Below are 72,089 nucleotides of genomic sequence, written 5' to 3'. Positions count from 1 at the left end.
TGTGTTATTTCAGCTCCTCATACACAAGAACATGTCATATGAACTGCTCAATCCTCAAAATCTTTGATCTTTGCAGGCTCTTTTTAAGAATGTTCACTATCTGTTAATTGATGAAAAGTCAATGATTGATTTATGATAACTTTCATGAATTAATCAGGCCTGTTGTTACATATTCTCTCACAAGAATACTTATTTTAGTGATCTCAGTGTCATTCTCAGTGAAGATTTCTATCAGCTCTTATCTGTTTTTCAAACTTCACTCTATCATAACAGATGTATTGATCACAAAGAAGACATTCAGAGCTGTCAAATCTACTTGACTTTTAGTAAAACTATTCAACTTACTATGATTCAATGATAAGTGAGTGAAGATGTCATCAGCTGCCAGTTCTGTGAGACCTTGAAAAATCTTTGTCTTGATCAGTTAACTCTGAATGATTGAGAGTTTCTTTCAAAGTGTGTGCAGGCTCTTATCTCTCATGAAGCTCTGGTCTTTGAGAATACAATTCACATTTATGCAAAGAAGTGTCATGTTCATGTCTATAATAATGATACTATTTGAAGCTGTAAATAACCTGTTATTAATATTCAGGCTACAAATGTTAGTATAGACACTTCTCAGTTAGATTCTGATAAGACTGACAATCTTCATCAGAATCTTTCTCTCTTTATCAGCTGCTGAATCATACTTCTATAGAATATTTGAACGGACTGCAGCCTCATTAACAGTGCTCTTGAGACTCTTCATGACATTGTATGAAGTTCAGATGTGGAGAATTCTCATCAAGATTCTTCATTTGCACTGCTAATCAATTTTGACAAATATGATAATCCTGCTTATTTGAAATGAGAGGACCTTAAACTTGTGCCTATCTTTCACAGCTGTCATGACTTTTCTCATGTTAATCAAGCCTGCAGTTGCATGCAGTTCTCTATTACAGTTGCATATATCATTACTGTTTATAAATCCCAAGAATTATCACTTGATTGAGCTGTCCTTGATATTTTCAAGACTGAATTCCAGACTGGTCTCACATATGTTGCGGTTTCATAGGTCAAAACATATCAAGATCTTCTATTTGAACAACTCTTTGATTATTTCAGATTTTGCCAGCCTGATGGTGAAGTAAGCAGAAGCATGCAGATGTATGAGATTGATTATACAAGATGTTAAAGTTAACAGGTAACTAAGTTATATTTCTTTTCTTTTTATAGATTTCTGCTAATCTATATTCTATATAGCTTTATCTGCTCTTTATTTCATCTTTTTCATGATTCACATTTGATCTGCTTATTCACTTGTTCTTCATTACTGTAAGTTTTTCACTCTCTGTTCTATCATTCTCTCTGCCTGTTCTGCTCACAGATTTACTGAATTTAATTATTGAATTTGACAAATCTATTGCAGCTAATTCTATTATAATCACTGAATCTGAGAATGAGCAGTTAGTAATCTACAGAAGATATTGAAACAATCTGAATATTAATCTATACAGCTCAGATTTAATATAATAATATCTTTAATCTGAGAGATTAAGAATCTTCTGAGACCTGTGTTATTAAGGCCTGTGTTGTATTATGTAATAAGGGATATTGAATTCTTGCAGCTGTCAATACATGTATGAGAAGAAGTGAATGAATCTCAGAGTATTCTCTTTCTCTTTGAAGAATTCATCTTATCTCTCATCTCTCATCTCTGTCAGCTGTTTTTTTTTTTCAGAAATCATGTCATTTATCTCTATTAATTCATCAGAAGTTCAAAAAATCATCAATACTGTTATTATAGCTGAAAACAACACCTTGAAACATATTCATTGTAAGTAAGATTCTCAAAATAATGAAAATTACAATTTTAACAGTCAGCACAGTTCTCAACAATCTTGTTCAGTCTGCTGAGTTATCAGCTGTCAATCTCATTCTCAGTTCTGTGTCTGTGTCTGCGCCTGCCTCTGCTGCATCTGTCAGTTCTAGATCATCAAGTCAACTATTGACTCATTTGACTGAAAGAATGCCTGAGAAGCTGTTAAAGAAGCTACAGACTCTTATCAAATTATTCTATACTCATGAGTCAGTCTTGTGAAAGAGTCATCAGATTAATATAAAAATTAATACAAATTATAAAACTCTTCTTCTACAATCTTATAATGCTGTTTTTGCAGTTCTCTGCAGTCACTGTGCTAGAGAAAAAGACTCTTTTATCATCTGTATCAGCACTCTGAATCAGTGTCATGAAGCTTGTATCAGTTGTTATTACAATAGCACTGAAAGTTGCTGCTCTTATCATAGAAGTGAGTCACTTTTCAATATGAAATATGTCAATTTCAATACAATTAACTAATAGTTATATATAGTCAATGTCAGTAAGAAGAATGATAAAGTGAAAGAAAAGAAACAGAAGAATGAAAAGAGAAAGAAAGTTAAGAAGAAGAGTTCATTCAAGAAGTGTTCTGCAGCTGAGAATACAGAGACTAGAGTCTTGAAAAAACAGATGATAAGTGTTGAGTCAGTTGATAATCATGATATTGAGATTTTAACTCTTTATATTGAAAATGAGACTCTGCACAAGAAGAATGTGATTCTGAAGATTAAATTCAGAACTATTACAAGTCTTCTTCAGATCACTCAAACTGTTCTTGAGAATAATATATGAGCTGATGAGACAGAGTGAGGTGTTTTTTGTTTTTTTTCTTACTTAGTTAGCTGATGCTTTTGCATTAAAAAATGAATCTCTATATGTTTTTACAGTTCTATCTCTTCTATTATTATTAATAATAAGCTGTAAAATCAATCTTGTGTGATCTTCTGTTTTGAGCTTAGCTCTGCAACATCTTTGTACACAGAGGCTCATGTGCATTAAGATATTTTAATAATGATAGAGAGAGATTGCGGAGTAGTAGAGACGGTGATGATGATAGAGAAGATAGAGAGTGAAAGAGATGAAAGAGATGAAAGAGATGAAAGAAGTGAAAGAGATGAAAGAGGTGATAAGAGATGATAAGAGAGTGATAGAGACGGTAGAGAGAGTAATAATAGAGATGATAGAAGTGATAGAAGTGATAGAAGTAATAGAAGTAATAGAAGTGATAGAGATGATAGAGATGATAGAGATGATAGAGATGATAGAGATGATAGAGATAGTGATGATAGAGAGAGTAGAGAGTAAGAGATGAAAGAGATGATAAAGAGAGAGTAGAGAGTGATTGAGAGAGAGAGTGAAAGTGATAGAGAGAGCTGCGTAAGCAGAAAAGTGAGTGTAAGTAAGCATTTGATACTTGTTATTATTATTATTATTATTATTATTATTATTATTATTATTATTATATTATTTTTAATTATCTCTTCTACTTCTATCTCTCTTTAATACTCACTGAAATCAATTATGTTATTCTTCTTCAAATATTCTACAGTGCCTCAGTGGCCGAATGATTAATACGGTCACTCAGTAGTGTCTTAGCATAGGAAATCAAGACATGTGAGTTTGAAACCCGCAGAGAATACATTAAATCTGAAACTCAAGCACCTCAGGTTTCTAATAAATACAGAGATGTACAAATTACTTTAATAAATCACTCTATGTTTCTGAGCTGAGAAGTTATTATCACATGTATCTAATTGTCACTTCTTTGTATTTTTCTATGTTCTTGTTATCTTAGTATGATCTCAATATCTGTATTTTCTCCTGTATAATTAACACTTAATCTGTATTTAACATTACACAAGAACTCATCATAAGCTCCGCTTGTATATAAGTATAATGAAAGAATAATAATAATAATAATAATAATAATAATAAATATTCTGCAGTTCTGTAGATTATCAAGATATATGAACATAGTTACAAATTGAAGAAAGAGAAGAAGAAGATATTTAAGTAAGAGAAAATAGATTATAAGACATGTTATAATACCTTAAAGAGACTTTATAAAAGAGTAGAATAATAATGATTTTAAGTAACACTTCTAATAGATTTAGACTGAACTAAGTATAGAAATAAAACAGATAATACTATTTATAAGAGATTAAAGAAGAAAATAGTAAAGAGTTTTATACAGTAGTAGTAAGATCAGAAGAAGTTCTGAGAATAATTTAAAATTAAGATAAAAAGAGAGAGAGTGTAAGAGGCCTACACTGAATAGATTAATATAATATTGATAGATCTTATATAATAAAGAGAAAAATATTAGAGAAGAAAAGAAAGAGAAAGTGTGAGAATCAGTAATTAAAGTGAATATTTATATATATATATGATAATGTACACAGTGAAGCTTCAGAGTGAAAGAATATACACACATTTATAACAGCTGAGAATCAGCAATTGATATATACATATTCATAATAACTGAGAATCAGTGATCAGAAATGAGGCAGTAAAAATCTATAAAGTGTATGAAATAGTCTATATAATTGATCAGATGCAGTCTGTCACATTAATCTCTCTCTTTCAGAAGCAGTTCTCATCAGTCAAGAGCTACTGTTTCAGATAACACAGAACTCAGAGTTCAGATTAATTGATTATAGCTGACTTATTTTATAAGATATTGTCAACTACAGCTGTATGATCTCTGATCAAGAATATCTTCAATTTCTCACTCAAGCTTATTATCTTCTTCTATGATCTCTGACAGCTGTCAGTTGAAAGTTAGTTGAGAAGAGAACAGATCAGTGACAGTGTGATAAAGTAAGCTTATATGAAAGATATTATGAATCTCTGATAATATATTAAGACAGTAGTTATGACTATCTAGAACTTCTATCACTTTATACTTAATATAACAGTAGTTCAGTGTATGAGATGAATATATAATCTGTATATTCTTAAGATTTAATCACACTAAGTCTTCTATCTTATACTGCTCAGTGAAATCTCAGTGAATATTGATTTAATTCTCTTGATCTTGTTTTACAGCTGTTATAGAGACTTCTGCTCAGTTATAAGTATCTCAGAGCTTTGTTACTATATTATCAGTAATCTGAATTAAACTGCAGAGATTCAGTGTGAACTGTATAATCTCTAGAAGATTCAACACTTTTATATAATAACTATGTATAAGAAAGAACAGACTTATATCTATTAAGACAGTATCTCAGTCATTGATAGTAATCTCTGTATGTAGAAGAAGATCATATTAATCATCTTATAAGTAATTACAGAACTTATAGAGATAGTTCTTTATAGTCTGAATTATTCATTCTAATACATCATCAGTCTTAAGATGATAAACAGTTGACAGACAGTGTGTAATCTTGAGAACTTTACAGATTCTTATTCAGAGAGTGCTTATAAATTAGTGATTCTGATCTGATACTATTAATCTCAGTAACTTATGTATTCAATAGAATGAACTCTGTAAGAAGACTTTAGTAACTTATTCAGCATTTATCTTATTATAAGATTTTAATATTATATCTTTACTTAGTCAGTTAATAATAATCAGAATGTTTCTATAATTCTTACTCTTAGATAGATTAATAGCAAAGTCAATCACTACATCTCACTAGATTCTATCAGAAATATTAAATAATTTCAGTAGATCTTTTCTACAGTTCTTTTATAAGATAATAGAAGAATAGTAATTACAGTTTCAGATAAAGTATCTGATGCTGTTTAATATCTCAGATTAATAGAACTCTCAGAAGATTATTCTATACAGTTATTTATAATCTGAATAATCAGTTATATACAAATCATGTATCTCTTATATTATTCAGATGTGTAAGAATTCAGAGTGAGAGACTCAGTGTTGTTTATAAAATTAAAGAGTGTTATTATCATTAATTAAACATTCTAAGATGTCAGTTCTTACACATAATTCTGAGAGAAATCAGAGTACTTTTTATTATACTACTTCAGTGAGTGTTTAAAGAAGTTTATCAGTTTAAGCTGCTGTATATCATAGCTTATCTAATATAGATTCAGAAGAAGTTAAGATATCAGTGACAGTTTTAATCAGAGAAGTATGTATAATATCATGAGCTGTTTTATCTTGATCAACTAGTATCTTCAGATTCAAGAGTCAGTACTCTCAGTTTATTCAGTGAGTATCTGTTACATCAGATGATATATCTTACTCTTATTATAAGAGAGTATCTGTTATCAAGTTCTGACTGCTAAAATAATAGTGTATTGTAAAATAAAAGCAGCTTAAGAACTCAGATCATTACATCTGTTATTCAGTGAGTTTATAGATAGTTATAAAGTATTTAAGATTCTTATAATCTATAACTATCTTAAATTCAGAGATACTTCAGAGTTCAGAGTCTCATTCTTCTAAATAGTGTATAATTGTGAGAAGTTTCTTATCATAGATCTTATAATTGCATTTAGTGAGACTCAGTTTCTTAGATATGAAGATATATAATTGTAGAACACTTTCATTATTATATTATAATATCACTTCTTCTATTACATAGTCAGAGAAATCAGCTTTAATAACTGTCTTATAATCAGAATTGAATGTTATCAGCAGAGAAGTATTAATGAATATTCTCTTTGTCTATATAAATACAGCTTCAGTGTCTGCTGATTATTGAAATACTGAGTCTTTCTTAGTGAGTTCTGTAAGTGATCTTATAATATCTGAGAAGTTTCATATAAATTGCTGATAGAAGTTAGTAAATCTGATAAAGCTTTATACATCTTTCACAGTGCACAGAGTCTCTCATTCAAGAATAGCAGAGATCTTCTCAGAATTCATTTAGATTCTCTTACCAGCTTCTATAATAAAACCTAAGTATTTAGTACTCTTGACTTTGAAATCACACTTGTCAATATCAATTGATAGTTCTGCTTCTTATAGTTATTGTAATACTCTTTGTATATACTCTTGATATTTCTTTCTGAATTCATCAGTGAAGATGAGGATGTCATCTAAATAAGCAGATACAAATTTATTAAGAAAGTCTCAGAGTACTCAGTTAATATACTTCTGAAATATACTGAGAGTATTGATCAGTTCAAAGAATGTGACTACTCATTCAAAGAGATTATATCATGTTCAGAATACTGTAAGTCACTCATCTTCTTCAGTAATGTGAATTAGACTGACCGTGTGACCGTGTCTGAGATCAGAATCAGATTTTTTGATAGTCTCATTATCAATTTAACTGATCTCATTACACGGTTTTAACATTAGATAGTAGTCTTATACTGTCTCAGTAAGACTTACTGTCTACTCTTATCACATTTTCCAAATGAGATCATGATTTCCACTTCTCAATTTAAATTATTTTTATTGCTTTAAATAACTTTAAATCTCATTTGAGTGTTATCAAAAAGCGTTACTTTTTAAAAAATTAAAAATAGTCTAAAAAAACCTTAAAATGTCTAAAAATAGTAACTTTATGCTAAGAATGGGACTAAATGAGATCAAATGAGATCACTTTCTCATTTTTTTCAAGTCATGGTTTCATTTTAAGATCTGATATATAGTCACTTTACATGTTTTTTTGATAGCCAGTCTCAGCAGGATTCACGCCAAGAAATGTATGAGATCAGATTAAATGAGATTAAATGTGAAATTCATGATTCTGACAGTCAGTCTAATGTGAATCTTATGAAACATGATAATAACATTTAACTTTGTAAATTATTGAGCTTGTTCAATGTGAGCTAGAGTTTCATTAATAAGAGATAAAGAATAACAGTCTTTCTTTGTTAATCTGTTTAATTCTTGATAATTCACACAGAATCAGAGTTCTTCATCTGATTTCTTTGTAAAGAGAATAGAGGCTGCAGTGAAAGAGTTACTAACATGTATGAATTCTTTATTTAACAGATTATTAAGTGTCTTTCAAAGAAGAAGAAGTTCATCTCAGAACATGTTATAAAGAGAGTCTTATATCAGTTTAGAATTCTTATCATTCTTTTTCTCTAACTTGATACTGTGATTCACTTCAGAATCTTATAAGAGAGATATATTCATAATATTATCTTATTAGAAGATATCTAGATATTCATGATATTATTAAGAGAGTTTCATACAAGAATCTGTTATTATAACACAGGATAACTTTTCTAGAGTCTTTTTAATATTAGTCAGACTGATAGAATAGATTGATATATAATTCTGCTATCAGTAATTCTTTCAGTGACTTCTTTTTCTGAGCATTTTATAAGTGTTAGCAGAGATCTGTGTCAGGTTCATAGTCTTGTGAATGTCATTCTCATGAACTCTATTATTATTAGAGAATATTAAACTTCTATTTCAAGTGTTCAATAAGATATCTTATTCAGATAGTCAGACAAGTTCTAATATAAGATTATAATCAAGATTATTAACTTCATATATATAAACATCTTCACACTGATGTTCTCTGACATCTATATTTAGTTTCATTATATAATAGATGCAAACATCTTTTGAATCATCAAATTCTGCAAGAAGTCAGAGTTTTGATAAGAGAATACACTGAAGATTATAATATCTTACAACTGAAGATTTAATTATTGCATAGTAATATAGACTGCTGTCTATCATGACTTTTATATTATACATGTTATTAATCATAGTAGATACAAGAATCACATTCATTGTCATTTTCTCTTCAAATTATTATTGTTCAACCTCTTCAAGCTTCTGTTTACAAATTTGAACAGAAGTTAATCTTTTCTCTGTTTCACTGAGATATTCTTGTAGATATCTTCTGAATCTTTCTTCACTGTAATGTGATTGATATGAACAGACACTAATTCATTCTTTGAATAAGAAGAGACTGATCTTTCTCTTGATTGAGAAGATACATAGATTAATTAACAGTTGAAAGTAATATGTTCTGATTAATTACAGTTGATGTATACTTCATATTGACATTAATTGATAACTTCTTTGAAAGTGATGTCAGAAACTCAGAAGCCTGTTTAAGCAGCAGAAACTCTTACTTATGTATAGATATTTAAGTTCACTCAATTCATAATATCTGTATTATTGTTATTCTTCAGTGCAGATGTGTAAGTGACTGAGTTATTTCTCAGTGAAGATGTGTAAGTGTAATGTCTTCTGTCACTATTCTGTATACTCTTGAGCTTGATAAGACAGTTATTTAATGTTCAGAGCTGTGTGTAGAAGTCTTTATAAGTCTAATCTTCATCTACACTTATAAGAGTCTGTAAGAGTTTAAAAGTTAATACTTTCTTAATTATACTAATCTTTATTTAATTCTCTCAAGATTGATTACCTGCTTCTAAGATTTTAATGTTAAAGTCAGAGATAAATGTTATAAGAGAAATATTTCTCTATTAAGTACTCTGTGATCAATCTAATATCTTCTGTTGCATGGCAGTATTTTGAAACAGAATATTAAGATATTTTATAATATTATTAGATGTTCATAACACTGATTTACATACTTTTATTCATGAATAAAACTTCTGTTTTATATAATTCTTTAATTATTTAGTAATATATTAATCTTGATTAATTAATAAACTGATAATATCTTTATGTAAGAATAAGTGCTCGCAGGCGATTATTCGGGTGTTTGCAGCTTGGTGTGATATGTACTGTTAACTACTAGAAGTATTCGCAGTAGAAAGATAAAATGTAGAGATCAAATGTATAATAGCATTCAAGCTGAGTTGTGAATAGTATTCATGAACTTCAGTCTATATAGTTGTGTGTAGTCAAGGGCCGCTAGCTCTATTGATTACATGAGAGATAGAAATAGAGATAAAGAATCTGTAAGAAGCAGAATTTCTTACATATTCTCCTCTCTCTAAGACTTCATCTGTGAAGTCTTTCACTGAGTGACTTCATAGAATCAGCTCAGTACTGTAGTGATACTCACTAAAAACTCTTCATATCTATAAAAAACCTCAGTGAGGAAAAATCTCTTATTACTATAAAGAAAAAAGAGTCTGTCACTCAGTTTCTTATTCTGTAAGATTCTTTGTAATCTATAGATTCTTCTCTGACTATCACACAGATTCATCTCATATCTTTCATACAGAAGAGTTTCAGTTGACTCTCAATTATTTTTATAAGATTCTTATATGATTATTATATAGATTCATCTCACAGATGAATCACTCTCTGTGAGATTATCTTTATCAAAGAGAAGTATTTATAAGTTAATCTTTCACTCATTCTTGTAAATCATTGTTCTTTGACACTGTAGAATTATGAGGAATTTTTCATTCTTTCATCAACTCTGTAGAATTGTAGAATCAAGATATTCATAATCTGCAATCACTCTTTGTAGTCACATAGAAAGATTCAGATCTGTGATGTATAATCACTCTTATTTACTAGAGTGATCTGACTGTTTCACAGAATCACTCACAGTGTAAGCAAATCTCTCTAAAGTAGTATAAATATCTCAGATCTATCTGTGAAATCTCATCTTCTTTTCTCTTTTTCTGTAACAGCTTCTCTTCTTATAAACTGTGAGTATTCTCATTCATCTATAAAGTGTTTTCACTCAGATAATAGAGAGAGAGTGTTTCTGATAATATCTGTATATTAATTCAAGAACTTTTCAAGAATAAAAATTTTTCAATTTCAATATCTTTATAAATGATGTCTGACTGCTGCTGAGCTTCTTATAAGCATCTCTGCAACTTCTCTAATCACTTTTTACTGGCTGATGAAGCAGAGATGCTGCTGTTCATAACTGCATCTTCATTCTTCTCAGTTCTGCCACTGCATCTGATCTTCAGGCCAGTAGCTTATCTCATTTCTTTCTCAGATCAGTCTCTGACTCTAAGCAGTGCAGTTCTCTTCTTTACTGTAAGTCTTCTTATAAGTAATTTCTTACAGACTCTAGCTGACAGTTCTTATAAAGCTTCTGATATTATCAGTGTCTTCTGCAGTTCTGTGAGTCTATGATCATCTCTTTTCTATCTACACAATCTCTGACCAGGTATATGTGAATATGTCTAGGTTCTCTATCAATGATTCTCACATTACAGCGCATTTCTGCAATCTCATTGTCAATGAGAGATGAGTTCTCAGATACCTGTAAAATCTGAGTAATCAAGGCAATGTGAATGCTATGAATTTGTGATGAGAGTTAATCTGAACAGATAAGCTCTCTCTTCATATCTTAATTATTTTCAGGCTGAATACTTCAGTATAACTGAGAGAGCAGACACAGCTTTGTAAGAGATATCTGATCACATGCATAGATGATCAGTTCTCAAGACTCTGCTACAACTGTACATATTCTGATGTCTGACTTCTCTGAAGTCTGTGCATTTCTGACAGCTTTCACACTAAATGCAACAATTGTCTGTACTGCAGACATGATACTCTCTACTTTTTTAAAGAGAGAAATTGATAGTTATAAGAGAATTGAGTGTCACAGATATTGAGAATATGAATATAAGTTTTCTTTGTTTTTTCTTTGTTGATCTCTAAATTGTGTTCACAGCTCTGTTTATTTTCTGTTTTTTAGCTTTAATAAGAATATGATTTCTTCTTTTCTTATGTACACTACAGACTGTTCATCTCAGTAGAAATTCATTATCTTATAGACTAGAGTTTATAAATGACAGTGTTAATATCTTTATTATAATCAGATTCTTAGTGAAGACTGCATTATTCTGACTTGTCAGAATTCATGATATAAAAGTCATGTCTCAGCTTCTGCAGATGTCTTATCTATCTGAATAATTCTCAAGTGAACTTATTCATCTTATCAGAATACTTTTATCACTGAATCTTGAATCAGAGCTTGTGTAACGTGGCGGAACTGAAGCGGTGGCTAGTCAGCGGCGTTACATAGAGGTAGTTGTTTTGAGAAGCTGTATGAGTGAGCTTGACTATCTTGCTTGAATAGCGAGCTCATAGGCTACAGAGTTATTGCAAGAATATCACAGATATAATACTTAGTATACTGAGAAGATTGTATAAGACATACAGTAACTCTTGTGTATATTTCAGTAACAGTAAAATAAATCACTGACTTCTTTGATGAGGAGTCAGTATCTAGCTATTCTATATAGACAATGAGTGAATACTCTTCTTTCATTTCATGAGTGAGAATAGCTGAAGTGATATCTCAGTGATATCTCATTATTAAGAAAGAGTAATCTGCTGATCTTATATAGAAGTAGAGTTCTTATATTTATCAATTAGATCTTTCTATGATACATCTACATGATGTTATAGAGTGATTGAAAACTGATTCAGACAGAATGAAATCATCTGTATGAAAGTGATGAGCTGTGTGAAACTGTAATAAGGTCTTGACACAGCTGAGAGTGTGACAATACTCTTCTCTTTAAGAATATAGTCTCTATATTCTCAAGATTACTGAATTAGAAATTATCTTTGTTATATAGCAACAGTTATCAACTGATTAACAGTGTATGTACTGTATATGATATAAAGAAATAGATAAGTTCTTCTGCTGACTGTGTAGGTTTTTCTTTTCTCATCTTTATTCAAATCAAATATGTGATAAGTGAGTTCCTTATATATTAATTTGAAATGTGAAAAATGTAGTTAACAAGTGACTTGCAGATCTTTCAATATATTCTGTTCTATATATAAAATTCTCTGCAAAAGTGATGTATTTTAGGAACAAAGCTAACAGTAGTGACAGGATTTTTTTCAAAAAGATTTCTCTTCTCTGTGATATATTTTTCTCTTCTCTCTCTCATCTGCAATAGTGAGTGCATGAGAGTATCATTCTTGAAGGACAGTAGAGGACTTATTCTGATGTTTTCTAGTGAATAAACATCTTTGTGATGTGACAGCAGTCTCCATGACTGTCAAGAAAGCCAGATTGAAGGCAGTGATGTCAATGAGCTGCGGGAGTATCACTCTCATTGTCACATCTCCTTCTGCTTCTCTTGCAGCTGTGATGGTTCTGTCGGTCAGTGTGTCTGCATTCAGTTCATTTCCTGCCCCTCTCATCGCTGTTGTGACGCTGCCCCTCCCCTCAGTCAATACAGTGATGTATGACTCTGTGTGATCATTCAGAGAGGAACCTGAAGAGAGCTTGATTTCAGAGACAGTGACTCTGAGAAGCTCAATCTGTAGTTTCTCTCCTGCATGCCTGAGCCCTGCTCAGAATACTGCTGAATTGAGTCTGCAGAATCTCACAGTTTCTTTGTCTTCTCTCTGTGAGAAGGCTTCAGTGCAGTCTCTGACTGACACTGCTACTTGTCTACACTGCATCAAGCAGCTGAAGAAGAGAAGAATTTTATACATCTATCTCTTCTCTCACTCTCATTATTTCTGTTATATCTGTAACAACAACTTCTATCTCTCTATAAGTATTATCTCACAGAAAGATGTTGTATCAGTTCTGAAAAGAAGTCTAGATACTCAAGCAGTACAGAGTGAGAGTCTCAGAGCTTCAAGTATTGACAGATTCTATTAAGACTGAGAAGATCTCTCTTGCTTATCTGTAAAAAGAGATGAAAGCATGAATCTCTGAGATGAAAAAACATCTCAGAATGACTAATCTTAAGAAGAGATTAGCTGATACTGCTGTTAAAAGTATCACAGAGATTAATCACTGATTGAAGAGAATCTCACTTTAATTGAAGCAGATAACTGAGATGCTTTGTAAGTTGATAAGTTAATATTTCATGCATTTCTTCTACTCTTCTGTAGTACTGCAGTACTAACTTCTCAGCAGACAAAGATATCAATATCAGAGACTTCAATAATGAAGAATGAGTTTAATAAGAATGTGATTGTTAATGAGTAGGCCCTGGTTTCTCTTTTTACTTTTTCAGCAAGCTGCAGCCTCATTAGAATAGCAGCAGCTCACAGATTGATAATATTAATCTTTTTTATTAATTTCAAATATCTCTTTTCTTTTAACTGCTTCAGAAATGTTATACTTGTGTAGTCTCATTAAACTTCTAAAAACTCTTTGAAAGAAAATAGAAGAAGAGTGCTACAGAGTCTATAAAATATCAGCTTATCACTGTAAGATTATCTCTAAAAAATTCTTTGAGAAAAATGAGAAGTCTTAAGCAGTATTTCTTACTCAATATCTCTGATATGTAATGAAGTGATCTCTACTAGCTATCTTATAGATTACAATCTCTTTCTCAGCATTTTTCAAATACTCAAGCAGTTCTTATGAATTCTCTGATAATGAATAATCTTCTTATTTAATAAGATATTAAAGCTTACTGTAATGTGTTTACTTATTCAATATTTTCTTCATAAGATATTCAGTATCACTCTTAATCTTGATATCATCTGACTGAGATGACTCTGTTCTGAGATGTTACTTATAGAGCTTCAAATAGAAAATGTGAAAAATAGAATGAATTGATTTCAATTCTGTGAATAATTTCAACTTATATATCTACTTACTCATCACTCTTATTACTAAGAAAGATTCTAGTCATCACTTACTGAGCTTCTTATATAATCTCATTATCTTGATATTCTTTACTGAAAGTAGTACTTAATTCTCTATTGAGAACTTTATTAAAAGATGTTTTTAATTATAGTATTTCATCTACTACTTCTGAGTACAGTGAATACTTTTCACTGCTTTCTCATGAATTTTATTCAAAAGTTTCAATCTCACTTTTACTTCTAGTACTGAGAAATACTTCATTCTCTGTATCTGTCTGACATTCTGACTGTCTATTTCTCTCTTTGAAATGTTATCTGTGATGTCACTGAGTAATGAAGAATTATATTCATAATAAGCATAGAAAGAAGATATCTTTAAGATTGTATTCTTTATATTATTATATATAAATTCAGTGATCAGAAGATATTTGAGTCAATCATTCTAATAATATAAACAGAATGCTTAAAGATACTATTCTAGTGTCTGATTCTGATGTTTAGTCTGATCATCAGTCTATGAATAAAATACAGTACTGAGAAGATATCTTATTATAAGATGATAGTAAAAAGCTGATCAGTACTTGCTGATAAAGAGAGATTCTTGATCTGTTATCAATGATTTTGAAGCACTGTGATCATGAATAATGATATCTAAAAACAGGTCAGTCAATTCAGAGACTTTAATCTTTTTATAAGTAGAGATATATCTGATTATCTTCATGAAGTGATCAATAATAATCAAAATTGAGTTATATTCTTTGACTCTTATTAACTTTGACAGATCAACTATGAAATTTATTGATAGATTCTATCATGAATTCTTTGAAACAGGCAGTGATATCAACTCACTGTATTACTTATACTATGAGATCTTTATTCTTTAACAGATATTATAAGTCTTAATATACTCTTTGACATCTGTCTGAAGCTTGTCTTAAGTGTATTTATATTTTAAAAGCTTCTCAGTCTTCTCTAATCTGAAGTGCTCTGTATGAGAATTATTATAATAAATTCTCAATAACTTCTGATATATCATTCTACTATAAGAGATGAAGACTGAATTATTCAGCAGTAGAAGTTCACATTCTTCTAGTTATCAGTGACTTGATTTTTTAGTGATATCATTCTACTCAGAGTCTGTCTCTTTCAAGTTCAAACTGAACTCTTTCTTCTTTAACTTCTGAATTCAAGCTGTAGTAGAGATATTCTTCTTCTATAACTTATCAATGAATTTCAAAAGTAGTTGAGTTGAAAGATTATAGACTATTTCATTCTTTGTCAATTTAATAATTGTAAGATGTAATATAAGAAGCTCATAATCTTCAGTGTTAATTCTCTGTGAGAATCTGAGTTCTCTTTCATCTTCTATACTGAGTCACACAGCTGCCTCTTCAGTGCTGTTTCTGAGCTTTAGAGAATCTCAACTCTCTGCAGTCAGCTTCTTCTGCAGTGATAGCAGAGATTCTTTTATAGAATTCTTCTTCACATCAATGATATTATAATCAGACTGTCTAAACAGTGTATCAGCAGAGTTAAGCTGACCTGAATAATATTGAATATAGAAATCATACTCTGAAAGCAGCTCTGCTCATCTGATTTAATGTTCTATTAAGCTCTTTGTTGTTAAGAAGTAATACAGATTTACATGATCAGTGAGAACTTACACTGAGTATCTACTACTCTGAAGATAATGTTATCAGATTTTAAAGAATTTGATAATTACTAACATCTTCTGATCATGAATATTATATCTTCTCTGTATGAGTGATAACTTCTTAGAGAAGAAGATCACTGATCTTCATTTACAGTGTCTTATAGACTCTATGAAAAAGTCTTCTTTCACAGACAATTCATTATCTATTTCTTCAGAGATGATTATTCTCTGATTCTTTCAATATTGAAAGATCTCTGATGTTAACTGTGAAAAGATTTCACAGATTTCATTTCTGAATATATCAGTCTCACACTAACTGAGTAAGTTGAAATTAAAGTGATTCAGTATTGTAATATCTGTGAAAGCTTATTTCAATTCTACAAACATCTGTGTGATGTCTTAAGTGAGAATGAACAGTTCTATTTTTCTGTCTTTCACACTTCTCTTTAACAGATCTGTAAGAAGAACAGTAATCTGTGAATATGTATAGATGAATTATCTGTAGAAATTCATAAATTCTAGAAACATCTGCATCTCACAGTATATTTATAGCACTAGTCAGTTCTCAATGATAAAGACCTGACTTCTGTTCATTGAAATGCTATTCATCTCAATAATATAATCTAAGAAATCAATCTTCTGCATGTAGAATGAGCATTTTTCAGTATTTGTATAGAGTTAATACTGTCTCAAGTGACTCAACACTTCTTAAACATGAGTATCATGTTCTTTCTCTGATTTTAAGAAGATTAAAATGTTGTTCAGATATACTATGCAGAAGACATTGACAAGACTCTGCAGTGTCTCATTTATATAGATCTGAAAGATGACTGAAGTATTACAGAAATTAAAAGATAAAACAAGATATTCAAAATTGCTGTACTTGATATGAAAGACTGTTTTTTAAATATTGTCTTTGTTAACTCTGATTCTATGATAGACATTCTGTATATCAATCTTTGAGAATATCTTTACTTCAGATAATTGATTAATCATCTTATCAATCAATGATAATGAATAGTGATTCTTAACTATCATCTTGTTGAGGTCTCTGTAGTCTATGCATAGATGTAGTCTATCATTCTTCTTGAGAATAAAGAGTATAGATGTCTCTGTTGAACTCTTTAATAAATATATTCAGTTCTTTGATTGCACTTCTTCAAGATATTTATACAGAACATTCAATTTCTTTACAGACAAGTTGTAAAGAGACCTGTACAGTGCTGTTACACTATCTTCAAGATAAATCTTATATTATATCTTGATATCAGAAAACTTCACTGCTTCTCTTTCTGAAAAGACATTCTTAAAATCTGTAAAGAGACATTATATATATTCATCTTTAATAATGAATACTGCTGCTAATCTTGTAGTGAGAGTGATGACTTCTTCATCTGTCTTCAAGTCTCAATCATCTACTATGCAGTATATTAACTCAATTCTTTTCTCAAGATTCTTTCAATGAAACTCTTCAGATTTCTCTATTACTGTCTCTTTATCAGTGAGATGATATCATCACATCTGAGTGACTCAGTTAATGAGAGAATTGTTTTCTCTCAATTATGAAAGATCTAGAATAATGTTCTTATCTATGATATTGACTGTATGAAGAAGCAGACTACTCTTCTTAAAGATTTCTTCAGAGTCTGTGATCACATACTTTGCTTGAATTATGTTAAAATAATGATATTTTATTTCATCAGTAAATTTTGTATAATCTGATGAATCTATCTTCTTTCAATTCTTTATCAAAGAAAAGAAATAGAATATGAAGTTAATATTTACTCTGAAGTTAAGTAGATATCTCACTGATATCTTCTTATTTGAGATATGCATTGTGATTATAACATAAACTTGAAGATATGAGAATTATCAATTCTTGTCTTTCTCTTCTTTATCTTTTATGAATATGTTTATCAGAAGAGAAGTCAACTTTGAGAAGATATCTTCTCAGTTTCTTCTCTTCTTCAGCTTCTTACAATCACTGATATAGTAATTATCAGCTCTGCAGTTGAAATAGAGATCTTTATTAAATCTTTTTTAATATTTCTTCACAGTGAGTGAAGAATCAGAATACTTGAAATTCTTCTTTACTTTCTCTGCACTGAAGCTGTCATGATACTGTTTAAATTCTGTTATTAATTACTTAGAAGAGATCTTATTGATCTTTTTCTTAAAAAATTAATTATTCAAATAGATCTGAAAAGTCAGATTGACAAGCTCAGTGTGATTGATTGATGAACTCTGATATTGTGATATTATTGTCTGTATCTTATAAGTCAGCTTTGTAAGATAAAGCTGTATTTTTAATTAATTCAAATTATCAGTCAGTTTCTCTCAATATTCTTCAAATCTTGCATTGAAATTGAAAGAATTCTCATTATCTTATTAATATAATGAGTTGAACTACTGTGTCACTGTGAAGTTATAATTGTAATAATCTTCAATTTAGTTCAGTAGAAAGTTCTTGAATTCTTCTTAAGTCATGATAGTATTGATATGCTTAAGCTCTCTCTTCTTGATGACTCAAGTAGTTGCAGAGATGTCTTCAAGAAGATTGATAATGTATATTACTTATATCTTATGAGTATTATACTGACTTAGATTAAGGCAGAATTTCTGTTCAAGAGTATGAATAAAGCTGTGAAATTCAGACAAGATGTTTCTCTTGTATCTTAGAGAATCTCTGATCTTAATCTCTCTATCTCCATGATAGATGTAGGTGTGTAGAGGCCGCGGCGGTGGCAGAGTGATTGAAGAGCTCATGTCAAAATGTACAGTGAGTTCAGAAATCTCGGATTTCTGTCAGAGTAGAGATGTATACACTCTAGAAAATAATGTAGTATTTCTCTCAGAGAGTGAGATTGAGTCAGTCTCAGTATGAGTGCATGAGATCATATCAGTCTGTTAGAGCTTGACTGATTCAAATGTATAATCAGATTGAGTGATTTAAATTGTAATATGATGAAACTAAAGCAGTGACTAGTCAGTGATATTATATAGAGATAGTTGTTTTGAAAAGCTGTATAAGTGAGCTTGACTATCTTACTTGAATAGTGAGCTCATAGACTACAGAGTTATTGTGAGAATATCACAGATATGATACTTAGTATACTGAGAAGATTGTATAAGATATACAGTAACTCTTGTGTATATTTTAGTAGCAGTAAAATAAATTACTGACTTCTTTAATAGAGAGCCAGCATCTAGCTATTCTATATAGACAATGGGCAGATACCCTTCTTCCATTTCATAAGCAAGAATAGCTGGAGTGATATCTCAGTGACATCTCATTGTCAAGGAAGAGTAATCTACTGACCTCATATAGAAGTGAGGTTCTCATATTCATCAATTGAATCTTTCTATGATACATTCACATGATGTCATAGAGTGGTTGAAAACCAGTTCAGACAGGATGAAATCATCCGCATGAAAGCGATGAGCCGTGTGAAACTGCAATGGGGCCTTGGCGCGGCCGGGAGCGTGACAGCTTGTAATCTCACTTCTCTGAGTCAACAATCTCTTTGATCTGATATTCTCTTTCACTCTCTAGTACTTTATAAATAGAGTGATGAGTCACAGAGTTCTCTTCTAAGAATTTCTTATATTTATAAAGTAAAGAGATATGAAAAATATTATATATCTATAACTCAGATGACAGTTTTAATCTGTAGAACTGTAAGCTAACTTTCTTCATAATCTTACAAGGCTCTGTCTGTAAGAGATTCAGCTTCTTACTAAATCTTTATATAATGATGTTTTCTAGACTTAGCTAGACTCTATCATCTTTCTTAAAACTCTTTATAATATGCTTAAAGTCATAGTATCTCTTCTAATACTCTTGAGTCTTTCTCAAGAATTCACAGACTTTCTCTCAGATCTTCTGAATTCTCTCAGCCTGTTCACAGACATCATCACACTCTATAGTATACTCTCACAGATTTATCAAGATTATTCATGAATGAGTCTTAGTAAGCATCTCAAAGAGGGTTTTACCTGTGCTGACATGCTTTGAGTTATTATATATAAACTCTGTAAGTGATAATTAATATACTCAGTTATTCTGATTGTAATTGACAAAGCACTGCAGATACTGTTTTAATATACTTATCAGATGTTCTATCTGATTATCTATCTGTTGATAAAAAGCTGTGCTTAGATCTCATGAAATCTTCAGTATAGTTATTAGATTAGATCAGAACTCTTCTGTGAAGATTGATTCTCTGTCTGAGATAATGTTCACAGACAATTCATGCAACTGAATCACATCATAGATGAAGATGTGAGTTAAATTCTTTGACTTCAAGTTCTTATAGATGAGTATAAAGTGTGTTATCTTAATAAAGTAATTCACTATCATCAGCATACTGTCAAAGCAGACATTATATATGTTCTTGCTTTCAGAGAGACTTACAAGAGTATTTATTTCTAGCTATTCTCAAGGTTTCTGTGAGATGAGTAGAGAAGTAAGTTCTTTATATAATCTGAACTACACTATTCATGAATTCTGATAAATAGTATAAGAATTCACTATCTTCTTTATAAGTTCTTACATCTTCAGTCAGAAGTATTTTCTTATGAGCAACTCATGAGTTCTAGTATCTGTAAAATAACCTGCTAGAGAAGAGTTATGATATCTTTTAATAAGTTCTATATATAGAAACTTATTTATAGATATATAAATTCAGCTCTCTCTTTATAAGAGATTATTTAAGTCTTTTTAATTCTTTATTTCTGCAGAGTTGATTTCTACTATAAGCAGTTTCTGAATATACTGAGTATATTCATTCTTCAGTTACAGTTCAGACAATCTGAATAGAAGATCTTATAAAGACTTATACTCTGTTTTCTCTTGCATCAGGTCTTCTGCAGTACTTCTCAAAGTCTACAAACTCTTCAGATTATAGATACTCTCTTCAAGAATTCTTACAGAGATTCTCAGAGTGTTGACTCTTAGTGTTATAGAGAGTAGTTGTACAGACTTCTTCTCTCTCTTCTCTCTCTTCTCTTATAGAGAATTGAGAGACTCTTTAGTTAATCTCTTTATAATACTCAGTCTGAGCATTCTGTGAAGCTTTTCTGTCTTCTCTAGTCTCTCTGTATCTGTCACTCTGACCTTCTTAACATAGTCTGATCTGTGAGAGAGTCTGTCTGCTGAGTTCTTAGTTCTCTTGATATGTTCTATCTTGAATCAGAACTCACTTAGTCTTTGAGCTCAGTGAATCTGCTATTATGAGAGTTTCTTAATTGAAGTAAACTATTATAAGCTGTTATAATTAGTTCTAACAGTAATCACTGTTACAAGGCTCTCAAAGTAGTAACATTAGTAACAGAAGAATTTCACTATTATAAGAAGCTTCTGATCATGAATGTCATAGTTGATCTCTGCAGATTGCATCTTTCATGAGAAAAAGATCACTGAAACTCAGTTCTTATTTAACTGTAGTTATAAGACTATTTCTGAAATTATAAAGAAGAAGACATCTGTCTCTAATCTAATTAAGAGTAAGAAATCAAAGTGAAACAGTATCACTGTATCTATGAATATCTGTTTTAATCTTATAAAGACTCTGTGAGCTTCTGAGATAAGAAAGTTCTCACAGTTCTCTCTTCTTAATAATCTTTTTATTCTCTGTTTATAGAATGACTTCTTCTTATTTTCATTCTTCAGTATATCTGTAAGAGTCAAGAAGATTCTCATGAATACAAAGATAAACTATCTATAGAAATTCACAAAGTTCAGAAAGATCTGAATCTTGTAAATACTAGTTAACTTCAGTTATAATAGAATAGTCTCAACTCATGAAGATTTCATCTGAATATTATTCATGATAATTATATATTCTAGGAAATTAATTCAGCAGGCACTGAAGTTACACTTCATAAGCTTAATATACAGTTCTGTCTCATCTAAGACCTTTAACACACTTTATATATACTCAGTGTGTTCTTTCTTCTTTGCAGAGTATATTATCACATCATTCAGATATATTACTATGAAGATATTCAGATATACATAAAGTGTTTTATTGATAAAAGACTGAAATACTGTGAGAATATTAGTCAGATTAAAAGACATCACTAAATATTTAAACAATCTCAGTACAGTTCTAAAGACAGTCTTTTATTCATTCTCAGACTGTATTTATAGCTATGTATATACATTGATTACATTCAGTTATATGAATATAACAGCTTCTGTGAGACAGTTAATCATATTCTTAATCAGAGACAGAGAATAGCAGCTCTTTATTATCTTAAAGTTCAGATCACAGTAATTTACATACAATCTGAGATCTTTATTCTTCTTCTTTACAAATATTACAGAGGCTGCTGCAGAGATGTGTGAAGATCAGATAAAGTTATTCTTCAGATTATTCTTTATATAGATCTGCAAGATCTCTGTCTTATAATGAGAGAGTTTATAGATTAATTCTCAGAAGAGTTTCTACTCTTCTATCAAATCTATTATTAGATTCTTCTTATAGTGAGAAGAAAGCTCAGCTGCTTTTACTAAACTGAATATCTCTGTAAAATCTCAGTATTTCTCTGATATCTGAAGCTCAGTTTTCATGACTGCAAGATTCTCAGACATTTATAAAGTCATTATATAGATAAGCTTATCTTCTCTAATCAACTCTGCAGCATTAACTGCTTCTATCTCTGTAAGTAAGTCTGTCAATACTGATCAGAAGTATAAACCTGACTCACAGACAGCTATGTATGAATTATGTTTTTAAAGTTATATAAGTCTCAAGTACATATTATCTGTAATATCTGTGATAATCACAGTTTCTATAAATCTTCTTCAGATTTCAGAGAGATCTTACAATTCAAAGATAATTCTTATAAGTCTCTCAGCTCTCAGATCTGAGTTCTCACACTCTGCTTATTATAAGAGCAGATTCTCAGTTTTTATCTTTCAACTTATTCACTTTATAAGCTTTAGAGACATCACAGTGATCTGAGATTCTGAGTTCATCAATACTTTTCATACTTGTGAGATAGCAGTATTATAGTATAATCTCTTTCTATGAGTAAGTATTTTCATCAGAGAAGTAACAGATTTAGATATCAGTTTCAAGACTCTTAAAAAGACTGTTACTGACTCTGTCTATAACTTCTTAAATTTCTATTTTAATTTATTCAGACAGTTTGTATGAAGATATTCTGATTTAGAATAGATGAAGTAGAGTCTTTTTTTCTTAATCTCTCTGTTATACACTCTATTCACAGAAGCTTATAAAGCTCTCTCTCTCTACTCAGTAGTCAGATACAAATCTCTCTATATTTTATTATCTTTTTCTAATAAATCTGTTCTCTGTTATTCTGACTCTTATAGAGTTAGTTAATAATCTGCTCTTCATAAGTCTGTGACTCTCACAGTGATTCATAAGTGATGAATGAGAGTTATCAGTTTCTTCAGAGTTAAGAACTTAGAGTCTTACTCAATGAGCTTGTTCTGTATATCTTTATTCAGTCTCTTCATAAATATCATTATTCAGATCTTATTTCAGAGCTCTGTTTTCACAGATCTCAATTCATATTATAATTTCATGAAGCACTGTGAGTAGTCTTTATCAGATTTCTCATCTCTTTTTCTAATATTGATGATTACAGCTCAGATATTCTCTATTCAGCTTATGAAGTTTTTTAACTTATTCTCTAAATAGATTTTAAGAACAGATCAGTGAGATCTCTTATAATCATTCTCTAGATAATTCAGTCAGTTCTTGACTTCAGTGTAATAGAGATCTGTTATTATATAGATAATAGCTTCTTTATCTTTCATATCACACAGCTGAGCTTGTAAGTTAATTTCAAATACAAACTTGTAAAAGCTTTTATAAATTGTTATTTAATAGATAATCTTAAGTGATTATAACTTAAGAAAGTTTCTTTTCAGTTCATAGATATCTCTGAAGATTATGTCTAGAGACTCAGTTTAAGAGTGTTTACAGACAGTAAGCATTTCTTGTAGAAAAATAGCTTGATTCTATGAGAGATGCTTAAGAATGTTCTTCACTAAGATTGATTTATTCATGAGTTTGAAGAGTTTCTCTGTCTGAGATGTAGAGAATGATATTCTGTGAGTAATTAGTAAGTTCTCTGAGACTTCTTTTATAGAGATTATTCATGATTCAGATAACTGCTTTTAAGTGTCTGTAGTAGAGTTCACAGAGATAAAAGTATACAAGTTTCTAATTCTTTCAGTTATAACAGGTGATTGCTGACTGACTGAGCTTGAAATATAAGAATAAGTGCTCACAGATGATTATTCAGGTGTTTACAGCTTGATATGATATGTACTATTAACTACTAGAAGTATTTACAGTAGAAAGATAAAATGTAGAGATTAAATATATAATAGCATTCAAGCTGAGTTATAAATAGTATTCGCGAACTCCAGTCTATATAGTTGTGTGTAGCCAAGAGCCGCTAGCCCTATTGATTACATGAGAGATAGGAATAGAGGTAAAGAATCCGTGAGAAGCGGGATTTCTTACACTTTATCTATACTCAGTTTTATAAGCATTTTCATTCTTTATAATGAGTAGAGAGTGAGATTGAATGTATTGAAATATATAGAAGTATCTAAGTATTCTTTCAATACTTTTATATTCAATTCTGTAAATGTTGAAATTGTATGAGTTAATTATTAAATCTCTTTGTATTAAAGTTATTGAGTTGCCCCGGTGGCCGAATGGTTAATGCAGCCACTCAGTAGCGCCTTGGTGTGAGAAACCAAGGCGCATGGGTTCAAAACCTGCAGGGGATACATTAAATCTGAAACTCAAGCACCTCAGATTTCTAATAAATACAGAGGTGTACAAATCACTTCAATGAATCACTCTATGTTCCTGGGCTGAGAAGTTATTATCGCATGTATCTAATTGTCACTTCTTTGTATTTTTCTATGTTCTTATTATCTTAGTGTGATCTCAACACCTGTATTTCCTTCTGTATAATCAACACTTAGCCTGTATTTAACATCACACAAGGACTCATCATAAGCTCTGCTTGTATATGAGTATAATGAAAGAATAATAATAATAAATAATAATAATAATACTAAAGTTATTGAGTTGCATGTATGTCTGCTATCTATTACTGTTATAATTTCAACATTGCTTAGAGTTACTATAATATTACTTCTATACTTATATTTAAGAGTTCTCTCATATTATTATTAGACATGATTATATTATTTTATCAGATATATAATATCTGTGAAATCTGAAGAAGTGTAATTATATAAATATTTTATATATCTGAGTATTAGAACTCTCAGATCTTTCACTGATATTTTTTTATAAAATCTTACTCTCTTTATAAGATTTTATTACAGAGTCAGCTGTTAAAGTAACTAGTGAGTAAGCTTCTATCTGAGAACTCAGTGTTCACTTAACTGTTTAACTGTTTCTCTATTTCTTACATGTTATTACACATTCAGATATCTCTCAATAAATAATCATTTTTAATAAGAAGATAATATATGAATAATTATTTCTAATAAGAAGGTAATGAATGTTATTCTAGTGTAAGAGGCCTACACTGAATAGATCAGCATTAAGATATAGGTCTTATATAACAAAAGAGAATAACATTAGAGAAGGAAAGAAAGAGAAAGTGTGGGAATCAGTGATTGAGGTGGATATTTATACGTGTACATGATGGCGTACGCGGTGGAGCTTCGAGGCGGAAGAATAGGAATTCCGTAGGTTTTCGGCCGAGGATCGGCGACCGAGAGTCGGAATGTTAGGAATCTGTGAAGTGTAACGGAATAGTCTGTATGATTGATCAGACGCAGCCCGCCACAGATCAAATGAGATTAAATGTGAAATTCATGATCCCGCCGGCCAGTCTAGACACGGTCACACGGTCAGTCTATTGCTAAGTGATTGACAAACACCTCACTTATACAGAAGCAGTCGGCCCGTAGAGAGGAAATCTGATACTATAATTATAACTTCACAGCAGTGTAATTATTCAACTTATTATATTAATAAAGTAATAAGAATTCTTCAAAGAATATTGAGAGAAGTTGATTAATAATTTAAATCAATTAAAAATACAGCTTTATTTTATGAAACTGATTTACAAAGTGCAGATAATAATATTATAATATCAGAGCTTATTAATTAATTACACTGAGATTATTAACTTGATTTCTTAAATTTATTTAAAAAATCAATACTTTGAGAAAAAAGATAATAAACTTCTTTTAAATTATTAATAATAGAATTTAAACAGTACTGTGACAGCTTTAGTATAAATAATATAAAAAAGAATTTTAAATATTCTAATTCTTCACTTATAGTAAAGAAATATTAAAAAATATTTTATAAATATTTCTACTTTAATTACAGAGCTGATGATCATTATATTAGTAATTATAAAAAGCTGAAAAAGAGAAGAAACTGAGAAAATATTTTTTTAAAATTGTCACGCTCCCGGCCGCGCCAAGACTCTGTTGCGGTTTCACATGGCTTATCACTTTCATGCAGATGATTTCATTCATTTCACAGACTGTCTGAACCGGTTTTCAATCACTCTATGACATTATTCAGATGTATCATAGAAAGATCTGATTGATGAATATAAGAACTCTGCTTTTATATAAGATTAGCAGATTACTCTTTCTTGACAATGAGACACTGCTGAGGTATCACTTCAGCTATTCTCACTTATGAAATAAGAGAAGAGTATTCACTCATTATCTATATAGAATAGCTAGATACTGACTTCTTATCAAAGAAGTCAGTAATTTGTTTTTCTTCTACTGAAATATATATAAGAGTTACTGTATATCTTATATAATCTTCTTAGTATACTAAGTATCATATCTGTGATATTCTCATAATAACTCTGTAGTCTATAAGCTCACTATTTAAGTAAGATAGTCAAGCTCACTTATACAGCTTCTTAAACAACTATCTCTATATAATACTACTAACTAGTCACTGCTTCAGTTTCATCATATTATAATTTAAATTACTTAATCTGATTATAAGTTTGAATCAGTTGAGCTTTAACAGACTGATATAATCTTATACACTCATACTGAGACTGATCTGATCTCACTCTCTGAAGAAAACACTACATCATTCTCTAAATAGTAGAGTGTGTACATCTCTATCTCAGCAGAAATTCAAGATTTCTGAACCTGCTGTATATTTTAATATAAGCTCTTCAACTGCTCTATCATCACTGCAGTCTCTACACATCTACATCTATCATAGAGATAGAGAGATTAAGATCAGAGATTTACTAAGATATAAGAGAAACATCTTGTCTGAATTTCACAGCTTTATCTGTACTCTTGAACAGAAATTTCACCTTAATCTGAGTCAGTATAATACTTATGAGATATAAGTAATATATATTATCAATCTTCTTGAAGACATCTCTGCAACTACTTGAATTATCAAGAAGAGAAAGGTTAAGTGTATTAATACTGTCATGACTTAAGAAGAATTCAAGAACTTTCTACTGAATTAAATTAAAGATCACTGCAATTACAGCTTCACAGCAGCACAGCAGTTCAACTCATTATATTAACAAGATAATGAGAATTCTTTCAATTTTAATACAAGATTTGAAGAATATTGAGAGGAATTGACTGATGATTTAAATCAATTAAAAACACAGCTTTATCTTACAAAGCTGACTCATAAGATGTGAACAATGATATTATAATATCAGAGTTCATCAATTAATTGCACTGAGCTTGTTAATCTGACTTCTCAGATCTATTTGAATAATCAATTCTCTGAGAAAAAGATTAACAAGACCTCTTCTAAGTAATCAATAATAAGATCTAAATGACATTATAACAGCTTCAGTGCAGAGAAAGTAAAGAAGAATTTCAAGTATTCTGATTCTTCACTCACTATGAAGAAATATTAAAAAAGATTTGATAAAGATCTCTGTTTCAACTGCAGAGCTGATGATTACTATATCAGTGATTGTAAGAAGCTGAAGAAGAGAAGAAATTAAGAAGATATCTTCTCAAAGTTGACTTCTCTTCTAGCAAATATATCTGTGGAAGATAAAGAAGAGAAAGAAAAGAATTGACAATTCTCATATCTCTGAGTTTATATTACAATCACAATGCATACTCTGAATAAGAAGATATTAGTGAGATGTCTACTCAACTTCAGAGTGAATATTAACTTCATATTCTATTTCTTTTCTTTGATGAAGAGTTGAAAGAAGATAGATTCATCAGATTATATAAAATTTACAGATGAAATGAAATGTCACTGTTTTAGCATAATTCAAGCAAAGTATGTGATCACAGACTTAGAAGAAATCTTTAAGAAAAGCAGTCTGCTTCTTCACACAGTTAATATCATAGATAAGAACATTATTCTAGATCTTCTATAATTGAGAGAAAACAATTCTCTCATTGACTGAGTCACTCAGATATGATGATACTGTCTCACTGATAAAGAGATAGTAATAGAGAAATCTGAAGAGTTTCATCAGAAGAATCTTGAGAAAAAGATTGAGTTAATATACTGTGTAGCAGATAATTGAAACTTGAAGACAGATAAAGAAGTCATCACTCTCACTGTAAGATTAGCAGCAGTATCTGTTATTGAAGATGAATATACATGATATCTCTTTACAGATTTTAAGAATGTCTTTTTGAAAAGAGAAGCAGCAAAGTTTTCTGATATCAAGATATAACACAAGATTCATCTTAAAGATGATGCAACAGCACTGTACAGATTTCTTTATAACTTATCTATAAAGAAGTTAAATATTCTGTGCAAATATCTTGAAGAAGCATAATCAAAGAACTGAATATATTCATCAAAGAGTCTGACAGAGACATCTATACTCTTTATACTCAAGAAGAATGATAGACTATGTCTATGTATAGACTACAGAGGCCTTAATAAGATAACAGTTAAGAATCACTATTCACTACTGTTAATTAACAAGATGATCAATTGATTGTCTGAAGTGAAGATGTTCTCAAAGATTGATATACAGAATATCTATCATAGAATCAGAGTTAATAAAGATGATATTTGAAAAACAGCTTTTCATATTAAGTACAGTAATTTCAAATATCTTGTTTTATCTTTTAATCTTTGTAATGCTTCAGTCATCTTTCAGATCTATATAAATGAGACACTGCAGAGCCTTATTAATGTCTTCTGTATAGTATACTTAAACAACATTCTAATCTTCTCAAAAATAGAGAAAGAATATGATACTCATGTTCAAGAAGTGTTAAGTCACTTGAGACAGTATCAACTCTATGTAAACACTGAAAAATGCTCATTCTACATGCAGAAGATTGATTTCTTAGATTATATTATTAAGATGAATAATATTTCAATAAACAGGAGCTGAGTCTTCATCATTGAGAACTGGCTGATGCTGCAGATATATCACAAGATGCAGATATTTCTAGAATTTATGAATTTCTACAGATAATTTATCTATGTATATTCATGAATTACTGCTTCTCTTATAGATCTGTTAAAGAGAAGTGTGAAAGATAGAAAAATGAGATTATTTATTCTTACTCAAGACACTGTGCAGATGTTTACAGAATTGAAACAAGCTTTTACAGATATTATAATACTGAATCACTTTAACTCTGACTTATTCAGTCAGTATAAGACTGATGTATCTGAGAATGAGATCTGTGAAATCTTTTCACAGTTGACACTGAAGATCTTTCAATATTGAAAGAATCAGAGAATAATCACTTCTGAAAAAATAGATAATGAATTGTCTGTGAGAGAAGACTTTTTCACAGAGTCTATAAGATACTATGAATAAAGATCAGTGATCTTCTTCTTTAAGAAGTTATCACTTATACAGAGAAGATATAATACTCATGATCAGAAGATGTTAGTAATTATCAAATTCTTTAAGATCTGATAACATTATCTTCAGAGTAGTAGATATTTAGTATAAGTTCTCACTGATTATATAAATCTGTGTTACTTCTTAACAATAAAGAGCTTGATAGAATGTTAAGTCAGATGAGCAGAGCTGCTTTCAGAGTATGATTTCTATATCTGATACTGTTCAGATTGACTTAACCCTGCTAATATACTGTCTAAATAGTCTGATTATAATATCATTAATGCAGAGAAGAATTCTATAAAAGAATCTCTACTATCACTACAGAAGAAACTGACTGCAGAGAGTTAAGATTCTCTAAAGCTCAGAAACAGTGCTGAAGAGACAGCTGTGTAACTCAGTATAGAAGATGAAAGAGAACTCAGATTCTTGTAAGAGACTAACACTGAAGATTATAAGCTTCTCATATTATATCTTATAATTATTGAATTGATAAAGAATGAAACAGTCTACAATCTTTCAATCTAACTACTTTTGAAATTCATTAATAAGTTACAGAAGAGAGATGTCTCTACTGCAGCTTAAATTCAGAAGTTAAAGAAGAAAGAGTTCAGTTTAAACTTAAAAGAGACAGACTCTGAGCAGAACAGTGCTGCTAAGAAATCAAGTCACTGATAACTAGAAGAATATAAACTTCTACTGCTGAATAATTCAGTCTTCATCTCTTATAGCAGAGCAGTGTGTTAGAAGTTATTAAGAATTCATTATAATAATTTCTATACAGAGCACTTCAGATTAGAGAAGACTGAGAAGCTTTTAAAATATAAATATATTTGAGATAAGCTTCAGATAGATGTTAAAGAGTATATTAAAACTTATAATATCTATCAAAGAATAAAGATCTTATAATATAAGTAATACAGTGAGTTAATATCACTGTCTGTTTTAAAGAGCTTATAATAAAATCTATTAATGAATTTCATAGTTAATCTGCTGAAGTTAATAAGAGTCAAAGAATATAACTTAATTTTAATTATTATTAACTACTTTATAAAGATGATCAGATATATTTCTACTTATAAAAAGATTAAAGTCTCTGAATTAACTGATCTATTTTTAGATATCATTATTCATAATTACAGTACTCTGAAATTGTTAATAATAGATCAAGAATCTCTCTTCATCAGCAAATACTGATCAGCTTTTTACTATTATCTTATAATATAATGTCTTCTCAGTACTGCATTTCATTCACAGACTGATAATCAGACTGAATATCAGAATCAGATATTAAAACAGCATCTTTAAGTATTCTATTCATATTATCAGAATGATTGACTTAAATATCTTCTAACTACTTAATTCATATATAACAATATAAAGAATGTAATCTTAAAGATATCTTCTTTCTATGCTTATTATAAATATAATTCTTCATTACTCAGTGATGTTATAAATAATATTTCAAAGAGAGAGATAGACAGTCAGAATATCAGACAGATACAGAGAATGAAGTATCTCTCAGTATTAGAAGTAAAAGTAAGATTGAAACTTTTGAATAAAATTCATAAAAAGATAATGAAAAGTATCTACTATACTTAGAAGCAGTAAATGAAATACTATAATTAAAAATATCTTTTAATAAAGTTCTTAATAGAGAATTAAGTACTACTTTCAGCAAAGAATATCAAGATAATAAGATTATATAAGAAGCTCAGTGAGCAGTGACTAGAATCTTTTCTAATAATAAGAGTAATGAATAAACAGATATATGAGTTAAAATTACTCACAGAATTGAAATCAATTCATTCTGTTTTTCACATTTTCTATTTAAAGCTCTATAAGTAATACTCTGAGACAGAGCTATCTTAGTCAGATAATATTGAGATTGAGAGTAATACTGAATATCTTATGAAGAAAATATTGAATAAGTGAATATATTACAGTAAGTTTTAATATCTTGTTAAATAAGAAAATTATTCATTATCAGAGAATTTGTGAGAACTGCTTAAGTATTTAAAGAATACTGAGAAAGAGATTACAATCTATGAGATAGCTAGTAGAGACTGTCTTATTATATATCAGAGATATTGAATAAGAAATACTGCTTAAGAGTTCTCATTTTTTTCAAAGAGTTTTTTAGAGATAATCTTATAATGATGAGTCAGCATCTTATAGACTCTGTAGCACTCTTCTTCTATTTTCTCTCAAAGAGTTTTTTAGAAGTTTAATAAGACTATATAAGTATAAAAATTTCAAAGTGATTAGAGAAAAGAGATATTAGAAATTAATAAAAAGATTAATATTATTAATTCACAGACTGCTGCTATTCTAATAAGACTGCAGTCTGCTGAAAAAGTAAAAAGAGAGAATCTCAGAGTCTACTCATTAATAATTATATTCTTATCAAACTTATTCTTCACTGTTGAAGTCTTCAATACTGATATTTTTATCTGCTGAAAAGTTAGCACTGCAGTACTGTAGAGAAGCATGCTGTAGAAGAGTATAAGAGATACTGAAAGTATTAACTTATCAACTTATAAAGTATCTCAGTTATTTACTTTAACTGAAGTGAGATTCTCTTTAATCAGTGATTAATCTTCACAGTACTTTTAATAGTAGTACTGACTGACTTCTTCTTAAGATCAGCTATTCTGAGATGTTTTTTCATCTTAAAGACTTATACTTTTGTCTCTTTTTATAGATAAGTAAGAGAGATCTTCTCAGTCTTAATAGAATCTATTAATACTTAAAGCTCTGAGATTCTCACTCTGTACTGCTTGAATATTTAGACTTCTTATCAGAGCTAATATAATGTCTTTCTATGAGATAATACTTACAGAGAGACAGAAGTTGTTATTACAGATATAACAGAAATAATAGAAGTGAGAGAAGAAGTAAGTATATAAAATTCTCTCTTTCTTCAGCTGCTTGATACAGTGCAGACAAGTAATAATACTAGTCAGAGACTATATTAGAATCTTTTCACAGAGAGAAGATAAAGAAACTGCAGAACTCTGCAGACTGAACTCAGCAGTATTCTGAGCAGAGCTCAGATATACTGTGAAAGAGAAACTATGAATTGAGCTTCTCAGAGTCACTGTCTCTGAAATCAAGCTCTTTTCAGATTTCTCTTTGAATAATCACACAGAGTCATATATCACTGTATTAACTGAGAGAGAGAGCAGTGTTGTAACAGTGATAAGAGAGGCAGAGAACAGACTGAATATGAATAAATTAACTGACAGAAGAAATGATATCTTACTACAAGACACAGTGACTATCACTGCAGCTGTAAAAGAAGTAGAAGAAGAAGAAGATATAATAATGAAAGCAGTGCTTCTGTAACTTATTAATATTACTATCTCTGTCTCTAACCTGACTTTCTTAACAGTTATGAAGACTGCTACTGCATCATGAAGACATTTACTCACTAGAAAATATCAGAATAAGCTCTCTACTGTTCTTCAAGAATAATACTCTCATACACTTACTATTGTAGATAAGAGAAAGAAAGAAAAATATGTTATAAGAAGAAAAAATCTTTTTAAAAAAAATCCTGTCACTACTGTTAACTTTGTCTCTAAAATACATCACTTTTGCAGAGAATTTCATATATAGAACAGAATATATTGAAAGATCTGTAAGTCACTTATTAATTATGTTTTTCACATTTTAAATTAATATATAAGAAACTCACTTATCATATATTTAATTTAAATGATGATGAGAAAAGAAAGATTTATACAGTTAGTAGAAAAACTCATCTATTTCTTTATATCACATACAGCATATGCACTGTCAATTGATTAGTAACTATTACTATATAACAAAGATAATTTCTAATTCAGTAATCTTGAGAATATAGAGACTATGTTCTTAAAGAGAAGAATATTATCAAACTTCTGATTATATCAAGACTCTGTTACAGTTTCACACAGCTCATTGCTTTCATGTGAATAATTTCATTCATTCTACAGACTATCTGAACCAGTTTTCAATCACTTTATAACATTATTTGAATATATCATAGAAAGATCTGATTGATGAATATAAGAACTCTGCTTTTATATAAGATCAGCAGATTACTCTTTCTTGATAATGAGATGCTGCTGAGATATCACTCTGACTATTCTCACTTGTGAAATGAAAGAAGAGTATTCATTCATTGTCTATATAGAATAGCTAGATACTGGCTTCTTATTAAAGAAGTCAGTGATTTGTTTTTCTTCTACTGAAATATATACAAGAGTTACTGCATGCCTCATACAATCTTCTTAGTATACTAAGTATCATATCTGTGATATCCTCACAATAACCCTGTAGCCTATGAGCTCACTATTCAAGCAAGATAGTCAAGCTCACTCATACAGCTTCCCAAACAACTATCCCTACATGATGCCGCTGACTAGCCACCACTTCGGTTCCGCCATGTTACAAAAATTAACTTCTCTTTTAACAAGTGTATCTGCAGAAGATAAAGAAGAGAAAGAAATAAAAAATTAATAATTATCATATTTCTGAATTCATGTTATAATCAAAATAAATACTCTGAATAATAAAATACTGATAAAATATTTAATTAACTCTGAAGCAGATGTTAACTTCAGATCTTATTTCTTTCTTTTTATGAATTGAAGATGATACCCAGTGTTATCTATATAAAAACGGGTATAAACACTGCTATACTGCTAAACCTCCTATCTAAATATCAAATCTAATATTGCCATCCAAAAACACGCTAAGCAAAAATCAACAATCTAAAATTCGAAATCACGCCCATTTCCCTAGCAAACCCATCAAAACCATCCCAGCCACCAACCCCAAAAGCCCAACGCCCGTCTTCAAGATTCCCGCATCGCGCAAATCACCCTCCAGCCAGTCATGGCTCCACATATCAATCAGCGAAACCCACGACAGGATCCCCGCCGACAACGCGTCCAGGGTGCCAATCGCAATGATGGTCGATCGGTCGTTACCGTTGAACTGGTGGATCACGCCCAGCCCAATCGCCATGCCGATTGGCGTGATTAGCGCAAACGCAGTCGCCATGCTCAGCTTGGATGGCGTGAGGGCGGCTCCCAGCTGGGCGATTCGCGCGCCTAGTGCGAGGCCTTCGAACATTTGGTGGAAGATTATCACGATGAAGAGGATAAGATACCCAGAGTCCCCGGCGACGATGAGAGTAAGACCGATTACTGATAGTGGAAAATGTGAATATTTAGGTTCATCAGGTTTGGGAAATTGAGCTAAGGAGTTCCATTAGACTCACTGATTGAGTGAAAGATAATTCCTGCTTCCATTATGACTACACTCAGCTTGTCATCTGGTCGAGCAAGCGAGTGGTGGTGGCCTAGATTGGCTAGTGTGGGAGCGGCTGGTTCGGTGTCGCTCCCATTGGCGGACTTTGTCAGAGCTGGCTGTGGTTCAACGTCACAGTGTGCGTGCGGGTTGCAGTCGAGCTTCCTTGCAAGGAGAAACCGGTTTCCTGCGTAATCGACTAGAAACGCGAGGAATATTCCGGCCATGGCAATTGCGCCTGTGGTTGCTTCGTAGTCTAAAGTCCCAAGGCATGGGTTGCTGAAGATGAGTTGTGCATGGGTAAGCAACTACGTTACGGGGTTGTTAACGTATATTCGTACCATATAACATACTGCCTTGCAGAGAACTTACATGAATAAACGCAGTCGACACCATAACTCCAGTGCCAAACTGTTTAATCACAGTGAAAAGAACGCCGTTCAAACTCGTATTGAAAAATCGAGCCCACAACATTGGGCCAAACACGGCGATGGCGCTTGTGGCAAGTATGACAAACAGAGATCCAATTCGAAGCGGTATGTTGTAGTCTCGATCCCTTCGTTCACAGGAAGGCGGCGCTGAGGCTTCGGATTCTCCACTGCCCGTGCAATGCCTACAAAATCGTTAGCCAAGATAGTCGACTATTTGGTATCCTCTCTGTTGGCACCTACTCCACACCGCCATGGAAATGACAATTTTCTCCGCTTGATTGCCTCCCCCCGTGCTCGTCGCCGGAGCCTCCGCTTGCGGATAGCACTTGCACTTCGTCACCATCGGGCCCTACGCAAAATCTTTCAAGACCTTTAGTAGTCGCAGGCAAGTAAATATGGGAAAGCACACGGAACAACAAACCTGGTTCCACCATGATAGTGGCAGCCTGTGAACTCTACTGGAACCGCCGAAGGGCGGGTGGTGCCGGTTGCCGACACTTCAACCTCGGAACCATCCCCTCCTATGCAAAATCTAGATGGAAAAAAAAAACACAGATTAGTCGTCGAACCTGCAGGACCAGACACTATGCCCTTTTGGGTCCCAAGGGACTCAACCGCCAGATTGATTGTTATTTATTTGGGGACACCTACGTCTTTGTCTCATGTGTATGACAAGCGGTAATGGCTGTCGTTTGAGGAGCCTCTGTAGTGACAGCCGACACTGAGGCTGGCTGGGTCATCGTGGGGGCTACCTGAGTCGAGATGGGAGTTTCCTTCCCATCCGACCCGAAACAGAACCTAACAGGGTATTAGAGAGATGTAGGTCAAGGATGGGAACACAAGAGGCAAAAAACATACACCACGCTGTCATGGTTATGGCAGTCGGAGAGGCTCTGAGAAGCGACCAACGGGATACATGACAATAGCAAGGCAATACGTAGGGGGATACTTCGGGAGACCATCCTGCGGCTGGTTGGATGAGAAGTAGACGAAAGACTCCGAAGCTCAATAAACGTTTCGAATATTCCAAGATCAATAAAATTGTGATCGTGAAGATATCATGAGCTAGTTGCAAAATGAAAAGATATCTAGTGAGATTGGATTTGTGGGGAGAATAATAAGGAGAGTGAAGTAGAATAGTTGGACTTGGATAGAGGTATATATATACAAAATGCAAGCAAAAACAGAGCACATTTTCAACCAAGGGGAGAGACAACGCAGTGTCCGTGCCACCAAGGTACCAGGAACACCTTGATAAGCTAGAGGGCAAGGTGTATGGTAAATGCACGCAAGAGTCAGGTCAAAGAAACGACCCTAAGAGGGAGCAGGGAAGCGGAGGAGAATTATCAGCCCTAATCGCAGGAGGGAATCGGCCGCAGGAGGGATAATAACAATAAAGCAGCTCCAGACAAAAAAATGAATTGTGATGCGAACTTTGACTAAAAAATAGCTCAATATGATTTCAAAATTGAATATAATATTCAATTTGATTTATTTTTTTAATATTATACTTAAGTTTGAAATTAAATTTTAACTTATATTTAATATTAAAACTGAATTTTTTGAATAATATACAGTTTTAATACTAAATTTTGAGGTTATATTCAAGTTTTAAAATTTTTTCTTAATTATAATATAATATTAAAAAATTAAATGATTAAATTCTTAAATAATTACATTTCATGCATATATTATCAATATATAATTCTAATATATTAACTACGGAGTACACTAAAACTTGATCACCTCTTCAGAAACTCATGTCAAAGTCATGTCATGATTCTGGTGTTGAGAGATTGGCATGATTCCAAAGCTGAACATCGTGTGAAAAAAGGGAGTCAAAAATTTGCATCATGTTCAGGTTTTTTAGCATCACATTCATCTGTAACTAACTGGGGCAGCTTCCTAAGGTCATGTCGTCCATTCGCATGAGGACCTTGCGGGCACTCGGCAAACAAGCAGTTAAGCAGAATCTTTGGAATCTCCGGAAGAGATCAGATCTCTTCCAGACCCAACGCCTGCTCGGCCACGCCATCAGCACCGATAAGGCCCATATGGAAACCTCGGCGGAGAAGGCTAGGGCTCATCCTGTTGTCCGCAAGGTACTGGGCACAGCCGAAAAACTCGGCGAGGGGACAGGAGAGAGGAGATCGAGCGGTCCGTGTCGCTCCGTTATTATTTTTGGACTCCACAGTGGATTCGCTCCCAAAGGTAGAAAAGTAGAGCAGGGAGGGTGGATATTGGACATTTATCCGCTCACTGCCAGCCCACCGAGACCCACCGTTCACCGTGTTCGGCGGATAGAGATTTCTAGATACTTAACTTAGTTATCATAGGGCACGGCTGCTACTACCCTGCATATCTGGACAATGCATCTGTGGAATCGAGAACTTGAGCAGAAATATGTGAGTCCGCTTAACTTGGCATCAGATACGTACTTGAACAACCAGAGGACTGATCGGTGATCTGTCTCTCATCACCAATGATAGTTGTATATAGTTACTACGTACTGTTCATTTATCGAAGCAGCTGGGAAACAGGTCTCATTTTCCTCCTACACAGTAAACACATCGCTGCAATTGAGGCTCCAGAACTAAACCTTACTTTACTCCCGATTTCAAGGTCTCCCAACGCTCAAGCCACGAATTAAGTCCGCCCGCAACAAGCCAACTCCACTGCAATTCGACGATCCTAAGCCCTAAGAGAAAGATTACTTTTCATGTGGCTGGTCCAGACATCCTCCTGCTTTTAACCATACCCTCATTCTATTTCCAGAAGTTCCCAAATAATGGCATCCACAAAAAGTAAATCTCACTTTCAATACCTTGGGATTCACACTCAACGATGCGCTAAACATTGTATACATACACTACCTAAGGGACCAAAAGCCACCTGTGTTTTGTCAACCAGCCCTATCAAAGCTTCACTTCCAAAGAGCTCAATTATGATCAAACGGCTCCGCTCGGCGGAATTGGGAACCACTTGCAGGAGTGGGTCTGCAGTGTTTATGTTTATATATATATATAATATATACATGCCTTGCTGCTTTGACATCGTCGATTTGCCTCCCGGTCTGTATTGGGCTTCTATTCAATCGCCACTGTCGACGAAAAATATATTCAACCCACTCCCATGGTGGCAGATATGTATTAATAGCAGCGGATGAAGCGGCAATATTCAATATTGCAAAGAATGTTCTCATGTGCCAGCCAATATATGGTTTGGCAATCCCTCCAGCTGGTAGCACTACACATCTGAGCATGTTGTTCTACCAGCAAGGACAATCTATCATTCAAAGGCTCGTCCTCTGGATAGATAAGATGGCTTTGCCGAGTGAATTAGGCCCTTCTCGCCTTCTTTCATACGGGACTCAAAGAACGGCGGCCCTTGGGTCGAATAAGAGATGGATATGGCTTGTGCAGCCAACATTTTCACCATGCACAAAGAGGAAGATGTACTGCCGTCGACGAGGGGTCCCATTCCCGGAATCTTCCAAAATGCCCTGTAACGTGATATCACGTGATATCACGTGCACCCCATCAAATACCATACCGGAAGAACGTAGGGTTAATTTACGGTGATTACACCGTGGATCCACCATTCCACCCGTGTCACATGTCGCTGATTGTAACACATGTTCCATCATTATATTCAGTGACATGTCACTGAATATTAAATGTCAAGATGGCATTGAGACAGTGCAGAACTTTCTAATATCATTATAACACTACTCAGTAATCATGTAATTGACAGATGTCATTATCAGAATACTACTAAGATACTATGAGATACTGTATACTGTTCTGTCAGTAAAATCAATACTATTAAGCTAGTTAGTTATCTATTACTCAGTATAACAGCTGCTATTTATTAACTATCTATTCTATTTAAAGAAATAAGATATCTTAATTATAATACAAATATCTTATTGTCTGAGACTTATATATTAAATAATTATCATTTTCATTACTATTCTGTATCAGAATGTTATATAATACTGTCTTTTAAATCATCAGCAGTCTGATAATAGTGTAATTATCAGAATTCTCTTGTAAAATCAGCAGATTCAGTAGATGATCATACATGATATGATATAGAGAAATAAGTGTAAAGAAAATTCACTTAATTTCTCTCATTTTATAAATAAATATGATTGTAATTCTGTGGTTCGGAAGAACGTACGACTGTCGGATAATACCGCGGCCGCTTCTGAACTACTAGCGTACGCGTATGAGTGTAAAGGGGCCATAGTGTACACTAATTAATTTAGTGTATGAGATTACAATATAAGAAGCCGGTGTATGTCTGTAATTGTACACTGGCTTAAGCAACCTTTGAATCACATCTGATAGCATGTCTAAAAACTGGTGAGAAGTGCAGGCTCCTTCAGGGCATGATAATTCTGTCTATGAAGCAATTTGTAGTTATCATGTCAGAGTGATTCTAGAACACCTCAAAAGATAGCATACAAAGAGCAGTGAGTGGAAGAGCATCTGATTGATGCTGCTGCTTCACTTGTTGAGGGAAAACTCCATGCCCAGGTGAATGCCATGTATACAAATGAATGAGGTGTGAGAAAAGGGATGAGAGTGGTGAATCAGATTCAAAGAAGTTCACTCTCTACTCAAAAGAAGGATAAAAGAAGGGATGGCCATCACTGGAGTTGTACAATGATAACAGAAATCATATAACAATATAGTGATAGAACAATATAGTGATATAATGATACAGTGATATAGCAATATAACAATAGACATTGTATAATCAATCAGAAATCACTGAAATGAATATCTTCTCTAGCTGATATGAACAACACTCTTCTCTGCTATCTGAATTGAAAGGTATGCAGAACCTCTCAGAGGATTTACTCAAAGCAGTAAGAAAAGCAGCTGAAACCACTGAATCAGAATCAAAGCTCTGTACATGTACAAGAATTCTAAACAAGATTGAGGCCTTGTATACACAGTGACAGGCTGAGGTGGAGGCCAAACAACAATTGACATTTACTGTGAATCAAGCATTCACTATGAAGAGCTTCACTGACGCAATTACTATCATCAATAAGAATAGAGAAAACCAGATCTTAGGTCTGCAGCAGGAGATTGAACATTTACACAGACAGATGACTACACTGAACCTGGAGATCTCATCACAATTATTCATGACCTCTTCAGAAGCATACACATCATCAGAGACTGCTGTGCAGGATGAGAATCTGAGCATGGAATATATCAAGCCAGGAGATCTGTCAGAGCTATCAAGCTTCAATGATGACTGAAAAAATAATGCTGCAATCAGCTGGCTAAGTCAGATGTGATCATATTATCAGATTGAATATGAACTCACAGACAGACAGTCAATGAAATTCTAACAAGTCTTAAGATCTGCTGTGTTTCTACATGAAAAAGTGAAGTCATTATGAATGACTGATGAAAAGATGAATCTCACAGACTCAGAGTGATATTCATTCTCATGAATATGAAATGAGTTTTTCAAGTGAATCTTGCACAACTTTGAGAAAGTGAATGTGTGAGATAAGTGTTATGAACACTTCACTGAGTGTAGACAAGTGAGTAATCTTACATCATACTTCACACACTTCAGCTTATACTATCTCATGTTGAATGAAGAGCTTTCAACATCTTTCTGTTTACAGATCTTCATTCATGATCTTACACCTGAGTTGAGAGTGGAATGAAAATGCTTAACCTCACAGCCAGGCACAGTGAAGAAAGCATACAACATTCTCATTGTACAGGAATAAGTAAGTCAATTACAACAGAAAATACTGCAATCAAGTATGCTTCAGCAGAGAACAGATAATCAGACTTCTACAACACAAGTCACACACCTGGACATGATGAATCTAGATCTGAATGCCATCACTAAAGCACTGAATCCTCTGAAAAAGAGATTCTCTGAGTGGAAATCTTGATGTCATGAGTATTGAGCTTGCTTCAACTGCAGACATCAAAATCATGATGCAAAAGATTGCACTCAGCATGCACAGTTAAGAGAAGCAAGAGAGTTAAAAAACTAGCAGGATCAGTGAGCTCAGAGGCACTCACTGATATTCTATGAAAAGTCTTCAAAGTGAAAGAGATGCCCGTGTTAGATGACTCTCTGAATTCTGTGAATGTAAAGAAGAAGCAGGCTCCTGAATAAGGTGCAGGCAAGAATGATGAAGTGGATGCTCATCTCAATGTCTTGAGGCCTGAAATGTTAATGTATAGAGGGCACTTGAGTAAGAATCAAGAGATGGCTGCAAAAGTGTTAGCAGACACAGAAGCTTCTACACAATATATTAATGATCATATGATCTGAAGATTGAAAGAGGTTTGCTGAGTGAAGGATTCCTGACACATAAGATTATCTGATAACTGATATTTGATATCACCTGCAAGAGTAAGAGTTCTCTTGCACTTCAGAGAATGATCTTGCTATATTTGAGTGTAAGAGCTGCAGAACATGAAATACAACCTTATTCTCAGACTTGATTGGTTCTAAAGGTTCAACCTGCAGATTCAATGGCATACATGTCATATGCAGTTGACTGATAGGAAGAAAATGGTTCATACAATCCTATCAACTGATATGAGAAGGACATTTCACATCCCTGATATAGAAGGATTAAATCTGCTTACACATTAACAAGCAAAGAGAACAATTTACAAGACCTCATCTGAAAGCATTCTGTATGTCATATGAGACTCAGAAGCAGAGGAAACCAAGATAAAAGATATGTGAGAGGATAAGCATATGAAGAAGCTTCTGAAGAAGCATGAAAAGGTCTTCTGAACAGATCTTTCATCAGAATTGCTGCTGGAATGAGGATTTGTACATGAGATTGACATGAGGGATGCAAAACCAGTTAATCAGAATGCATATCCTCTATCACAAATGCACCTTGAAGAACAGAAGTGTCAGATCACTGACCTTCTAGAATATGGTCTCATACAATCTTCATCAAGCATGTGGGGCTTTCCAGTTCTATTTGTGAAAAAGACAGGTGGAGAGTGATGAATGTGTATCAATTATTGAGCACTCAACAAGCTTACAATCAAGAATGAATATTCACTGCCATGAATTCAACAACAGTTGGATATGGTTGAAAACACCTGATATCTATTGAAGATCAATCTTCTCTCAGGATACTGGCAGATCTGTGTAGGTGAACTGTCAGTCCCGCGAACTGCATTTAATATGTAATGAGAGAAGTTTGAATTCCTAGCAATGTCATTCAGTCTGACAAATGCACCTGTCATCTTTCAAATGATGATGAATATGATTCTTCATAAACAGAATGAAACCTCATGTCTTGTATATCTCAATGACATTCTAGTCTTTTCAAACTCATATAACAAACATCTGAAGTATCTTGATGAAGTGCTTACAACTCTGACAGAGTATAAGCTCTATGTCAAATCAATCAAGTGTGTGTTTGAAATGAAAGAGTTGGAGTTCATAGGACATGTAGTGAGTGATGACTGTATACACCTCATCCTGAAGAAATTGAATGTCATAGCAAATTGACCGCAGCTGAGAAATGTACATCATATATAACAGTTTCTTGAGTTGGTCTCATATTATCACAGATTCATCAAGGATTTCACACAAATATCTGCATCACTCTCAGATCTCTTAAGAGAAATGAATGTAAATCTGTGAAAGAAGAAGTTTTATTCAATCATCTGAAATGCTGCATGTGAAGAGGCTTTTCTCACACTGAGGAAATGCATAACAACATTCTCAGTGCTTATTCAATCAGATTGTGATAAACCTTTCTACATCAAGACAGACACATTTAAATAAGCTATCAGAGACACTCTTCTACAGATGAGTAAGGACAGCAAGCTGCACTCAGTGATGTATGATGGTAGGAAACTATTGAGCGCTGAGCTCAATTACTCAGTGTATGAAAAGGAATTGCTAGCAATCAAGCACACGCTGGCATTGTGGGATAGATATATTGACAACAGGCATACAACAACAGTGATCACAGATCATAAAAGCCTTGTCTATCTACAATCAATAACAAAACCTTTCAAATATTTAGTACATTGAATCTCAGAGTTCTAAGTATACAATCTTCATATCAAATACTGAAAGAGATCAGACATAGTGATGCTGAATGCAATCAGTTGCAGACCTGATTTCATGGGTGAGGGTTCTGTGAACCAGGTATAAGAGACATTTGCATTAAATGTGCTGAGAGAATGCAAGGAATCAGAATGAGTGAACACCATGATCTCTCACTTGGAGGATGACAAGATGTCAGATGATAAGCATCTTATGAAAGTAGTAGAAGAGATGCTTCTGAACTTCAAGCTGAGGAAATTGAAAAATGATGTTGTGCTTTACCACAATCTAGGATACACAGAAGCTCTCTATCTAGAATCTCCATTTCATTGCAACTTGATGACTCACATGCACAAGGAATTCAGTCACTTAGGAAGCCCTGAACTCATGAGTGTACTTGAATCAAGAGTGTACTGACCAAGCATGGCTGAGGACATTCAGGCATACACTCATGAGTGCCCGAATTGCCAGGTCGCGAAAGGATCTAAGAAAGGGTTAGAACATGAGAAAGTGCAACATCAGGTGAAGTGTATGATACAACTGTTCAAACAATGAAGGATGGACCTCATAGGCATATTGCCGCGAACACCAAATGGAAATCAATGAATAATCACTGCTATTGACTACGCTACTGACTGGCCAGTCATGAAAGCAGTTCCAGAGGTGACAGAGGAGGTGATGATGAAGTTTCTACATGATGAGATCTATGTCAACTATGGAATGCCGCGCGAGATTCTAACTGATAACAGTGCGAACCTTGTGAGAGGAGCAGTGAGGCATTTTGTGAGTCAGTTACAGACAAGACATTGTAGAACAATGCTATATCATTCACAGATGAATGAGAAGATGGAATGCTTGAATGGAATCTTGGACAACATGCTGATGAAATATCTAGTGAGCAAGCCTACAAGACTATGAGATGAATATCTCGGGCAGGCGCTGTTGGCCACATGGATTTGACAGCATGCAGTCTTCAAGTATTCATCATTCTACCTGTTGTATGGATTGCATCCGCGCATCCTGGAGAATGCTTCAGAAAAGATGGGGGAGAGAGCAGTTGCAGACACAGCAGGAACAATAGTTGTAGACACAGCAGGAAAAGCAGTTGTGAATGCAACAGTCACAGACACAGAATCAAGATTGAAAGAGATCAGTCATGCATGTGCAAAAGCTAACAAGTTACTCCTGAACTGAGCAATTCAATCAAAAAGAATATGAGACTCACTTGTTAAGGAATCAAGTCTCAAGGTGAGAACATGAGTTCTCATATGCAATGAGAGTTCTGAGAAGTTTCAATCTAGATAGTTTGAGTCATATAAGATACTCAAATCACATTCTCTGGGAATGTACACATTGGAAGAATCAGAGGGATGAGTCTTATACAACTTAATCAATGATTCATGACTTGTGAAAGCAAAGATATAAGACCTGAGTGAATTATAATCATCTGCAGCACTATCATCAGTGTTGAAAAAGAAGAGACTTACAATTGAAAAGTCTTATGAAGTAAGAGAAATCATAGACACTTATGAACCAGATGATCTCACTTATTTCAATCTTTTCACAATTACAAGAAAAGAATGAGAAGAAATGAAGAAATCAGGTGAACATCACACTTTAATAAGTGATGAGACTGTAGCCAGTTGTATAATAACACACTGCAGACAGTGAGTGCAACACAGTAAAGAGCAGTCTCAAAGTAGCAGACTTACACATGGATCAGATTGCAGAAGAAAAAGGAATTCAGAGTTGAATTTAACTGTTTACATCAGTTCAATTGCAGAGATCACAGAGGACAAACTATCTGAAACATTCATGAATGTGTGGGACCAAGCCATCTCAATCCCTGAGGACACTCAGAGGTCAGGTGAGGTTAGTTTTAATGAACTGTTCACTGTAGTGGTCTGAGCGGGTGAAGAGAGACAGTATAATGCATGAGACAGAATCACAAAGATGAAAGCTGCTGAACCTAGTCATCAAACACTGTATTATATAGAGGTCATGTAAGAGTAGTGACTAGCAGATAAAGAAAAAGTGTAAGAAAAAGAAAAGAGATAATGAATTGATCATCAATTGTAAGAGTCAGTCATAAAAAGACAAATATTATTATACACACCTCATTCATTTTCATACATCATATGTTTAATCTATTTCCAACACCATGTCATCTGAAAAACACTAAAAATAAAGGAAATCTCAAAACTTGAGATCTGCAAGGGATTTGAGGGCTGCAAGCTGCTCTTGTAACAACACTGCATATGTCTCTGATTTCTCTATCACTCTGCATACAACATTAATGTCATTTATTGCAAGATTGACTGGAATGTCAATATAGAAATGTGTACATGTACATGTAGAGAAATTGAAGGAGAGCATGGGACCTGCAGGATCAGAAGTCAGGGCAGAGGGGGCAGAGGTGGAAGAAATAGAAGGAGGAGGTGCAGAATCAGATGAACAATGATGGGAGTCATCTGGAGCTGAATGCTTATGATTCAGTGTGCGCACAACCTTTCTCACAGAAGAGGGAGAGAAAGTGATAAGAGAAGCTTGAGAGTGAGAGAGAGTAGTCTCAGCAGTGTTGTTATCTTCAATTAAAATGACCTCTGGTGCTGAAGCAACTAAGAACTATTGTTAGTGTACAAAACTGCAGAATCAGAGATGGGAACAGTTACTGAATGAATACCTGCTGATCTTAGAATTGTACATGCAATTACAACACACACAAGGCTTCTCAGAAAGAGAGAGAGAGACACAGAGGAATGCAGGAAGCAGAACACAGCATGCAAACAGCTCATTCTCATGATGACATTTCAGACAAGGCATATGAGCCTCACATCTGTGAGTGTAAAAGAGTATGACATCTGTGTTCCTGTTTCTGAAAACATGGATATCTTTTGCCTGCACCACAAAGTCAGACAACAGACACTAGAGAATAGGCTGATACAGATCTATCATTCTGAAGGAATTCATCAGAGTGAATGTCTCAGCAATGTTGAACTTTACAGTTGTGAAAAGTTCCTTGATGTCTGTGAATGTCATGACTTTGTGCACAGCAAAACTTATAACAATTTTCTCTAAAGAACAGAAAAATCAGCATCAGATTGAAAAGATGAAAAGAAAAAGACTTACAATCTTGATACTGTTAAGAAGGGGGGTGATTCTCTGATATGAATGAATAATTGTCTCACTATGAATATTTAAAATGAATGTAATAATCAGTATCTGTGACTGAGCTTCAGATAGTTGTGTCATACACAGTCTTTATATAATAAATTATTCTGGGAGTTGGTAAGAAGGGTGGAAGTGTACATGCTGAGAGATGTGGTTCATTAAGTCTACACAATATCTCCTTGAAATGGGGAGAGCTGGTAACAAAAGCAGAGGCAGCAAAACCAGGAGTAGCAGGAGTGGGGGTTGTGGGAACAGGGGTAGTGGGAGTGGGAGAACCAGACACAGGGGCAGGTGTAGGAGATTGGGGGGGAGTGGCGGAGGAAGGAACAGAGGGGGCAGGGAGGAATGCAGGAGACCCGGTCACACATGGCATGGGCAATTTCTTCATTATCATGTTCTCCAAGTTCTTGATCAATGATTCAACATTGGGTTCACTATCATCAGTGAACGCGGATCTGTCAATGTGTGAAGATTCTATGTGAATAAAAACAAACATATCAGCATCTGCATTCATGCAAAATCATGCCAGAAAACACGATCAGGAACCCGCTGAGAGAGAAACAGTCAAGGGTGTATGAGGAGGTGAAGAGGGTGTATAAGGAGGTGAAGAAGGTGTGTCATTCATGATAGTACATTCTGACAATTGTTAGAAGATAAACAAGTCCTGATCATGTTTCACAACACATTACACTTACTGCTAATGAACTGCCTGATATGGACACTACAATGACACTTGTTGTGGGAACAGGGGGTCATTGCCAGGAATGCATATGATGTGATAGGTGAACAGATAGAAAGAGTTGAACAGAAGGAGGGGTAGGAATCTTGAATGGTGATGGTGTTCGATGATGATGGAATGGAGAAGATGGTTGAAGGATGGGAAAAGTTAGTGAATGAGTGATGTAATATAGTGGAAGTTTCTTTGTAAGAGTGTATGCAGGACACTAGCTGAATCAGGGATAGGTCACACAATTGTGAAATGCTAGTGATGAGCTAATCCGCATGAAGCTAGGGTGTACAACATGGTCATGTGGGCGTGACTGAATCTGGTGGGGGAGGATGTGATTTGAAAGAATGTATGACTGTTGAATAATACCGCGGCTGCTTCCGAACTACTAGTGTATGCATATGAGTGTAAAGGGGCCATAGTGTACGCTAATTAATTTAGTGTACAAGATTACAATATAAGAAGCCGGCGTACGCCTGTAATCGTACGCTGGCTTAAGCAACCTTTGAATCACAATTCAGTCAAGCTCTATCTCTTAATATTGAATAATATTCTCTTTTATAAGAGAGATTTAATGAACATAATCTCTGATTTATAAGTTAGTAATAAGTCAATAACTGATTGATTGATAGATATACTGAACTGAGAATATTAACTTATTATAGAAAAGAATTAGACAGTGATCTAGTTTTAAAATTAAGAACTTATTTTAATCAGTATTATAGAATTCTCACAGCTTATTAAGAAAGAAGTGAAGAAGTTTAAGCTTTGAGAGATTTATAAATTATATATTAACTTTCTCTGATATCTTACTTAATAATAGATAACTAAAAATCTTCAGAATAATATAATCTTTTATTAACTTTAACTTGATAAAATAGTTCAGTGAATTATCATTATTATCTGATTCTTTATTTATTCTTAGCAGATTATTAAACAGTGCTGAATAAACTGTATATAGCTGTTGAATCTTCTATGTCAGATGTAAGTTAGATCTGTCAAAAGAATCTCTTAATACTAGTTATAAGATATAATAAAAGCTCTTCTGTAAGAGCAGTATCTTCTTTATATCTTGATAATTTATTCACTGTACTAGATTCTTATAGTCTCAATACTTGTTCTTCTCTATCAGAACATTGCAGTTATTAAATACAGTGTATTCTTTAATCAGTTTAATATAGTGTAAATTAATATATATATTCAATCAATTCTTCATATATTATATAAGCTTTGCTTTTTTAGTATAATCACTGATATGTGTAGTAACTGTATTCATTATTAAAGCAGAGAATAACTGATGACTAACAACTAAATCAGCTCAGAATGATTTAAATATCACTGCTACTCTTATCACAGCTTTAATAAGAAATTATAGCTGTTAACAGACTGTAAGTATGATTTAATAAGCTACTTCAGAATCATTTTCTCTCAGAGATTGAGATATTAATAGACTATTACTTCTTACAATGACTGCATATATCTAAATAATAAGATTAATAGATGATTGATTTAATGCTGAAAATACTGTAGAAATAATCTACTTAATTATCAGATTGAGTCATTTCTTCTTAAGCTCACACTGCAAGATAAGAGATATAATAATTAAAGCTCAAGCATGTTCTTAAAGCTGATACTTCTTAAGATAAGTGATTAATAACTGTAGATAATTTCAACTGTAAGAAAAAGAGAATATCTGTAATATTCAGAAGTATTCTAGCTAATTATACAGTGATAAGATAGTACTAATTAGTAATAAGTATAAAATTTCTGATATATCAGCAAACTCACTATGATATGAATCAGATAAGAAAAAAGAGATTAAATTCAAACTTAAATATATTTGAAAAAGAAATACAGTCTGTGATGTTATTTCTTACTCTTGATATATTTAGTCTCTATATGTAGAATTCAGCAGATCATTCAGTTTAGTCTGAAGATATTGTATATAATAGTGAAATCAGCAGTTATTATATAAATTATAGTTCAGATTCAGTCAATTCTTATCATTAATAAAGCAGCTTCAGCATGATCTTCTTGCTGTTAATTCTTTAATCTCTATATTACTATTTTACTGCAGTATATCTTTAAGAAATATAATATAAGATATAATTACTCTCATCTTTTTTTCATTAATATTCATTATAATCTTCTCATAATTCAATATAGATAAGTCATGTAATAATGCAGTAACTGTGTCAGAAAAATTAATATTATAAGAATTAAAGATTAGAATAAAAATATTATTTCACTTTAAGCACTTAACAGCACTTAGTGTAGAAATTAAATAAAAACTTATCAAGCTTCAGTACATGTTCTGATATAAGTTAAATTCATTAATCAATAATTGATATAACAGAGAAATAACTTGTATATCAGAGTAAAATATACTTTTTAAAAGATCTCATCTATATGCTGTAATTTTTAACTCAGTCTGAATTAGTGAAGATTTATAATATGATTATATCTCAATCATCTCAGTTTTAGTTCTCATGACTCAGTGAAGAAAATACTGATCTTAACTCTTATATATTAATAGATCAGAATCTGATTCAAATATTATATTCATATAAATATCAAGTTAATTAAGAACTTGAATAATTAAGATATATTTTATCTCATTCTTCATTATAATTATTTCAAAGAGACTAAATAATGAATTCAAGAATAGTAATCTTTGTACAGTCTGCAGAGTATAATAAACAGCTTCTTAAACTTTCAGAACTATTATATAAGATCTTATGCCTGAATATCAGTAATTATATCTGATAAAATGCACTCTTTTAATATGAGATATATCATTCAACTCTGATTTACAGTAGCATTCAAGATTTTCACACTGATACTGAATAAAATCAGAAGAAAAAATAGGTTTATTTATTAATGAATATCAGATAAATTTGCTAGAATAATATTTGATAGAGCTCTCTCAACTGTGAGATTGTTATAACTCTGTGAAATTGTTGACAATTTCTGTCATTTCTATATATATTTGTCACTGAAAAGTTAAGGATTTGAGAAGAGCAGATATCAAGAGAATCAGATTTTAAAAGTATAGTAATCTCATAAAGAATTCAGTGAGATTTTTCTGAGCAGAACTCAGAGTTAGTATTTATATTAATGATACTATTGAAATTGAGATTTTCTTAACTGATAAAATTGAAAATTGTGCTCTGCATTGCTTTTTCAGAGTTAATAGATCTTCAGAGAGCAGACTTATTAGCAATATATTCTTCAATAAATACAGAATTTATAGTAGTGATTTATAGTTTTTTCAGGAAATATCTGACTCTTCAGCTCAGAGTCTCATTATCAGAATAAATGAATTCATTTCAAAGTTACTGTATTTATGAGATATATTAATTACTAAATCAGAATTAACAAATTAATCAGTAATAGTAACAGCAATTATATCAGCAGCTGATATTTCAATATTATCAGTAACTGACTCATCAGAATTCTCTTAATCATCATTTTCAGAAATATTCTTCTCAGCAGCTGCTTTCAAAAGTTACTTAATATACTTAATATTATCAGCAGCATTCTCATTATATAACTCTGTCTTTAGAAAATGTTAGTTTTTATAATGATAGAGACATTAAAAGTGATAAACTTACTGAGAATAGTAATACTTCTTCACTGAGAGCATCAATATCTGAATCACTGTCAGTGAAATCTTCATTTACAGTTTCTAAGAAAGAGAGATATTGATCATTTTCAGATTCTTGTTTAGAGATAGATAGCAGATAGTGTTTCAGATTTTAATTAAACAGACATAATATTTTGCTTTCTGATATGATTTATAGAAAAAAGTTACATAGTTGAAAAGATATAAATGAAGTGAATGAGCAGTCTTGATAAAATAAAGAGATGAGATTGAATTACTGAAAAGAAATATATATGAGATTGAATTACTGAAAAGAAATATATTAATAAGAGCTGCAATTGATGACAATCTACATCAATTTAATATTAAGAATCAAATCACTATATTTCTATTCATATTATAAATTTATCAGAGTTCTATTAAGATTCTGAAAATAAATATTGTCATGAATTCTGCTCTATTAGATCTCACTGAACTCTTTCATCTGATAGGTTTAATGAGACAAATTACTGATTTTAAAAGAAATCTGATATTAATATATCTGAATATAGAATAAATATAATGACAGTAATGATGAATATCAGTCAGATAAGAAGAAGTCAAACTCATCACTGATATCAAGCAGTTCATCAAAAAGATGTCATCAAACTCAGTATTCAGATGCAGAAATGTATGAGAAGGAAATTCAGCTGATAGAGCAGTATCTGCATCTGAAGATAAAATGAATATATTTTCTTTCTTTCAATAAAGATAATTTGAATTGAACAGTTGTAAGTGTGATAAAAATAAAGAATAAAATATCATATATCTTTTCATTCAGCAGAATAATGATGCTGAATATAATTAAAACATGAAAGTTCTGAACTCTCAAAGAAATGAAGATAAGTAGTATTAGATTTTAGCAAATATATCAACTTTTCAGTGAGATATCTTAGAAGAATTTGAAACTTTTCAGTGAGATATTAAAATTTTTTTGATCAACTTAGCTAATCATTTATTAATATAGAATCATATTCAACAGAAGAAGACAAAGAGTAGAGAAAATTTGACAGTAATTAAATTATATAACTACTATAAAGAATTAATTATCTTTGAATACTTCTATAATTTATTTACTGCTGAAAAGTTCTTTCTGATTTTTTACTGAGTGTGAGAAATCATTGACTTTAATTGATTCTCTGAGTAAGAATAATGATATATGAAATGTAAGTTGAATATTCATTAGTTAAAGATATTGAATTGAAAACTTCAGATTGAAAAACTAGAAACTAATTCTGAAAAATAGAGATATATATTAATCTTGTAACTCAGGTTAAAATATTTAATAATATTGATATAAATAAAAATTTCACTGCAGCTATACTGCAATGATAAAATATTCTAATATTCTAAGATCTGATAAGTGATATTTCTGAATATCAGTAAATTATCAGAGATGACTTTACTGAGATAATTCAGAATATCTGAACAGTAAAAAAGAGACATCTGATGAAAGATACATGAGAGAAGATGTGAAAAAAGATTAAATTTTCAGAGATACTTTCAGTGAAAGGCAGATTAGTGATGTAGAGATTTTCAACATAATCTATTTATATTTCAATATATTTAGTTTTCTATGAGTTTTATATATAAATTAGTTAATATATACTTTAATACACATAATTAGAATATATCTGTCTTGATATTCACTGAAGAAAGTTGTTATATTCTCTATCTTGTAATTTATATAGTTATGACTGCAGAGAATTCACTGATTTCACTGTATTAGAAAATCTTGAATTCTGTAGATATATTTCTGACAGTGCATTGAACACTTGTTTCTAGTTAATAGAAATGATTTTATATTCAAAATAGCTGTAATTCAATTAATGATAGTCTGTGTAAAAAGTATTAAGATATGAATGAAATTCATCAGATATGCTGATTACACTTAGAGATAAAATATGAAAGTATTTGCATTTATTGTATAATAATCTGCAAAGATGAATCAACAATATATATAAAGACTCACATTTTTCTTTTTCTTCTTTTCTTCTTTCTTCTTCTTATAATAATAATACACTGCAAAGATTATTTTCAGTTTACTCAGCTCACTCTGTTCTTCTTCATTTCTCAGTCTGATTAGTATTCTGTCAGTTGTAATAGAAAGCTTTTAATCAGAAAAGTTCCAATTAAGATATCTTATCTGTGTAGTATATTAAGAATATCAGCAATTCATTATATTAGTATCAATCACAGTAATAATAATAACAGCAGTAGTATCAATCACAGTAATAATAACAGCAGTAGTATTAATCACAGTAATAATAATAATAGCAGCAGCATCAAAATGATAAGTAACACTCTCAAGTGTACTCATATCACTGCTGTAAAGACTTAAGAGAAGAAAGCAAGCAGCTGTCTGAATACTTTAACAAAGCAGTCTGATAAATAAATAATATATAAGTACTATATTGAGTATATTTTTTCCTGTCATTTGAATGCTGCTTACAATAAGATAAAGAGAAGCTTAAAGTCTTATATAAATTACAATCATAAGAAAAAGAGATGCATGATTATCTCTGAAGAATTAAAAGAATAAGTTAATAATCTGATTCAAATTCATAACTTTTATCTTTCTATATTAGATAATTTCAAGAAAATAATAAAAAGAGCTATATTAAAATCAGTGAAGAATCTTTTAAAATAGATTAATGTGATTCAAAGGTTGCTTAAGCCAGCGTACGATTACAGGCGTACGCCGGCTTCTTATATTGTAATCTCATACACTAAATTAATTAGCATACACTATGGCCCCTTTACACTTTGTACACGTACACTAGTAGTTCAAAAGCGGCTGTGGTATTATCTGACAGTCATACATTCTTCTGAACCACATCCTCCCCCATCAGATTCAGTCACACTCATATGACCATATTATACACTCTAGCTTCATGTGGATTAGCTCACCACTAGCATTTCATAATTGTGTGGCCTATTCCTGATTCAGCTAGTATTCTGCATATACTCTCATAAAGAAACTTTCACTATATTATATCACTCATTCACTAACTTTTCTCATTCTTCAACCATCTTCTTCATCATCATCATCATTGAATGTCACTATCATTCAAGATTTCTACTCCTTCTTCTGTTCAACTCTTTCTATCTGTCCATCTATCACATCATATGCATTTCTGGCAATGGCCCTCTGTTCCCACAGCAAGTGTCATCATAGTGCTCATATCAGGCAGTTCATTAGCAGTAAGTGTAACACATTGTGAAATATGATCAGGACTTGTTTATCTTCTAATGATCATCAGAACAATGTATTATCATGAATGATGACACATCTTCTTCATCTTCTTGTACATTCTTGACTGTTTCTTCTTCTCAGCAGGTTTCTGATCATGTTTTCTGGCATGATTTTGCATGAATGCAGATGCTGATATATTTGTTTTTATTTGTATAGAATCTTCACACATTGACAGATTCACATTCACTGATGATAGTGAACCTGATGTTGAATCATTGATTGAGAACCTGAAGAACATGATAATGAAGGAATTGTCTGTATCATGTGTGACTGAGTCTTCTGTGTTCTCTCTTGCCCTCTCTGTTCCTTTCTCTGCCGCTCCCTCTTAATCTTCTACACCTGTCCCTGTGTCTGGTTCTCCCGCTCCCGCTACCCCTGTTCTCACAACCCCTGGTTTTACTGCCTCTGCTTTTGTTATCAGCTCTCCCTGTTTCAAGGAGATGTTGTGTAGACTTAATGAATCATATCTCTCAGTGTATATACTCTCACTCTTCTTACTGACTCTCAGAATAATTTATTATATGAAGACTATGTATGACATGACTATCTGAAGCTCAGTTACAGACACTGATTATTATGTTCATTTCAAATATTCATGATGAAGTAATTATCTATTCATTTCAGAGAATTATCTCTCTCTTTAACAGTATTGAGATTGTAAGTCTTTTTCTTTTTCATCTTTTCTTTCTGATACTGATTTTTCTGTTCTTAGGAAAAATTGTTATGAGTTTTGCTGTGTATGAAGTCATGATATTCATAGATATTAAGAAACTTTTTATAACTGTAAAGTTTAATATTACAGAGACATCTGCTCTAATGAATTTCTTTGAAATAATTGATCTGTATTAGTCTATTCTCTGATGTCTGTTATCTGACTTCATGATGCAGGTGAAAGATATCTGTGTTTTCAGAAATGAAAATGTGAATATCATACTCTTTTACACTCACAGATGTGAGGCTCATACACCTTGTCTGAGATGTTGTCATGAGAATAAGTTATTCACATGCTGTATTCTGCTTTCTGCATTTCTCTGTATTTCTCTCTCTCTTTCTGAGAAGCCTCATACATGTTGTAATTATATGTATAATTCTAAGATCAGTGAGTGTTTATTTGATAACTGTTCTTATCTCTGATTTTACAATTTTCATACACTAACAATAATTCTTAGTTGCTTCAGTGTCAGAGATCATTCTGATCAAAGATGATAATACTGCTGAGACTACTCTCTTCTGTTCTTAAGCTTCTTCTGTCACTTTCTCTTCCTTTTCTGCAGAGAAGGTTGTATACACACTGAGTTATAAGTGTTCAGTTCTGAGTGACTTCTGTTATTCATCTAGTTCTGTATCTTCTTCTTCTTCTATTTCTTTCATCTTCATTCTCTCTGTCTCAGCTTCTGATCCTGCAGATCTCATGCTCTTCTTCAATTTCTCTACATATACACATGCACATTTCTATATTAGCATTTCAGTCAATCTTGTGATCAATGACATTAATGTTGTATGCAGAGCAGTAGAGAAATTGAAGATATACACAGTATTGTTGTGAGAGTGACTTACAATTCTTGAATCTCTTACAGATCTTGAGTTTTGAGATTTTCTTTGTTTTTAATGTTTTTCAGATGATGTGATGTTGGAAATAGATTAAATGTGTGACATATGAAAATGAATGAGATATGTATAATAATATTTATCTTTTACAGCTGACTCTTACAGTTGATGATCAATTTATCATCTCTTTTCTTACACTTTTTCTCTATCTGCTAGTCACTACTTCTATGTGATCTCTATATGATACAGTGTTTGATGACTAGGTTCAGCAGCTTTCATCTTTTATGATTCTGTCTTGTACATTATACTGTCTCTCTTCACTCACTCAGACCACTACAGCAAACAGCTCATCAAAACTAACCTCATCTGATCTCTGAGCATTCTCAGAGGTTGAGATGACTTGGTCCCATGTGTCCGTGAATATTTCAGATAGTTTGTTCTCTGTGATCTCTGCAATTGAACTGATGTAAACAGTTAAATTCAACTCTGAATTCCTTTTTCTTCTGCAATCTGATTCATGTGTAAGTCTGCTGCTTTGAGATCACTCTTTACTGTGTTATGTCTGCTGTCTGTGATGTGTTATTATATGATCAGCTACAGTCTTATCACTTATTAAAGTATAGCATTTGTCTGATTTCTTCATTTCTTCTCATTCTTTTCTTATAATCATGAAAAGATTGAAATAAGTGAGATTATCTGATTTGTAAGTGTCTATGATTTCTCTTACTTTATGAGACTTTTCAATTATAAGTCTCTTCTTTTTCAACACTTTTGATAGTGCTGTGAATAATTATAATCTGCTCAAGTCTTGCATCTTTACTTTCATAAGTTGTGAATCATTGATTAAGTTGTGTAAGACTCATCTCTCTGATTCTTTCAATGTGTATGTTCTCAGAGAATGTGATTTGAGTATCTTATATGACTCAAATCATCTAGATTGGAACTTCTCAGAACTCTTATTACATACAAGAACTTATGTTCTCACCTTGAGACTTGATTTCTTAATAAGTAAGTCTTGTATTCTTTTCAATTGAATTGCTCAGTTCAGAAGTAACTTGTTAGCTTTTATGCATGTATGACTGATCTCTTTCAATCTTGATTCTGCATCTGTGACTGCTGTGTCTGTAACTGCTGTTCTCTTTCTCATCTTTTCTGAAGCATTCTCTGAGATGCGCGGATGCAATCCATACAACAGGTAGAATAATAAATGCTTGAAGACTGTATGCTGTCAAATTCATGTGACTAATAGTGCCTGCCTGAGATATTCATTCCATAGTCTCATAGACTTATTCACTAGATATTTCATCAGCATGTTGCTCAAGATTTCATTCAAGCATTTCATCTTTCTGTTCATTCACAGATAATATGACATTGTTCTACAATGTCTTGTCTGTAACTGGCTCATGAAATGTCTCACTGCTTCTTCTACAAGGTTCACACTGTTATCAGTTAGAATCTCACACAGCATTTTATAGTTGATATAGATCTCATTATGTAGGAACTTTGTTATCATCTTCTCTATCATCTCTGAAACTGCTTTCACAACTGGTCAGTCAGTAGTGTAATCAATAGCAGTGATTATTCATTGATTTCCATTTGACATTCACAGCAATATGTCTATGAGGTTCATCTCTCATTGTTCAAATGATTGTATTATACACTTTATCTGATATTATGCTTCTTCATATTCTAATTCTTTCTTAGATTCTTTCACAACCTGGCAATTCAGGCACTCATGAGTATACATCTGAATGTTCTCAGCCATGCTTGACCAGTACACTCTTGATTTGAGTACACTCATGAGTTCAGGGCTTTCTAAGTGACTGAATTCTTTGTGCATGTGAGCCACTAAGTCATATTGAAATGAGAATTCTAGATAGAGAGCTTCTGCATATTCTAGATTGTGATAAAGCATAATGTTGTTTTTCAATTTTCTCAGCTTGAAGTTTAAAAGCATCTCTTCTACTATTTTTGTGAGACACTTGTCATTCAATACCTTGTCATTCTCTAAGTAAGAGATCATGATGTTCACTCATTCTGATTCCTTGCATTCTCTCAGCATATTTAACATGAATGTTCCTTGTGCCTGGTTCACAGAACTCTCACTCATGAAATCAGGTCTGTGACTGATTGCATCTGGCATCACTGTGTCTGATCTCTTTCAGTATTTGATATGAAGATTGTATACTTGAAACTCTGAGATTCAACATGCTAAACATTTGAAAGGTTTTATCATTGATTATAGATAGATAAGACTTTTATGATTCATGATCACTGTTATTATATGTCTGTTGTTAATATATCTATTTCATAACATCAGTGTATGCTTGATCACTAGCAATTCCTTTTTATACACTGAATAATTGAGCTCGGCGCCTGATAGTTTCCTATCATCATATATCATCAGATGCAGCTTGCTGTTCTTGCTCATCTGTAGAAGAGTGCCTCTGATAGCTCATTCAGATGCATTCATCTCAATGTAGAAAGATTTATCATGATCTGATTAAATAAGCACTGAGAATGTTGTTATATGTTCTCTCAGTGTAAGAAAAGCCTCTTCACACACAGTATTTCAGATAATTGAATGAAACTTCTTCTTTCACAGATTTGTATCTATTTCTCTTAAGAGATCTGAGAGTGATGCAGATATTTGTGTGAAATTCTTAATGAATCTGCAGTAGTATGAGATCAACTCAAGAAACTGTTGTACATGATATATGTTTCTCAGTCATAATCAATTCACTATGACATTCAATTTCTCTGAGATGAGGTGTATACAGTCACCACTCACTACATGTTCTATGAACTTCAACTCTTTCATTTTAAACACACACTTGATTGATTTGATGTAGAGCTTATACTCTGCCAGAGTTATAAGCACTTTATCAAGATACTTCAGATGTTTATTATATGAGTTTGAAAAGACTAGAATGTTATTGAGATATACAAGGCATGAGGTTTCATTCTGTTTATGAAGAATTATATTCATCATTATTTGAAAGATGACAGATGTATTTATCAGACTGAATGATATTATCAGGAATTTGAACTTTCCTCATTGTGTATTAAATGTAGTTCACAGGACTGACAGTTCATCTACACAGATCTGTCAGTATTCTGAGAGAAGATTGATCTTTAATAGATATCAGGTGTTTCTGACTGTATTCAACTGTTGTTGAATCTGTGACAGTGAATATTCATTCTTGATCATAAGCTTGTTAAGTGCTTAATAATCAATACACATCTGTCACTTTTCACTCATCTTTTTCACAAATAGGACTGGAAAGCCTCACATGCTTGATAAGAATTGTATGAGACCATGTTCTAGAAGATCTGTAATCTGACACTTCTGTTCTTTGAGATGCATTTGTGACAGAGAGTATGCATTCTGATTGACTGGTTTTGTGTCTTCTGTATCAATCTCATGTACAAATCCTCATTTCAGCAGCAATTCTGATAAAAAATCTGTTCAGAAGATCTTCTCATGCTTCTTCAGAAGCTTCTTCATACACTTGTCCTCTCATATATTCTTTATCTTGATTTTCTCTGCTTTCAGATTCTGTATGACATACAGAATGCTTTCAGATGAGGTCTTGTGAATTATTCTCTTTGCTTATTAATATGTAAGCAGATTTAACTCTTCTATATCAGAAGTGTGAAATGTCCTTCTCATATCAGTTGATAGGATTGTATGAATCATTTTCTTTCTATCAGTCAACTGTATATAGCATGTATGTCATTGAATCTGCGGATTGAATCTTTGAAATCAATTGAGTCTGAGAATAAGGTTGTATTCCACATTCTGCAGCTCTCATGCTCAAATATAGCAAGATCATTCTCTGAAGTACAAGAGAACTCTTACTTTTACAGGTGATATCAGATATCAGTTATCAGATAATTGTATACATTGAGAATCCTTCACTCAGCAGATTTCTTTCAATCTTCAGATCATATGATCATCAATATATTATGTAGAAGCTTCTGTGTTCACTAACACTTTTGCAGCCATCTCTCAATTCTTACTCAAGTGCTCTCTATACATTAACATTTCAGGCCTCAAGATATTGAGATGGATGTTCACTTCATTATTCTTATTCATATCTCATTTAGAAGTCTGCTTCTTCTTTGCATTCACAGAATTCAGAGAGTCATCTAATATAAGCATCTCTTTCACTTTGAAGACTTTTTATAGAATATCAGTGAGTGTCTCTGAGCTCACTGATTCTGTTAGTTTTTTAACTCTCTTGCTTCTCTTGACTGTGTACACTGAGTGCAATCTTTTGTATCATGATTTTGATATCTGCAGTTGAAGCAAGCTCAATGCTCATGATATCAAGGTTGTCACTCAGAGAATCTCTTTTTCAGAGAATTCAGCACTTTAGTAATGACATTCAGATCTAGATTCATTGTGTTCAGGTATATGACTTATATCATAGAAGTCTGATTACTCATTCTTCACTAGAGCATACTCAATTACAGTATTTTCTGTTGTAATTGACTTGCTTGTTTCTATATAATGAGAATGTTATATGCTTTCTTCACTGTGTCTGACTGTGAGGTTAAGCATTTTCATTCTGCTCTTAACTTGAGTGTAAGATCATGAATAAAGATCTGTAAACAGAAAGATGTTGAAAGCTCTTCATTTAATACAAGATAGTGTAAGCTGAAGTGTGTGAAGTATGATATAAGATTATTCACTTGTCTACACTCAGTGAAGTATTTATAACACTTGTCTTATATATTCACTTTCTCAAAGTTGTGTAAGATTCACTTGAAAAACTCATTTCATGTTTGTGAGAATGAATATTACTCTGAGTCTGTGAGATTCATCTTTTCATCAGTTATTTATAATGACTTTGCTTTTCTATGTAGAAATGCAGCAGATCTTAAGACTTATTGAAATTTCATTGACTGTCTGTCTGTGAGTTCATATTCAATCTGATAATATAATTGCATCTGACTTAGTCAGCTGATTGCAGCATCATTTTTTCAGTCATCATTGAAGCTTAATAACTTCAGCAGATCTTTCAGCTTGATATATTTCATACTCAGATTCTCATTCTGTGCAGTGATCTCTGATGATGTGTACACTTCTGAAGAGATTGTGAACAATTATGATGAGATCTTCAGATTTAATGTAATTGTCTGTCTGTGTAAACATTCAATCTTCTGCTGCAGACCTAAGATCTGGTTTTCTCTATTCTTATTAATGATGATGATTGCATCAGTGAAGCTCTTCATAGTGAATACTTGATTTGCAGTGAATGTCAATTGTTGTTTAATCTCTGTCTCAGCCTGTCACTGCATATACAAGGCCTCAATCTCATTTAGAATCCTCATATGTGTATGAAGCTTTGATTTCAGTTTGATGATCTCAGTCACTTTTCTTACTGCTTCAAGTAAACTCTCTGAGAGGTTCTGCATATCTTTCAGTTCAGATAGCAGAGAAGAATGTTGTTTGTATCAGCTAGAAGAGGTATTCATTTTAGTGATTTCTTATTAATTGTATGATGTCTATCATTATCACTGTATCATTATATTACTATATTGTTATATTGCTATATTGCTCTGTTATCATTATATGACTTCAGTGATGGTCACTTCTCTCTTTTATCTCTTTGAGTGAAGAGTGATTTTCTTTGAATCTGGTTCATCACTCTCATCTCTTTTCTCACATCTCATTCATTCGCATACATGGCATTTGCCTGGATGTGAAGTTTTTCCCTAACAAGTGAAGCAGTATCAATTGAATGCTCTTCTGCTCATCACTCTTCATATACTATCTTTTGAGGTGTTCTAGGACCACACTGACATGATAACTATGAATTGCTTTGTAGATGAAATTATCACATCCTGAAGAAGCCTGCACTTCTCACCAGTTTTTAGACATGCTATCAGATGTGATTCAAAGGTTGCTTAAGCCAGTATACAATTACAGATGTATGCCGGCTTCTTATATTGTAATCTCATACACTAAATTAATTAGTGTATGCTATGGCCTCTTTACACTTTGTACGCGTACGCTAGTAGTTTGGAAGCGGCCGCGGTATTATCCGACGGTCGTACGTTCTTCCGAACCACATTAAGAAAGTCAAAACTCACTGATAGAAAGTGAAAGCTTAATATATAAAGAGTGTTACTATTATTCTGAAAGTTCTGAATATTATTATCAGTGCTGCTGAAAAAGCTAAAATTAAGATTAAGAAGATCAAGTTAAATATTAAAAGAGTAAAATTAGAAATTAAAAAGAAAAAAGTTACTGCAGAAAAGAAGAAAATTATAATTAAAAAGATAAAACTTAATATTAAAACTATTAAGCTTGAAGTGTATTATAAGCTTTTAAGAATAATAGTCAGTTATATTAAAGAATAAAAATCAGTGATAAAAGAATCTTATAAATTTGATAAATAATGTTAATACTGAAGCTAGCTGTATTATCATTGAAATGTATGAAATAATGAAGTATGTTCAGAGACTTACAGATTATCTTGATAAGAATTCAGTTATAGTCAGTAATAGCAGTAGCAGTGATAAGAAATTTGATAATAGTAATAATTCTCTTCTTATCTCTTTCACTGATATCTCTGCTACTGCTGTTGATTCTTCTCTTTCTTTCTTCTTTAATCTTCTGACTCTGATTAATTCTCTGACTATGAGCAGCACTGAAACTCTCAATATTCTCAGTGAAAAAGTAAGTTAGAATCAGTGAAATGATTCTCAGATTTATACAGAAGTTGATAATAATATAGATGAATAAATATACAGCTCTCAATCTCTCTGAAACTCTCTCTCTTAAATAGTAAATGATTATTAATACTGACTCTTCACAAACTTCAATATCAATTTACAAGTTCTCTGAAATAAATATTAATGTGAATATAACAGGAAATGATGATAATAATATAGAGATGATTCAGAGAATTCAGAAGAAATTACAGAAAGATATGACAGATTTTCAATAGAGAACAATTTCAGTGAATGAGATGTTTTTTAGAATTAGTGATTATATAGATAGGAATCAGTGATATTATCAATATGATAATGATTTTGTTCTGTTCATAACTTATTTACAGTGATTCCACAGCTAATCCACCATTATATTATATTTTACAGTTCGGCGACGGTGTCGGTGACTGGCACGGCGGAACAACCATAACCCGGTCATATAATAAGCCTACGTTTTTCCGGTAAGGTATTGAACGGCCGGCTCTGCGGCCTGTATGGCTCTGATTAATCTGATGATGGTGATAGAGGTGATACAAGGTGGAAGAGGGTGGTAGGGGTGATAGGCTACACCATATGGGATGCTGATTTTTCAGCGAAATGTTCCCGCAAAAGGTGGAGATGTCAGGTCATGTTCTTCGCCAGGCGGAACATATGAATATGAATATTATTTTATTCGGGTTATTTTTCGCGAGCTACTTGAAAGGGGGGAATTTCAGCTCTGCAGTTTTGTTAACTATGGTGCCTATCCACTTTATTGCTTCAAAGAAGCGGAGCTTTTTTTTCAGCAGTAGACAGCACCGATTTCCGCAATGCCCTCTCCTGCTCTAGTTTGAAGGACTTGAGTGTGGAAAGAAGGCATGAATGTGCGTGCGATACCTGTGTATCTAGAGATGGGGAGAATGTATGCTGGTTTGTCTGTTGTCCATGGAATAGCGAGTAGAGTGTGGGATTGATAATATTCCTTCTTAATATATGTTGGAAACCATATGATACTACTCTAACGTCGTGGGGAAATACGCTGGTAGGAAGAACTTTGGATCTCGAAAGGGGAACATTGTGGTGTGAAAAGGAGCTAAATCTGGCTCAATTGGAAAACGCTGCTGGTTGAACAACCGTTCGCATCCTTCACATTAAGGGCCAAATCACATTTCGTGTGGTTGGATGTCTGCTGCGCAGCATTGGATTGTTTTATGGCCTCGCTTGATGGTAACAGTACATCCCGCATTTGCTGCTGTGGGCCTGGCGTGGCCTAATTTTCGTCACTATGCGAGAGAGAGGGTATACCGGTGTTCCGTGTGTTTTTGATAGAGTTAGAGTAGGGCTTTCTTTGTTCCTTGAACCCGCATACGGGACAGGGAAATAAATAGTTAAGGCTGTCCTTTAAACACCAATCTAATCTTGCGGAGAAAAACGCTCGCAAGTCGAACTCGAGGCTAATTCTCCGAGCCTGTCACATCTCCAAGCTCCCACGTTTCCAAGGTTATTAACTATTATTAAACTTCAGCCTCCGATGGAAATATGGACGCAGGGAAGCGGAGGGAGGCAGGACGAGAGAACTTCCCATCCCATACCTAGGTAACTTCCAGGGTCACAGGAATTCGAAAATTCCATCCAAATCTTTTTGACTTCGGTTCCTCCGTCCCAGGCCTTATCGATCCCCGAACAGCTCAACTGAACGATAGATATATATACAACAATCCCTTTCAAGAAGATTTTGGGGGATGACCGTGCTCGCCAGAACCATCACCAATAATAATAATTATTAATATTAATGAGGTGTCGTCGTTAAATCCATCCTAGCCGCGCCACGTAGAGGGCCTTGGCTCGTCTTTTGTGGCTAGCAGCAGTTTAGGCTTCGAGCTAACATCACAAAGCGTCTAGGATTCCGACAGATGATTCGTGGAGTGAGCCCTTAACGGGGTCTAATCCTGCATTTCCCCGTGGGTTGTCGGATGGCCTTCGAACGATCTCAGTTAAAAAGCCGATCCATGAGCTGACGCAGTAGTTACAGCGTAAGATCTTGAGAAGTCCAACACACGCCGTGAAATTCTTCCTAAAAAAATCGTGGGTGATGGGAGCTCTCTCCGCGATTTAGCATCGCGAAAGACCCAGGAGTTTAACTACTCGCCTAAACTCAACCAGTACCGTGGCTATCGTGATGACAAGCGACGTGGTGGGTTTCTCCTGCGATCACCGACAGCGCTTCTTGGGCTTCGGCCAGCCAAACGCCGCGCGCGATGGAGAAAAATAAGAGGCGCGTGCCTCCTGATAAACGGAAACGCACCGAGATAAGCTGCGATAAGTGCAAATCGAGGAAGCAAAAGTGCGACAGAGTTCGAGGTCAACCAGCTTGTCGCTATTGCCAAATAAACGGAATCGTGTGCAGCACCAACCACCCGCGCAAGCAGCGGATATATGGCAGCGATGAGACCCTTCGCAACAGACTCGCCCTTCTAGAATCTCTAGTCAAAGGCCTTGTGCCGGAAGCCAACCTATCCAGCAATGATGAGATAGTGAAATTGGGCAAATTTCTGGACATCTCGCTCCCTAATCATGATGAGGCCGTTGCAGACGCGGAAGAGGAGAAGAAGCCGACGAAGCCCGCCAATACACAGGAGGATGAATGTGCCGTTTCACTGTTTCCAGATCAGCAGGGTCAAATCCAATACATTGGGCCGTCCAGCTCATTTGAACTCCATCGCAAATTGCGGATGCTGCTGGGAAGCTATGTTAACTTCGAGTTTACAATGTTCGGCCGCAACGCCGCTGACCATCCCAGCACATCCGAGGCCAGCGCTCATCAAACGGGCAGTGGGAAGGATCTGCGAGGAATTAGGGAGCTGCACAATGTGCCCAGCGATTGTATCTCTCTCTCACATCTTCTGAGGAATAATGATGTGTCTATCCTGGACCCGCTAGTAGACGCTTACTTCGATATAATACACTTTGACTTCCCAGTGCTACACGAAGGCTCGTTTCGCGAGGCGTACGAAATATGGTCTGTGACAGCTTCGACTACAGATCCTGCCTGGCTTTGCACCTTGCTATGTGTCCTTATTCTATCTTGCCGCGGCGGCCCCATTACCGTGTCAGAAGAGGTAGAGCGGAGATGGTGGCGATACGTTCAAGCACTGCTCCCAGCTGTGCTCTTTACGACAAATCTTTCCACGATCCAAGCCCTCATGCTATCGGCTTTACATTTACACAATACAAACCATCGAGATGCTTGTTGGAATCTCACCGGAACAGCAATTCGTGTCGCCTTTGCCATCGGACTACATCGCGACGTCAAACACCTACAAGGCCCCCTACGAAGGGAGCTCGGGAAGCAACTCTGGTGGACCTTGTATGCATTTGAGCTAATGCAGGTCTCATCGTACGATCGCCCCAGCGCCATCGGGGATGTGACGACGCCGACCAGCCATCCAAATGAAAGGATTATAGGCTTTGCCGGCCATTACCCTCAGGACTTTATGAAATGGTCACAGCAGCTAGTGTTGCTTTTGGCGTCAACGTGCAAAGCGTTGAATCAAGCGGGGACGGGAATCATGTCGGGTGAGGACGCATACAGAAGGCCGCTGTCGCCGGAAGCTGGTATTCTACGGGACCTTAACCAGTGGAAAGAAAACCTGCCTCCTCACTTGCGTCTCGAGGTTACTGATTCGCTGGCCCCGTCCTCTCAAAGGCCCGTACTTCTACTTCACGCGCAGTTTAACTATGTAGTAGTTTTAATCTCCAAGCCAGCGTTGCTGCGCAGGGCAATGGGCTTATCCAAAGCCGCCAACGAGCAGCTGCCGCAGAGCCTATACACAGTATCGGAAACATGCGTTGAATCCGCGCGGGCCTTGGGCGCAATTCTACTCAAGTTGGAAGCGTATAATCAGTTCAATGCGCTGACTTGGTGGGACGTGTTTTATACCTTAATGTCTGCAATGACCCTGGTCCTGGACATTCTCTGCCATGTCAATCGCCATGCGGGGTCGCGAGATTTATCTGGCTCTCAAGTTCTTCTTCGAGAACTTGCAGGTCTAATGTCGAGGCAACTCCATAACCCAAGACTTCCAGGCACGATGCGGACATGGGCGGTGGTGGTGGTTGAACTCCAATCGATGACAGAGCAATATGGATCGATACCCCAGTCTATCGTCTGCTCAAGTAAAGCTTCGGGAGACTGGCATATATCAGGCACGGGAAACCCGTATTCATTTCCGATAAATCTAATTGGGACCAGTCCGATTGAGCCCATCACATCGAATGATTTCAACTTCACGTATTCTCCGATGGTCGCCGGGATGGACAACAAGACGTGGACGGCTATCTTGCGCAATAAATAATCTTAATAGTTCCCTTTTCGAAAAGGAACCCGCAATATCAACCCGTTGTATGAGACACGTCACTCTGTACCCCGCACCGCACGTTGTTGCGGATGTATGCATCCGCAAATTCAAAAGACGAACCGCAACCAGCATTAATCATATGGAAAAGTTTGGGGGTTGGTGTATTAACGTCAAGGTCATATCCGGACAAAGTTCTTTTATACATTTGTGCACTGGGATCCCGCTTCCATATATTCTGCATGCTGAGATATCTAGGAAGGCCCTTAAGTAAACAGCACTAGCCTGCTATAGGTAACTATGTGCTTGTGCTTTCTCTCCTCCTGCATGTAAGTTAGTAATGAAAGGCCCATGGCTACCAATCCTTGTGACGATGAATTAGGTACGTAAATGCCTAACATGTCGCTTTTCTAGTCCCGTGGCCGGAACCTATCAGAGTGGACGCCTTGTAGGCGCGAACCGCGAATTTAACCGAAACTGTTAATCGGCTTTCTGTTGAAATGAAAATCATTTCCCAATGCGAGCACCATGCGAATAGGTTGACTACACTGCTCCAGAGGAATCTCTGAAGTGGTGAGAGGGGGTTCTCCGTACAGCAGCGGGAGGTTGGCTGGTTTGTCAGTGGAGCATTGAGGAGTTCCGCATAGCCATTGACACAGGACAGCGGGCAGGATAACATCGACACCTACGGCGCAGGAATGGACTCGTATATTATCACCCGTCACCAATAGATGTGGGGCGTGTTTGGCTGGTTGCGGAATTTCTTATCGTATCGCGAGGTTGCCAGCAACCCACAACATGAAATTCGCAGCAACAAGCTAGATTCTTCTCTCAAGCAGGAGCGAGTTGGTAATTGTACAGTACAAGCAGCGGCGGAACTCGAAGGAGAGGGATCTGGGTAGCTGGCCATTGTATATAGTGCTATGCGAATAGGTTAGAAATTAGCTCAAGCGCCGAGTTGCTTTGTTCTATATCAAATTGATGACTGTCTTCCTTCAACGCCTGGCTAGCCCAGAACTTACTTGAGGATACCCCCGTAAGATACAAAAACATAGGGGTACGTGATTAGTTGTTCCAAGGATTTTCAACCTCTTGAGGGATCGGACAGTTTAAACAAATAAATATATATCGAGAGTCTCGCTAGAAGGCCATAAATAAACACCACTGTGCATCCACGATGCATGTCGTGTCTCCTCGATTTCACGCTAATAATAATAATGATAATGACAATGATAATAAGAATAATAAAAGTGCAAGCAGCTCCATCATGGGCACCGTCGGCATTATGCAGCCGGACTAGCAGGGGCATGGCCTTGTAAGAATCGTCACCACCACCACCACCACCACCGCCGCCACCTCTGGCGGCGCATCCTTTGTTCCAAAATGACATTATTATTAATGCACAGCTTCACGAACGAGCGGAATTTACCAGTGGCACACATGCCGTGGTGTAGTTGATGCGAGGAGTGTGTGCGTGCGTGGGAGGCAGGCATGGCAAGGAAGTGTGGGCTGATGAGGCTACAATAATGTCACCCAGAGAGACCCGGGGCGGGAGGAATCTATTTAGTAGTTATTTGAGAGGGCAGTTAATATAATAGTCGCACGACACAATACTATATATATACAGCAGGTCTGACAGACTCCAAATGACATACACACATTATTTATAATGAATGGATGAAGCCTTTTTCGTTCGTGGAACTTTTACGGTCAAGGTCTTCGAGAGCAAGCCTATTAATACATATATTAAATACTTTGACCCATCATATCCGAAAAAAAAGAAAAGAAAAAAAGAAAAAAAAATCATGGCATCACCGACCGACCCGTCCTTCACCATCGCCATTATCGGCGCAGGCATAGCCGGTCTCGCCCTCGCCATCGGCCTCCGCAAGCAAAACGTGTCCTATAAAATCTATGAAGCCGCGCTGCAATTCGATGCTGTTGGCGCTGGGATCGGGATGGGTCCCAACGCGCTGCGGGCGATGGAGCTCATGGACGCGCACTTTGCGAAAATGTACGACAAGATCAAGGTCGGGAATGCATGCCACGACAGGCTGCATGAGCAGTTTGAGATACTAAGTGTTGCGCAGGGGTTTGGGGCTGTAGATGGCTGGCGCGGCGGGTCGGTTTCGCATCCGAATTTTGAGAGGAGTAGTGCGCATCGCAAGGCGCTGCTGGAGGTGATGAGCACGCTTATACCGGAGGGAACTGTGGAGTTTGGCAAGAGGGTAGTGCATGTTGAGCAGGTGGAGGGGAAGAAACAGGTATACTTGACGTTTTCCAACGGCGATGCTCTTGCGGTCGACGCCGTTCTAGGCTGCGATGGTATCAAGGGGATCACCAGGGGGGTGGTACTAGAGAGGGGATATCCGGAGGAAATCGTTGCAAGGTACTGCAATACATATGTCTACAGATGCATCGTCCCGATGCAAGAAGCCAAGCGGATACTTGGTTCGTATGCCGAAAATGCAAAGTGGTACATGGGCGAGGGACGGGGGTGTGTAATATATCCGATCTCGAAGGGAGAAGAGGTGAATGTAGTTGTTTTCATCCAGGACGAGCGGTCCTGGGGAAGGGAGCAAACGGCGATACAGGTTTCAAGGGACGAAATGCTTTCTGATTTTGATGGGTTTGATCAACGACTAATAGAGCTACTAGACGACGTACGTAAGGCCTTTCTTCTATTTTTCTTTTCAAATGCGCAGAATGCGCAGAATGTGGATTTACAGCGATGTGGTTAACAAAAATAGATAGAACACAAAGCCTGTCCGGTGGCCTCTATTCCACCATCCCTACACCTCAACATACTATCGCGGCCATGTTTGCCTCCTAGGGGATTCGGCCCATGCCTCAAGTCCGAGCCAGGCAGCCGGAGCAGGGCTAGGGCTGGAGGATGCGTTGGTGCTGTCCAGACTTCTTGGTCTAGTAGAGAAGCCAGACCAACTTGAGATTGCTTTTGAGGTGTACAATTCCATCCGCCAGCCTCGGGCGCAGGCTGTGGTCCAAGAGAGCCAGGAGGTTCTCCTTGCCTATTTCCTGGACCATCCAGAATTTGGCCATGACATACAGAAACTCACAGATTATGCGAACAGGAGGCTTCCGTTGATCTGGTTCCATGACTTGGAGGCAGATGTTAAGACTGCTGAGGATCGGTTTAGGGAGCTGACCGGAGAGGAGCAATAATTTTTATTTTATTTTATTTTAAACAAGCCTCAATCGCTCGCTTGCGCTCGCTTATTCAGCTTGAAAAATGTGCTGTTTAATCCCTCAGGTTGAATGTAAAAATATCTTAATGCACACAAGCCTCTGTGTGCAAAGACATTGCAGAGCTAAGCTCAAAACAGAAGGCCCTGCAAGATTGATTTTACAGCTTATTATTAATAATAATAGAAGAAATAGAACTGTAAAAACATATAAAGATAGTGTAAAAGCATCAGCTAACTAAGTAAGAAAAAAAATAAAAAATATCTCACTCTGTTCTATTAACTTATATATTATTCTTAAGAACAGTTTGAGTAATCTGAAGAAGACTTATAATAGTTCTGAATTTAATCTTCAGAACTGTATTCTTCTTATACAGAGTCTCATTTTCAATATAAAGAGTTAAAATCTTAATATTATAATTATTAATTAACTTAATACTTATTATCTATTTTTTTTCAAGACTCTAACTTCTATATTCTCAGCTGTAGAGTACTTTTTGAATAAGCTCTTTTTCTTAACTTTCTTTCTCTTTTCATTCTTTTACTTTTTTTCTTTCACTTTATTATTCTTCTTACTGATATTAACTATGTATAACTATTAATTAATTATATTAAAATTAATATATTTTATATTAAAAAGTAACTTACTTCTATAATAAAAGTAGTAACTTTCAGTACTATTATAATAATAACTAATACAAGCTTTATAACACTGATTCAGAGTGTTAATATAAATAATAAAAAAGTTTTCTTCTTTAATATAATAACTACAGAGAACTGAAAAAACAGTATTATAAAATTATAGAAGAAGAGTTTTATAATTTATATTAATTTTTATATTAATCTGATAACTCTTCTATAAGACTAACTTATAAGTATAAAATAATTTAATAAGAGTCTATAGCTTCTTTAATAACTTCTCAGACATTCTTTCAGTTAAATGAGTTAATAGTTAACTTAATAATCTAGAACTGACAGACATAGCAGAGACTGATATAGATATAAATACAGAACTAAGAATGAAATTAATAGCTAATAGCTTAACAGACTGAATAAAATTATTAAGAACTATACTAACTATCAGAATTGTAATAAATGCTAAACTACTTCTTTATAAACTCGCTCAATTTTTTGAATAAGAACTCACTGATAGATTTATTGAAAAGCACTCAATTATACAAGTATTTTGATCTCATCACTGACTGCATACTCTGTGTGATAATAAAGTTATTCAGTTAAATATAAATCAGATATTGTTTGAAACTTCTGTGTGAAATTATTCTCTGTTCATCTCTATCACATCATAATCCCGGGTCAAATTGCCATACAAATAGTAATGTGAAGAGATCTAGTTATATGCATTAATATTCTTAATTTTGAAAGATCTCTAATCTGTAATTGTGAAGATATCTGAGAAGTAATCTCTGTGAAAACTCTATTCATCTTTGATTATTATTATTATTATTATTATTATTATTCTTTCATTATACTTATATACAAGCAGAGCTTATAATGAGTCCTTGCATGATGTTAAATACAGGCCAAGTGTTGATTATACAGGAGAAAATACAGGTATTATATAATTCAAAAACCGCTCCACCACAAACTCGCTCAATTTTTCGAATAAGAACCCGCCGATAGATCCATTGAAAAGCCCTCGATCATACAAGCATTCTGACCCCATCGCCGACCGCATACCCTGTGTGGTGGTGGAGTTATCCAGCCAAACATGAACTGGACGTTGTTCAAAACTCCTGTGTGAGAGTATCCCTCATTCTCCCCTATCACACCACAACCCCGGGCCAAAGTGCCATACAAATTGTAAGGTGAAGAGACCTAGTCATATGTACCAATCTTCTCAATTTTGAAAGATCTCTGATCTGTAGTTGTGAAGATATCTGAGAAGTGATCTTCGC

General features: G+C 33.9%; 6 protein-coding genes across 8 annotated transcripts; 5 read left to right on the top strand and 1 right to left on the bottom strand.

Moving 5' to 3' along the window:
* Positions 1-2,228: 2,228 nt before the first annotated feature.
* On the top strand, positions 2,229-2,650 carry BDCG_17356 (uncharacterized protein; the record flags this gene model as incomplete). Its single annotated transcript, XM_045426495.1, has 2 exons — positions 2,229-2,288; positions 2,342-2,650. 2 exons carry the CDS (start codon positions 2,229-2,231, stop codon positions 2,648-2,650), a joined length of 369 nt encoding a protein of 122 aa, XP_045281785.1.
* Positions 2,651-34,249: 31,599 nt separating this feature from the next.
* On the bottom strand, positions 34,250-36,993 carry BDCG_06651 (zinc/iron transporter). Its single transcript, XM_045422402.1, has 7 exons — positions 36,345-36,993; positions 36,138-36,284; positions 35,908-36,018; positions 35,727-35,846; positions 35,428-35,668; positions 35,027-35,363; positions 34,250-34,952 (listed from the first exon to the last, which is right to left on the bottom strand). The coding sequence occupies exons 1-7, from the start codon at positions 36,446-36,448 to the stop codon at positions 34,528-34,530; spliced, it is 1,485 nt and encodes a 494-aa protein (XP_045278047.1). The 5' UTR covers positions 36,449-36,993; the 3' UTR covers positions 34,250-34,527.
* A 374-nt stretch (positions 36,994-37,367) lies between these two features.
* BDCG_06650 lies at positions 37,368-38,977 on the top strand. Of its 3 annotated transcripts, XM_045422400.1 has the most exons (3): positions 37,368-37,891; positions 37,976-38,290; positions 38,365-38,977. In XM_045422400.1, the coding sequence occupies exon 1, from the start codon at positions 37,400-37,402 to the stop codon at positions 37,811-37,813; it is 414 nt and encodes a 137-aa protein (XP_045278046.1). In that variant the 5' UTR covers positions 37,368-37,399; the 3' UTR covers positions 37,814-37,891; positions 37,976-38,290; positions 38,365-38,977. The 3 variants fall into 3 exon arrangements, with proteins under 3 accessions (XP_045278046.1, XP_045281784.1, XP_045281783.1); XM_045422401.1 differs by having other exon boundaries at positions 38,109-38,977; XM_045422399.1 differs by having other exon boundaries at positions 37,976-38,977.
* A 1,352-nt stretch (positions 38,978-40,329) lies between these two features.
* BDCG_17355 (uncharacterized protein) lies at positions 40,330-40,764 on the top strand (the record flags this gene model as incomplete). Its single annotated transcript, XM_045426494.1, has 2 exons — positions 40,330-40,362; positions 40,459-40,764. 2 exons carry the CDS (start codon positions 40,330-40,332, stop codon positions 40,762-40,764), a joined length of 339 nt encoding a protein of 112 aa, XP_045281782.1.
* A 23,277-nt stretch (positions 40,765-64,041) lies between these two features.
* BDCG_06649 (uncharacterized protein) lies at positions 64,042-68,250 on the top strand. The gene is made up of 2 exons (XM_045422398.1): positions 64,042-67,299; positions 67,385-68,250. Exon 1 carries the CDS (start codon positions 64,874-64,876, stop codon positions 66,968-66,970), a length of 2,097 nt encoding a protein of 698 aa, XP_045278045.1. The 5' UTR covers positions 64,042-64,873; the 3' UTR covers positions 66,971-67,299; positions 67,385-68,250.
* A 46-nt stretch (positions 68,251-68,296) lies between these two features.
* BDCG_06648 (mannitol 1-phosphate dehydrogenase) lies at positions 68,297-70,375 on the top strand. Its single transcript, XM_045422397.1, has 2 exons — positions 68,297-69,633; positions 69,725-70,375. Exons 1-2 carry the CDS (start codon positions 68,644-68,646, stop codon positions 70,151-70,153), a joined length of 1,419 nt encoding a protein of 472 aa, XP_045278044.1. The 5' UTR covers positions 68,297-68,643; the 3' UTR covers positions 70,154-70,375.
* The last annotated feature ends 1,714 nt before the right edge of the window (positions 70,376-72,089 follow it).

The sequence above is a fragment of the Blastomyces dermatitidis genome, assembly GCF_000003525.1.
Source record: "Blastomyces dermatitidis ER-3 genomic scaffold supercont1.7, whole genome shotgun sequence".
Taxonomy (NCBI): Eukaryota; Fungi; Ascomycota; class Eurotiomycetes; order Onygenales; family Ajellomycetaceae; genus Blastomyces; species Blastomyces dermatitidis.
This window is presented reverse-complemented; position numbering and strand designations above follow the sequence as displayed.

What these genes read in the sequence shown, in the direction of transcription:
- BDCG_06649 (XM_045422398.1), top strand. Translation starts at nt 64,874, where the DNA reads ATGGAGAAAAATAAGAGGCGCGTGCCTCCTGATAAACGGAAACGCACC.
- BDCG_06651 (XM_045422402.1), bottom strand. Translation starts at nt 36,448, where the DNA reads ATGGTCTCCCGAAGTATCCCCCTACGTATTGCCTTGCTATTGTCATGT. An exon ending in CATTTCCATGGCGGTGTGGA is followed by an intron (nt 35,669 to 35,726) that starts GTAGGTGCCAAC and finishes ACGATTTTGTAG; the next exon opens with GCATTGCACGGGCAGTGGAG. An exon ending in AATTATCTTTCACTCAATCA is followed by an intron (nt 34,953 to 35,026) that starts GTGAGTCTAATG and finishes TTCCACTATCAG; the next exon opens with TAATCGGTCTTACTCTCATC.
- BDCG_06650 (XM_045422401.1), top strand. Translation starts at nt 37,400, where the DNA reads ATGTCGTCCATTCGCATGAGGACCTTGCGGGCACTCGGCAAACAAGCA.
- BDCG_06648 (XM_045422397.1), top strand. Translation starts at nt 68,644, where the DNA reads ATGGATGAAGCCTTTTTCGTTCGTGGAACTTTTACGGTCAAGGTCTTC. An exon ending in TAATAGAGCTACTAGACGAC is followed by an intron (nt 69,634 to 69,724) that starts GTACGTAAGGCC and finishes AAAAATAGATAG; the next exon opens with AACACAAAGCCTGTCCGGTG.